Source organism: Dendrobium catenatum, unplaced genomic scaffold (genome assembly GCF_001605985.2).
Source record: "Dendrobium catenatum unplaced genomic scaffold, ASM160598v2 fragScaff_scaffold_574, whole genome shotgun sequence".
Classification (NCBI taxonomy): domain Eukaryota; kingdom Viridiplantae; phylum Streptophyta; class Magnoliopsida; order Asparagales; family Orchidaceae; genus Dendrobium; species Dendrobium catenatum.
The window spans coordinates 124498-196586 of NW_021319036.1; the positions used below are offsets into that span (position 1 = coordinate 124498).

At 35.8% G+C, this 72089-nt stretch overlaps 4 protein-coding genes across 8 annotated transcripts in view; 1 reads left to right on the forward strand and 3 right to left on the reverse strand.

Annotated features, from left to right (window-relative positions):
- LOC110097889 (probable ribosome-binding factor A, chloroplastic) overlaps window positions 1-6901 on the reverse strand; it is a 22536-nt gene extending 15635 nt beyond the window's left edge. The window contains exon 1 of the mRNA XM_020824526.2: window positions 6510-6901. Within this exon, the coding sequence (XP_020680185.1) occupies window positions 6510-6851 (342 nt within the window). The 5' untranslated portion in view covers window positions 6852-6901. The remainder of the gene's footprint in view (window positions 1-6509) is intronic.
- A 5668-nt stretch (window positions 6902-12569) lies between these two features.
- On the reverse strand, window positions 12570-44638 carry LOC110097866 (outer envelope pore protein 37, chloroplastic). Of its 2 annotated transcripts, XM_020824490.2 has the most exons (8): window positions 44027-44638; window positions 35701-35847; window positions 18340-18429; window positions 17939-18121; window positions 17702-17796; window positions 15515-15635; window positions 14980-15142; window positions 12570-12755 (listed from the first exon to the last, which is right to left on the reverse strand). In XM_020824490.2, the coding sequence occupies exons 1-7, from the start codon at window positions 44417-44419 to the stop codon at window positions 15011-15013; spliced, it is 1161 nt and encodes a 386-aa protein (XP_020680149.1). In that variant the 5' UTR covers window positions 44420-44638; the 3' UTR covers window positions 12570-12755; window positions 14980-15010. The 2 variants fall into 2 exon arrangements, with proteins under 2 accessions (XP_020680149.1, XP_020680150.1); XM_020824491.2 differs by lacking the exon at window positions 35701-35847 and having other exon boundaries at window positions 44027-44633.
- Window positions 44639-48055: 3417 nt separating this feature from the next.
- On the reverse strand, window positions 48056-48694 carry LOC110097846 (outer envelope pore protein 37, chloroplastic-like). Its single transcript, XM_020824461.2, has one exon. The coding sequence runs from the start codon at window positions 48477-48479 to the stop codon at window positions 48075-48077; it is 405 nt and encodes a 134-aa protein (XP_020680120.1). The 5' UTR covers window positions 48480-48694; the 3' UTR covers window positions 48056-48074.
- Window positions 48695-66977: 18283 nt separating this feature from the next.
- The window catches only part of LOC110097868 (diacylglycerol kinase 2), a 6324-nt gene continuing 1212 nt past the window's right edge, over window positions 66978-72089 (forward strand). The window contains exons 1-7 of one of the 4 annotated variants that reach the window (XM_020824494.2): window positions 66978-67195; window positions 67455-67552; window positions 67740-68898; window positions 69076-69451; window positions 69856-69932; window positions 71254-71373; window positions 71701-71865. In XM_020824494.2, the coding sequence (XP_020680153.1) occupies window positions 67801-68898; window positions 69076-69451; window positions 69856-69932; window positions 71254-71373; window positions 71701-71865 (1836 nt within the window). In that variant the 5' untranslated portion in view covers window positions 66978-67195; window positions 67455-67552; window positions 67740-67800. Of the gene's footprint in view, window positions 67196-67454; window positions 67553-67735; window positions 68899-69075; window positions 69452-69855; window positions 69933-71253; window positions 71374-71700; window positions 71866-72089 lie in introns of those variants that run through there. The other 3 variants (XM_020824496.2, XM_020824493.2, XM_020824497.2) reach the window with 3 other exon arrangements.

Genomic DNA, 72089 nt, shown 5'->3' on the forward strand with positions numbered 1-72089 from the left:
AATTTCCCTCCTAAACCCTAGTCTCCCCACTCTGTTTGAATTTTCAATTAATTGGAATAGTGGGGCGGGCTGACCAAGTAGAGGAGCGGAAGTTTCCGCCTCCTATAAACCAGCGGCCCTTGGGCCGGCTGGTTGTTGACCGGTTCCTTGTGAATCGGTCTAACAAGATGTTTCCAAATTGAGAAAAGCAAATTTGGGGGAAGATTTGGGATGGGATTGGGGGAGGGCTGTTTTGGTATTTGTTGTTTATTGTTTGCTATAAATAGTAAGGTTTATGTTATATTTTGTATGTAGAATTTTATGTGAGGTTTGTTATAATTTTCTTTTTATGAGGGTTTCCTAGCAACGTCTAGGTTGTCTGGGAGAGCAAATCTACCCCTCGAATTGTAAATAACATGTATCTTGTTTTTCGTATTGAAGTTATAATCTAAAATCAGCCATTATTATTAGTATTTTTGCAGTTTTTTTATTATTTGTTTGTTGTTTTTGTATCCAAGGCGTATCAGAAGTATACCTTCTATGGGATCTTGACCGGGGTTTTCATCTCACTTTGTAGGTTAAGTCCCCATCTTTTCATCATTTGATCACCTCCTTTTATGCCTACCTTAGTTATGAAGCATCTTATGGCTCTATCTTTGCACATAAAGTTAGATGAGGGTCTGGGCTTCTTAATTTCTCACAATCAAGTACTAAGTCCCGTCATGGGATTTTTTATCACATGGTGAAAATACTTTTAATACCCATCCATTAGCCTCAAATTCTAGAGCCCATTTTTATTCTCAAGATGTTCTACCACCTTCATCCTCTATAGAACCCTAATAGGGCCCATTCTGACTTTGATCTAACCAAACTCATATAAATCCTATCAAATTTAAACAAAAACATTGACTCCTCAATCAGGTGTATTCTCAACATGGCGAATATGTAATTAATTTTAGAGGTTTTCTCCTTAGAAAAGTTTTGACTCCTAATAGAAGAAATCTTTGTGATAAATACACTCAGTATACCTCATATTAATATCCACGAACCTATAAAGTGCATTAATCAACAAATTATTGACATGTTGGCTACCATGGCTATTATGACCACACAAATTCAGACTCTACTAAGAGATAGACTAGAACCTAGCAAGTTCTGGCCAGTTTAGCAGGTTCAGGCTACAGTACATCCTTCTATGCTACTATTTTTTCTCCAATTCATCTCAATAATCAATAGATTCTCTTACAATTGCTCATGCCAGTCAATTACAAACATTGGTTGATTATAGAGTTGAGGCAAACATTATTGCATAGCCTATAGATGATTAGATTCAAAAGGGAATACCATAACCAAAGCATTACGAGTTAGTTCCTATCCTAAGCGTTTTGTCTAACCACAAATAAAAGCAGTTTGACAGGGCAGGCAACCTTAGGCAGTGCTTCGAGTAGTGCTTTGTGACTAGTCTAACGGTATTTGCCTTTAAATGGTTGGCCAAAGTACCCAAGAACTCCATACATACATTTCCCAGTTAGAAGAGTAGTTCGTCAAAAAATTTACAGGTGCTCAAAAGTTACTGTGGTTGATATTTGTTATGACCAGGAGGAAAAAGTTGAAGTCCTTATTTAATTATATTTTGAGGTGGCACAACTTGAACATGCAGTTGAGCTTATTAAGAACATCAAGAGAACTACAACTGTATTTTAGAAGTTCTCCTCCATCAAGTCACTTAAGAAGCTTCTCAAAGGTAGCCAGTATTTCAAATTATGAGGTATATTTGGTATCACCCAAGGCATATAAGTCCTCTAATTCTTCTGGCAAATTCAAGAAGGTGAAGCTTTCTCCAATGTTAACAAGCCAAAAAATCAAAAAGGACATGCAGCATATGCAATAGCTGAAAAGGATAAAAATATGGTGGTTATTGTTGAGCCTATGCCTCCAAGGCAGCCAAAAAAAGTCATTTACAGTTGAAGAGAAAAGGAATCAAACATATCCATTCAGAAAGGATTGTTTAAGCAAGATCTTTAAGAATCTAAGGAAACAGAGAATGGAGCTGTCCCCACCTAAGAAGCCAGAGCAAGTGGGCAAGACAAAGGATCCCACCAATTTTCCTTTTCATGAAATCCTAGGCCAAACCGTTGATGAGTGATTTGTATTCAAAGATTGGCTAGATTTTAAGTTTCTTTCTGCGGAGATAGACATCCCTGAGGATTATATTACTAATGGGACTAGGGGGAAAAAAAAAAGGCAGTGTCTACCAAAGCTGTATCACATGATGTATCCTTTTTCTATTGAAATGAATGATGATTTAGTTGCTTATATTATTTCTTATTCAATATTTGTACTAGTACTTATAAGATTAAGTTTGAAGATTCACCCGCACCTTCCTCTCAATGAACTAAACAAAGAAAGCATGGCTTCCATAGGGTCCACATCACTCCAAAATTTGAAGAAGTGGGATAAATTCAACTCAGTGGCAAAATTATGCCACCTCTAGCTCCAAAAGTCACATCTACAGCTATAGATAAGGGTAAAAATATTATTATTCAGGAGGATGACATTCACCCTCAACCTTCGTCTGCAAAGGAGAAAGGACAGCCTGCACCTTACATTGTGGACTATAACATCCTTCCTCATCTGCAGAAGCTTCCATCAATGCTCAGGATATATGATCTATTAAGCTTACTTTACAAAAGAGTCTATGGATAAAGCTCATTATCTTAAAGAGGTTCTTAAAATTATATTTTCAGATGAAACCCCTTGGATATTATAGAGCACAACCGCCCTCTTTATGCCACAGCCCAGCTTAGTGGAAGTCAATTGAACCACATTAGTCTTGATCCTGGTTCTTTTGTGAGCTTGATCAACATGAAGACTTGAGATTCTCTTTTGTTGGATATACAAAGTTTATGTTCTAACAGCTTATGTTACGTGGATATCATGAAAAGGGGCAAAGATCACTTGGATCCATCAAAATATCACCATTGTTTTGTTTCCTACAGGGCTTTATTTGGAGGGTCATAGCCATATGAACAAGAGATGGTTCGATCTACACTTCACCACAGCATAAAATATATGCATGCAGGTATCAAATACCATAATACAAGTGACATTCCTCCATTTAAAATGAATGAGGTGGGCATTTATGATAATGTTGAGTATTATCTACCAAAGAAATAGACATCTCCTCCTCTTTCCTCTCTCCAAAGGTATCAACATGTCACACCACAGCCATTCAAATGCCCTCCTCAAAAAGTAGGAAGAGTGGCTAATTGGGCTGACGGTAGGGTGAGGTAAAGGAAGAGGTTGTGATAAAAGATAGACCTGAAAGATACATAACCTTCCTAAGCTTCCTATAGCATGAGTTCACCTTGAAATAAATTCTAACAGTTAAAATGATACAAATGTTTACTTGATGCCAGCTCAAGTTAGAAAAATAACTTTGATTTCTGGTAATTCAGAGGATGACGGCCTACTAGGTCCAAATGATAAATCAATAGTTGTAATTTACTGCATGGCACATCTCCACCTTTATGATGATAGCATTCAATTGAACCAAATTCATCACACCAAATCAAAGATTTGGCACCTCTTAGGGGGCAATTAGTTGAGGAGTTGCACTCATTCTACAAGAGAACAATATCAAAAGGGAGACATCTTTTATCATCATGTCGATTCTACTTTTAATAATGATACATATGTAACCAAATTTGATCTTGATTATGACAATATAATCAAAGATGTTCTTGCTTCATGGTATTTTATCCCTTTCTAGATGTTACATACAATATGCTTATCTTGCTAGTACCTGCCCCTCCAAATAAGCCAAGCTATGCATAAAATTATGAACCTATAGTTTCCCATAATGGGCAAAGTATAGGTTATATCTCGAGTCCCAAACCACATATTACTACATGAATGGATGTTAGTAGCTCTCCTAACTTTTTTTTTTTGTTTCTGATGAGGAAGACGTAGGTGAGAATGGTTTTCAATCAACTTAGAGTTCTTGATTTCACACGTAGTAAGTCTCGTTGTTGGATTTTCTCCATCACATGGAAGAAATACCCTTCATGCCCATCCATTAGTCTCATAGTTTAGACATACTCTTGGCACTTATGGTATCCTATCCCCTTCATCCACTATAAAACCCCAGTGAATATAAATCCTAAAAAATTTGAACATAAGCATTGGCTCGTTAATCAAGAGTATTCTTGGATACACCCAAGATGTAATTAACCTTAGAAGCTTATTCCTTTGAGAAAGATAGACCCCTAAATTAAAATAAACTCTGTTTGTAGCTATATTCCTTATGGGGGAGATTTCAATGATAGATACACTCAATATAACTTTTGTTGATTCCTTCAGGCCTAGAAAGTGCATTGATCAACAACAATTAACTCTTTACTACAGCACCACAAACATCTTTTGAAGCCCAATTTAACGCAAAGATGTCTTAGATTCAAGGCTTTACTAATACAAGATTGGGATAAGATGCACAAAGAAATACACCAAATATCAAAATTCACAATCTTCCAACTCCTCAGCAAGGAAAAACTATATCATTGTTGATGCAAAAATCACAAGGAGTATAAAATCATGCCAAAAAATAATCTAAAGATCGCAAAATCTTGAGATTTATAAAAAATCCAACAAAAACAACAACAACAACATCAAGCCTTTGTCCCACTACGTGGGATCAGCTACATGAATCCTTTTTCTCCATTGTATGCTACTAAAAGTCAAATTCTCATTTAAGTCTAATAAAGAAAGAGTAAATAAAAATAACATAGCGATTAGGATTTACATCGTATAAAAAAAAAAAGAGAGTTGACCAAAACTTAATTATGCAGGCATAAGCAGCACAAATTATTTTGATAAAAAAAATTAAAGGTAAAAATCACCACTTAAAAATATCTAAGTTTTACACTAGTAAAAGGATAAACATGCACCCTAAATTTCCATCAATACTCACATCACATTACAAAAAAAATTTGCATCCATCTAGTACACACTAGTTTAAGAGGAAACATTACACTTTATAGATGCTAAAAATATAATACACATTCTCGTCAAAAACTATTCCTCTTAATTCAAAATATTTAAACAGGACAATAAGGTTTTTGTTCAATATGGACAAAAAACAAGTCTCAATTCAATGTAAACAAGATTTTTAATCAACTTCACATTCTACAACATTTAATGATTATGAAATAGTTATTTTATGCACTGAAAAAGATAAATCAACAAGATTATGTTTCAAATTGGAATATACTTAAATAGAACGTGCAATCTCATAAGAATGGAATTATATAGCAATCTCTTTAATTTAGTTCACAAATTCACATAAGCATATAGTCAATTTAGTCGAAGTGATTAGATTTTCTAAAATTGGAAGAGATAAGAAAATAAATGTATTAGTTACTGGCAATCAATCATTTTTATAAATTAAGCAGATAATGAAACTGAAGAAGAGTATTTTGATGAAACTGTAAATCCAATTTTCTCTCAATTTAGATTAAGATTACATCTAGAAGTAGGTATTACAATTTTTACCAGTGTTGAATAAAATTAACGATAACATAGATTAGTATTCAACTTTTCATAAATTAATTTTGTATCATCATGAGAATGATACTTTTCTCATCTTATATCGCATGATCGGCATGTGTACTTGCATATAACTAAAATAACCAAAGCTTAGCAATTTTTGTTGCCCCTACGAATGTCAGGACATGGGTGTTCAGATGTTGTTACATTTGTCAACCCCTATTGGGGCAAGGGTAATATCAATGCTTTAACATGATTCTAATGAATGGAGGCTTTCAAGAGGATCCTCAAGCCATTTCTTCAACTTTTGATGGCACAAAGAAGCTTTTCGCGCATCGAATGACTTTTCGGCTCATAATCATGCCTATGAGCATCAAGGAGGACCCCAGTACGAGAATACAAGCCAAGTTAACTAGCCCAAACCTAAGCTCGCTCTAATGTCACTGATGGGTTGAACTAGAAGATAGGGTTTGAGTCCTGATACGTCATCACAAAATCATCTTGACGATAAACTTTATATTTCTCTATCGCCGCGAATACTCCTGGACGTAACAAGTCCGAAGAAGGTGATTTATTCAAAAATAGGCTCCTATCAAGACTCTTGCAACTGTTCAAAATCCAATACTCTCTAAGTAAAACTATTTAGAGACTGAAGTACAAAGGCCATTAAGAAAAGAAGTTGCACGCATTTTTTTTTTATTCGAAGATGTCACAAAGCTAAGCCGTTGATATACGCCAATAGCATTGACCTTACATAGCAAACACAGATGAATCTAACAGCCCCTACGCACACGAACATGGTTTTCTGGCCCTTTTCAAATCTCTCTCCTAAGGACAAGATGAAGTCACGCGAACCAAATCAGTAAGATGCAACGATTCAAATTTGTCGATATCCATGACAAATCACTAAACGGTGGCCAAACGAAGCTAATTTTATCATAACCCAGTAATACTGAAAGGAAGAGCTATGAGGTTCGAAGAACCACCTGGAGGTCACCGGAAACCACAACGTCGCTGATTGTAGTGAGAGAAGAAAGGTAGCGGTCCGCGCCTAGAGACGCCTCGGGGAGGACTGCGTACTTGATGACCTTGTCGGTAAGCAGCATGTCAGAAAGCTCCCTTCTAATCTGCTTTGCCACCATCTTCACTCTCCTCTGATTTGCCATACATATGACCGCTACATTCCGCGACGGCAATACATGTCTCCAGCAGCCCCCATGAAGGTTCAGCCGGCGGTTCCCGGCAATGGAAGAGGAAAAGGAATAGGGGAAGAAAGAAGGTAAAGACGGCGGCGGCAGCCGATAGAGGCTTGGAATCGGCGGCAGCATCTTTCGCTCCGCTCCGCTAACGCGAGTAGAGGTAAGAAGATCTTTCACTTTAGATATGATTTTAATATGCGATTTTTACCTACATAACCCTTAATATTATTGAAAATACATATTTAACCCTTAAACTTTTATATTTACTAATATACCACCTAAAATTCATCTTTTAATTAATTCTAACATTCCGTTTAAAACTTTTGTCAAAAATTACTATCAACAAATGTCTTCCCCGTTAATGGTATCCTTTCACAATGAATACAAGTATCTCATCACTTCAATGGAGTGGTAGAATAGAAAGAAAATAAGATTTTATGTGGTATATTAGTAAATATAAAAGTTTAGGTATTAAATATGTATTTTTAATAGTTTTAAGTGTTATGTATGTAAAAATCCATATATTTTATTATAATAAATACTGATGTTATTGAATTTATTTTATGCTATAAAATAATAATAATAATAATAATAATAATAATATAGAATGTTACCAAACAGTTTTAGGATTTAAGCCCTTCAGGATTTTCGAAATCCAGATTTAGCCTATTTATGAAATACTACTTAAATCAATTTTTGGATGCTACCAAACAGCCCCTTAATATTGGTTGTAGACTATCTAACATAATTTTTATTTTTTTTTTTTCATCCAAGTTTAGGACAAGCCAACGATAATATTGAGCTATATATATTAAATTTTATAAATTTTAATTTGATTCTAGTAAAAAAATTGGCCATTATTTCTTGACCCAATTTAATTTTATATATGATTGCTTTAGGACAAAATTTATTTATAATTATTGGATTTTATTATTTTTCCCTAAAAAATATCAATCTAGAAGCATCAAATTTGACACCAAGCTTGTTTCAAATTCTTTGTAAGACATCAAGTTGTTTTTTAATAGTAATAAAATCATATTAGTTGTGTTAGAATATTTCTAGAGTTTATGAAAAGTTTATCATCATAGTCTATATGAATATTTTAGAGGTACAATTAAAATGCTTATAACATATTGAGACATAAAAAAATTTATATGAAAATTTTAAAAAAGTGGAAAAAACAAAGAAATACTCTATTATATGCATTTAAGATTACAAAAAATTTTCCTTTATAATAAGGATAATTAAGATATTAACTATAAGGAATGTCTCCTGCAATAGTGGTGGTGAGTGTCAGAAAGCGACGAAGTTGATAAGTATATGGTTGGAAAACAACATAATTTAGCATTGATCGACAACAGTTGGGGAACTTGTGTTAAAGAATGAGTGATGACAGGTGTTAATTGACTCCAAGTGGTGCTGAAAGAGCAACAATGATTGTTGGAAGACAGGTGGCCATGGTTGTTAGCGTAACGATTGTTTTCCAAAGTGGATGTTATGTTGTTTTGAGGAAGATTAATGGCAATTATAGTTTCAATGGATGTTGAGCAAAGGAGATCATCGGAGGAAGAGCGTTGTCGGTAATCTGCATCACTCAATGACAACAATAATCACTATCGAAAGTTAAGTTTTGGAATGTGGTTGGCATTGTTGTCCTCCTAACCTAAAGAATATGATGTGATCAAGAAAAGGCAAATGAGAATTCACACATGAAATCTCAAAGAAAATCTATTGGAATAAAAAACTCAAACATAATATCCTTCTATTAGTTTAGAAATAGTCAAATTCAAAGAGAGACCCACTTCAATTAGTTAAAGGATATTGAAGGCTTTACAAAAATTTGAGAGCAATCCCTTTAGTTACATGAATGACAATAAATTCAATGAGTGAATATCCATCAACAGGTTGAAAGATAGCATGCAATTGAAATAAACTTTAGAGAATACCCTTCAGTTAGTTGAAGGATATCCAAATTTGAAGAGGAAATATCTTCAATTAGCTGAAGGATAATCTAGATTTTATAAATGATAATTGATAATACACTTTGGCTAGTTGAGTGATAAAAATATCATATAAGTGAACATTTTTAGGATTAGTTAACTGATATTCCAACATTAAGGAAATAAAATTGACCACGATTTAGTCGGTTCAAGTTTAGTTTATAGCTTATGAGATTTCTTATTGTTTGGATATGGTGCATTTAATCTACTTTAGGAAATAAGACCTCAAAGACTTTAGACTTCAGAACTCTAATTTACTCATGTTGAGGTTTAATATGTCTTTAACAAGAGGTCATAAAGCCTTAAAAGGTGTAGTGGGCTAATAAACCGAGATTACAATACATTCATCAAAAGATTTCATTCCTTGACTTGAGTCCCGAGAGTTCCTTTACTTTGAGCATTAAGACCCATAGAGGGCTTTTCAGCACCTGATCTTAATGAATGATCATTAGGTGGAACTTTTATTATAATGGAGGTCACAAATAGATCTTATTAGTGTGTGGGGCTAACAAACTAGGCATTAGCCTATATCAAAATGGATAAATTCTAAGTTCAATAAGAATGCCCTCTAAGATTTAATGATCATTATATGGACAATCAAGATTAATTTAGGTATATAACATTCATGATTGGAATAATAACTAGTGACTTGAAATAGAAATGCCTTTCAATTAGTTGAAGGATATCGAAAATTAGAGTAAATACCATTCGGTTAGTTTAACGATAGCTCAAGATTGAATAAGAAACTCAAGAAGGATATTGTTCTGTAAGTTAAATAGTAACTATATTCAAAGAGGGAATAGCCTTCAAGTAATTGGAGGAACATTCAAAATTTAGGAAAAAAAATGCCTAAGAGAAATACACTTTAATTATCTAAATAATATCACATTTTGAGGAAGGAATACCTTTATCTAATTAGTTGAAGAATAACACAATATTACAAAATAAACTCAAGAGGAATATTAGCCAATTAGTTGAAGAATAGCCAATTTTAAGAAGGGAATACACTTTGATTAATTGACAAATTTTCCAAAATTAAAAAAAAAAACTCAAGCATAATATCCTTCAATTAGTTTAGGAATAGTCAAATTCAAAGAGAGAATACACTTCAATTACTTAAAGGATTTTGAAGGTTTTACAGAAATTGGAGAGCAATCCCTTTAGTTACATGAATGACAATAAATTCAATAAATGAATATCCATCAAATTGTTGAAAGATAGCGTGCAATTGAAATAAACTTTAGAGAAATATCTTTCAGTTAGTTGAAGGATATCCAAATTTGAAGAGGAAATACCTTCAATTAGCTAAAGGATAATATAAATTTTACAAATGATAATTGATAATACACTTTGGCTAGTTGAATGATAAAAATATAAGATGAGGGAATATTTTTTGGGTTAGTTGAATTATAGCCCAACCTTAAGGAAATAAAATTGACCACGATTTAGTAGGTTCAAGATTAGTTTATCGCTTCTGAGATTTACTATTATTTGTATATGGAGCATTTAATCTACTTTAGGAAATAATGCCTCGAAGACTTTAGACTTCACAACTCTAACTCACTCATGTTGAGGTTTAATATGTCTTTAAAGAGAGGTCGTAAAGCCTTAAAAGATGTAGTGGACTAATAAACTGAGATTACTGTTCCTTCACGAAAAGATTTCATTCCTTAACTTGAGTCTCGAGAGTTCCTTTGAGCATTAAGACCCGTAGAGAGCTTTATAGTGCCTGATCTTAATGAATGATCCTTGGTGAGGTGCGAGTGAAAGGGCGGCTGCTCAATGGGGATGCCAAGAGCAACCATCAAAGAGAGAGTTACTAGGATACATTCACATTGATCAAAGTGGGTAAATTCTAAGTTCATTGCAAATGACATTGAAGATTCAGTGATCTTTATAAAGACAATTAGCAATTTCAATATAAGAATACAACATTCATGATTGGAAGGATAATTAATGATTTGAAATAGAAAACCCCTTCATTCAATTGAAGGATACCAAAATTAGAAGACTAACTACATTTTGGTTAGTTGAAGGATGGTCTAAGATTGTGAATGAAACTCGAATATCCTTTAGTAAGTTAAATAATGATTAATTTCAAGGAAGAAATACCCTTCAATTAATTAGAGGAAAATTTGGAATTTGGAAACAACGCTAGAGAAGCATACCCTTCAATTAGTTAAATAATATTAAAATTCAAGGAAGAAATACCAGTATATTGGTTGAAAAATTACAATATTGAAAAATAAACTTGAAAGAAATGATATTCAATTAGTTATAGGATAGCCAAATTCAAGAAGGGAACAACTTTAGATTAATTGAATAATTTTTCAATATTTAAAAAAAAAACTTAAGTATAATATCCTTTTGTTAGTTGAAGGATAGTCAAATTCATGGAGGGAATATTTTATAATAAGTTAAAGAATATTGAAAGTTTAGCAGAAAATTCAAGTGTAATATCCTTAGTTAGGTGAACAATGATCACATTCAATGAATGAACATCCATTAAAATAACATTAGATGAATATCATAGCCCTGCATTGGGTACCCATACCCACAAACACCCAATGGGTATGGGTGGGTATGGGTAGGTACTCAACATTGATGATAATTTGATTTATATTGCTAATCATTATATGTTGCATATTATCGTAATCCTCACTACGTAGTATGCAACACATAACCGCATTGCCACCATGGTAAATTCTGATATGCGGCTTGAAAGTTTGCAGCCAGAGCAAAGCACAACAAGCCTCAAGTCCATTAGTCTAAGGTAGATTGCGTTCAAAAAGCATTGAAAGTGGATGTGTATAGGTAAATACAACATCCCGAAAGTCACCATGGGTGAGCGAAGCTCGCCCGTGCAAAGCGCGTTACCCAACCAGGACCCTATGTAGGACTTTGATGAATACCCATTAGCTAGTTGAAGGATATAGAAATTCAAATAGAAAACACCTTCAATTAGTTAAAAAATTTTAGAATTTATAATTGAAAAATAAAAATACACTTCTGCCAGTTGAACGATAAAAAGATCAAATGATGGAATATTATTAGTTAGTAAAAGAAACTCAAATGAATACCCTTTAGTAAATTAAATAATAATTAGATTTAAGGAGGAAATATCCTTCAATTAATTGTAGAATAATCCAAAATTTATAAATAATACTTGAGAGAAATACTCTTCAATAAATTAAATAATGTCAAATTTCGAAGAAGAAATTACCCTTATATTTAATGAAGAATATCACAATGTTGAATAATAATTTCAAGAGGAATACTATTCAATTAGTTGAAGCATAACCAAATTCAAGAAGGTAATACCCTTTGATTAATTCAAAAATACCACAATATTTAAAGAAAAACTCGAGCATAATATCCTTTAATTAGGTGAATAATTGTAAAACTCAACGATAGCCCAAGATTGTAAAAGAAACTCAAGAGAAAAACTCTTAAAGTTTAATAATAACTCAATTCAATGAGGAAATACCCGTAAAAAAAAACTTAAGAGAAATACTATTCAATTAGTTGAAGAATAGTCAAATTCAAGAAGTGGATATCCTTTAGTTGCCAAATTTTTGAAAGAAACTCAAGAGAAAAACACTTTGATTAGTTTAAGATAGTCACTTCAACAACAAAGCGCCCTTTGTCAATTCGACAAGGGAGCACCCTTTTGTGAAGATTAGTGATGTTATTTCTTCGACTATTCGAGCTTATATACTATGCAAATGAGTCAAATACGAACGAGCTGAGTTCTTAAGCTCAAGTTCAAAAGATCTTGTTCAAGCTCTATCACTCAATTGAATGCATTCCATATAAGAACAAAAAGCCAACTCAAACAGTCATTAGATGGCAGAAAAAAAAAGCAATGCAATGGCATAAATTACCATAAAGAGTCTGTACAACTTCAACATTCAATATTCATCATATAAACTAACATTACAACATGACATCCTTCCACCATCCGTCATCAATGGAGGTTGGCTCAAATGATCCTTCCAGGCCATCAACCTTAGTCCTTGTCCCTTCAGATCATCTGGAACATGATACATGGATAGTAGGTATGAGCATAAAATTCAATACAAAAAGCTTCTTTTGAGACAGCTTTCTTACTACTTTATGAAACCATTTTTTAGTACAAAAAATTTTAGAATTAGAAATTTTTGTACTAAAAAGTTGTTTTATACAACAGTAAGAAAGCTGTCCCAAACGAAGTCAAAGTCTGACATAAAAAGCAACGGGAAAAAGGAGTTGATATATATATGGATGATGAAACACAAACATATCATTGTAAGATACTCATAATAAAAAGTTTTCATCTATCAATTACACAAAACTAAATCAGCATTAACATCATCATCATTCAATCACAAGATTATAATTAGATCATTTTTGCAAGATTTTAAAAGCTTAATGATTCGTTTGAGATGGCTACAATATTTTATAAATATAACTATAAATTTTTATGGAAAAAATAATTTTTTCGAAGCTACTTTGAGTATTATGTTTTTTGGGTGAAAAGGTCGGATAATAATTTTCCTTGCAACTCACTATCTAGAAAATTTAGTCATCAAAAGCTGAAAAGCTGTTTTCCATCATAAAAATTTCTAAAAAATGGCAAAAAAAACAATGATCAAATGATGTCATAGCATTCTTAAAAAAACAATCAAAAAGTTGTCTCAAACATACCCTTAGTCCAATCATTAATTGTAACACAAACACATCCTTTTTCTAAGACTTCTAAATATTTCAAAGAATTATAACTATTCTTGCATTCATGTACAGTCACACAAACAGACACACAGATATATATATATATATATATATATGTGTGTGTGTGTGTGTGTGTGTGTTTGTGTGACTGTACATGTTTATCATGTCACATATCATAGTGACAACAATCATATATATGTATGTGTGTTTGTGTATATATATACGTACATATATATATGTATATATGTATATATATACATACATACAGACACACACACAACTTTTCTCTTACCAAATCATTATCATGTCACATATCATAGTGACAACAATCATTAATCACACATGTTTAATATGGATTCAACATATCCACTTGTATGATGGCATAAATTATAAATCAAGTGTAAACATATAGAAATCAACAAGAGAAATATTCAATCATGGATCATACTCATAAGCTTCATCATACGCCTCATTGAACATAGATAACACATCACTCATGCAAGCAAAGAAAGTTCTTGCCGACTTTGTTAAGGCAAAGCTTGCCTGCCAAAATGCAGGAGATATTCTTAATATAACCTCTTCCAACGCATTCTCCCAAAGCTTCACACAAGCTCTCAACACTCAAAATACTGAGTAAGCGCCTCACCTCAATGTACAACAATAACAACAAGCCTTTAATCCCCTACGTGAGATAGGCTAAGAATCCTTTTTCTCCATTGGGTCATGTTAAGAGTCAAATTCTCATTTAAATCTAATAAAGAAAGATCATTTCTAATAATTTCTAACCAAGACTTCTTAGTTCTATCTCTACATTTCTTAACATAAGCCAAATCTAATACATTTACTTTCCTAATTGGATCATCAGAAGGCCGCCATTTTATGTAACAAAGTCATCTAAGGCGACTGTCTCTAATCTTATATTCCACTGAAGCTATTCCAACCTTTTGACGTATATGCTTGTTAAGTATACTGTCTCTAAGAGTAAAGCCACTCATCCACCTGAGCATCCTCATCTCTACAACACTTAACTTAATATTAAGCTTCTCTTTTAAGCACCTCACCTCATTGTAAACCACTAAAATCAAATCCATAGAATCCTTATGCCATTGCATGAGACAACATAGGACAACGTGTGGAAAGCTAGAACAAGCTCCATCATGCACTCATCTAATCCCCAATTTCCAATAGGAAGCTTCCAAGCATTAGGCTCAATCCCTTGTCCCAAATGGCAATTCAAAAATTAGCATATACTTAGAATCCACCTTGATCATATATACAATTGAAAAATTGCCTACACAATCCTAAAAGAAATTATAGTAGAATTAATATATATATATATATATATATATATATATATATATATATATATATACAAAAGTTCCCATCGCATATATGTAGACTAAAATTAACATGAGTATGAGCTGTGCAAAATGACTGAAGCAAAGATAAAGTTAACACATGGTGTTTAACACTAAGGATGAGTAAAAAAACTAAATCTAAATAGTAAGATGGAAATGAATTAAGAACGCTATGACTTGACAACTTACATGGCTGGAAAATCAAAGACAACCGAAAGAGCTAAAAATCCCATCTTTTTTTCACTCTGAACATAAGAGCAGAGCTTTTGATGCCATCTTGAGGAACTTGGAGCATCATTTGAGCTTTCAGCTTCCTAGGTGCGTCCTTCGTTTTTCCATCTTCAGGCCCAACCTATAGATGTCAGGGCAATACATTCCATTAATGATAAAATCCTTTCAATTTTGAATGCAGAGACTACTTTTACAGGAGGACCAATTTGAATCAACCTTTTTTGACATTTAAATTGAGCGTTTTGCCCGCATTTTTTAAAAGCATTTCAATACTTTTTGTTTGAACGGTTGCAGAATTTTTTAAATAATAAAGCAAAGGTGACCAAGCTAATTGTAACGAAATGAAAACAAAGTATTTGAATAACCAAAGAAAAACATTACCGTTAGAAAAAAATTTCAATTAAAAAGAAACAATATATGATATATTCACAAATATCTTGCTGAAGGAATCGTGTAACAGAACTTATTTGGAGACGAGAAAATGTAAGCCTACCCAGAGAGATGCCCAGCCAAGACGCACATCCGAATCATAACCAGCTTTAATCTTGAGATCTTTTCCAATGGTGTGTTTATAGACAGCACTCCATGCACTCGAGTCAAAATGATACCAGTAACTAGACAAAAGAAATAGGCAAACGGTTGTATGAAGCAATTATAATAACAGTAATGATACTTATTGTGATAGGAAGTACTTGAGTTCGCAAGTAACCCTAAAGGAAATACTTGAGTTCACAAGCAAATCTAACAACAATTGATGAAAATAGCGAGAAAAACTGCTGACTTCAGAGAGAAATCAGCAATAAGATGCAGAAATTTCAGAAAAATTGGAAGAACACAAGGGAATTTCTTCTATTCAATCCACGAACAAGAAAATCAATACAAGATATAAGTTTCTTTGATTCGAGAGGAAGAAACAACTCCAAATCTCTAGCAAAGCCTAGAGCCAAAGAAGAACAAAACCTTGATCTCAAATCTCTTTCAAATTCAAGATACCCCAAACCCAAGCCCAAAAAAAACTAATTAAAGCCAAATGAAACCTACATAATCCCTAAACAGCCCCTAATTCAAGTTTCCCTCCTAAACAATCATTTAATTAATTGCTTGGGCCCACTAGGGCATCCACCCCTCCCCCTTGGTTCCGCCCCCTGGATTTGGGCCACCGGCTATAGAAGTGAACCGGTCAAGGTTGGACCGGTTCAGCCAGCCCCTCCTGGGCCGGCCTAACATATTGCAAACAGCAGCACTTTATAATACCTGAGCTCCCATAAGACCGCCTATAGGTGGCCAAATATTGATCTTCTTTGTTCCAATAGTAGACGTCAGAAGCACCTATGATGCATTTTAGAGGCCCTAATAACCTTTTACTTAATTAACTAGCAATGGAAGAAAAAACATGCCTAACAAGAACCAATCAATATAGAGAATACAAAGAGAGGTAAGACCAATCCCTAAATATGAATCTGAATTATCTGTGAATCTCAATGAGCCTGGAGAGTATTGTTGCAGAAATGAAACTCACATTATAAATCATTATGGTAAGAAGATAACAAAGAAAGCAGGTGAAAATTTGGAGTGTATAATGAGCAAATTGCAACCACAGCAATGTGAAAATTTTCTGTTCTGCTGATTTTTCATTCAGATATTTACGAGGATTGCTAAGGTCCCTCAGTCTGAGAAGGATATGAAGCCATATTTTTCTAAAGATAAGAAATAACATAAAAACATGACAGGCTGTATTTTTCGTATAATAGGCTCATTTTATTGAACTTCCTCAAAAGCCATAATTCGGGGGCAATAACATGGCCACTGCAGCGGAGCCAAAAATAAAAATTCTATATCCATACAGCAAAGTTATTATACGATAATGGCATGTTACTTCACATATAGATGAGATGCATAAATTTACAAGCAAGTTACAAAGAAAATCAAGAAAAAGACTATATCAAACTGTATAATACAAAGATATAATAGATGGCCAATGCTTTTAAAGCACAACAAAATCCTATGTTTTTTGTACTATTATTCCAGGCAAACCATAAAATATATGCCACCTTCTCAAATAATAAAGTTGAGAAAGAGCAGAGATCAAGAGTGGAGAGCTGTCAGGACAGGCGGGGATGACTGGTAGTGATATTCCAGTGAAACATAATACTACAACAACAACAACATCAAGCCTACGTGGGGTCGGCTATATGAATCCTTTTTCACCATTATGTCCCGTTAAAAGTCAAATTCTCATTTAAATCTAATAAAAAAAGATAATTTCAAATATTTTTTAACCAAGTCTTTTTAGGTCTACCTCTACTTTTCTTAACATAAGTCAAATTTAATACATCAACTTTCCTAACCGGGTCATCGAAAGGCCTCTGTTTAATGTGACCAAACCATCTAAGGCGACTCTCTCTAATCTTATCTTTCACTGGAGCTACTCCAAGCTTTTCACGTATATGCTCATTTCGTATCCTATCTCTAAGGGTAAAGCCACTCATCAACCTAAGCATCCTCATCTCTGCAACACTTAACTTAGTATTATACTTCTCTTTTAATGGCATTGCAGTGAAACATAATGATTTGAGAAAAACGTTTGATGCATATGAGGTGATTTGATGAACAAATACAGAAAAAACTGAAGGAAACTATACAAATGAAAAAAAAACGATAATACAGGAGAAGAGATTACCTAAATTTATCTGAAGGGCTGAATCGCCGTTTAAATGCAAATGACACTTTATTTGAAGGTAGATTGATACATGGGATGAATGACAATTTCGTGTCCTAACAATGAATTCAGGTTAATTAAATGATAATAAACACTCAAGGCTAAGGCAAATTTTTTCCAAAAAAAAATAATTGCAGCAGTAAAAACAGTTCATACAGCAAGACTAAAATAAGTAGAAGCAAATTCTAAATCAATCACCTTATAAATATATCGAAGGTTCAAATCATTTCCATTGTACACAACCGTGCCGATTCCATTCAACATCGGACTTTTCAATATACCATCAACTGATAAAATTTTCTTGCCTTCAATCTTTTCTTCAACATTCTCTCTCTGCTCCAATGCAATTTCACCATAAGGAAACTGCAAAGCTGCTCTTGGCTGCAACAATGGCACATTCTTCAGTCACATAGTCTGCTATTGTGGCACCTTGCTTACTCTTTCCTAATATGCCAATCGATGATATTGATGCACTACATGTATAAAATTTTAGTTAATTATAAGATGAAAAGACCATTCCCTTACTGCCATTATAGTTGCCTTAGATGCCAGATTCTATCCTTATTCTCTCATTTTAACAGAAATACAGAGTGACTCACCAACCCATTTGATGGAACCGAGGATGACAATTCCAATTTCACTGAAGGATTGGGCAGACTTGCTATCACTGCAACTGCTCCTAGTTGTTCCTGTAAAACAAATGAAGTCCATTTAACTAATAACCCCCATGAGTAGAAAGTACAGAATAATCGCACAAGAGAATACAAAAAAGAGAATTACTTAATCTCTCTCACTGTGATAACAATAAGCCAATGAATTCTGTTTAAAAGGACCGCAAAACCTAGAGAAGAGCAACCAAATTCTTTGAAACGACCACCTTTAATGAATAGTTGCATACATACTTACCTCGCCATCTTCTTAGGGAGATAAGACAATATGAGGGTATCACAGTGCACTTACTGACTCCAGCCAATTAGGGCATGACCATGTCAAGAGGCTCCTATAGTCCTATCACTATAGGTCCCCGAGGGGCATATATAAATGAGTATGGAATATATTAGCCGTTAAGAAACTTACCATTTGTTTCTGAGTATTTTTCTGTATGCTACAAAAGAAATCATCTTTTTGAAAATTCAACAACAACAAGAGACACAGTTGAATACATTTATATGGATTCTTCTCATGGTAAAATGTACCACCAGCAATATGGTATTTTGACTACATGATCATTTGGCGCGTGAGAACTGCTTTAAACATGAGAGATTATTTTGTGCGGATGCTGGACGCAGCTCTACATCCGAAGGCAAATAAGGTGAAACCACGTCAGCGGTACCGAGCAGTGGTACTGAGCAGAGGTGACGTGGCGCATTCTGATTAGTCTCTCGAAGGCGTTCGGCGTCGGCACATAATAATTTTTCTTAAACAGACAGCGTTCATTGATCCATAGTACTTTGCACAAGCATCTTGATCAAGTGCTTTGTAAGATTCAAAACACAATATTTTATATTAGGTGTAGAGTCTGATTTCCCTCAGCCATTTTAATCTCAAAGTTTTGGATAAGTAATTATTTTAATTTTTAAGAATAGTGTCTGTCACACTCAAAATTCTATTCACATCTAATTGGTCATAACTATCACCAAATGTTGCTCTATAAAAGGATAAGAAATCAATGATTGCAATACATCACTCATTCTTCCCCTCCATTAAAACAAAGATATAAGCGGATGTTGGAGTAGCAACCATTGGAGTGATCACGACTAGTAATGGGATTGCCTAAAGTACCAAATTATCACTTCATAATCATTTGGCCCATGTTGTGAACTTCAATAGTATTTGCAAAAGAATCTGACCAGGCGCTTAGAAAATATTCTCCATGCAATTTTTTTTTTAAAGTTCGGAGTCTAATTTTTTCATTAACCACTTTGATATCAAAGTCTTGGATAAGGCTTGATTTTTATTTTATTTTTTAAATTGGTAACTATCATCTCAAAATCATATCTAAACATAATACTTCAAATCTACCACTAGATGTTGCTTTGTAAAAAGGAAGAAATCAATAATTAGAAGGCATTATTCATTCTTTTCATTCTTCTCTTTCGTTCAACAAAATGTAGAGAAAAAGTAAAAAATACTAGTGAGTCAAAAGTGAGGAAAATATTTTAAGGGTAAATATTTGTATCTTGTTTTCTATAAGCTAGTGGACATTTATCTCTTTGTATGGCTGTGAATGTAAGTGAATCTCATAAAATCACATGAACTTTTGCATTCTTTTTTCTTAACGCTATCCTTGCAAATTATTTTTGTCATTCATTTGATCATTACTACTCTCATGAGTACGCTTTACCTTAGCAACTGGTATCATGGCAAAATGATCTGAACTTTTACATAAAAGTGGGAGTAATGACATACAAAGCTATGAAGATTAGCATTGACCAATTCAATGGAAAGGATTTTAGATATTGGAAGATATAAATCGAAGATTACCTATGCCAAAAAAACTTATATTTATCCCTTTTTGAGTTGAAGCCAACAACTATGAGCCAAGAAGGCTGAGATCACCTAGATAAGTATGTATTGGTAGTTGTATGCATGTCACTGACAAAGAAGATTGCATGAAAGGACCAGACTTGGTGTGATAAAAGCTCTGTTATAAAAGTATGGGAAGCCTTCAATGGTAAAGAAGATATATCTAATAAGAATTTTTTTTAGAATCAAAACGGTTGAAGGTGCTTCCATAATAATGCATATAACTGACCTTAATTTGATCACAAGTCAATTGAGCTCATTTGATATCAACTTCGATGATGAAGTTCATGCATTAAGTTTCATTATCATCACTAATAGAAGGCAGTTAATTGTGAAAACTATCGTAAGTTCATACGGGTCCATGAAGATAAAGTTCATTGATGTTCATGACTTGATCTGAATAAATAAAGATATAAAAACGCAAGAATCAATTGAAGGTTATTCTTCTACTGCTCTGAATTTTGAGACTAGAGGAAGCTGTATAGAACGAGGCATCAATGAGATAAATCCTAATATCAACTGAGAAGAAAATCAAAAGTTTCCAGCAGTACATGTTAGTGATATGGCAAGATTAGCCACACAAAAGGAGGTTGTCCGCAAAGGAATGATAGACTGATTTTGATAGAAAATAGCCGCCAAACAAAGGAAAACTTGTTGAGAGAAATTCAGCGAGCAGATTTTTCAAAATTTGAAGAAAAATAATGAAGAAGAACACTTGAAATTCACTAATAGAAATAGAAGAATAGCTCGATGCAATGAATCTTCAATTCGAAAGGAAGATTCAGCTCTCCAAATCTCTAGCCAAAGCCTAGAGTCCACAACCCAAGCCAAAGATCTCAAATTCAGATTTCAAAATCAAGATAACCCTAACCCTAGCAAGAAGAGACTAATTAAAGCGAAAGGACAAATGGTTAGTCCCTAAACAATCCATAATTTGAATTTTCCCTCCAACGCAAAACTTAATTAGTGTATGGACATCCATTAGCCCCCCCACCCCTCTCTCTCCCTGGTTTTGCGCCCCCTCACCCCCCTCCCCCCCCGGGGCCTGCCTTTTGTATACATGAACCGGTCCAAGGTGGACCGGTTCAGCCGGCCGTTGGGTCGGTCTAACATATTTCAAATCAGATGGAGCAATTTTGTTAATGTTGTAAATGAAGATACTTATTAAGCACAAGCCCTTAGCACTAATAGTACTATAAAGTCTTGATCTTGAACTCAAAGTGTCATTTCATTTAAATCCACATATAGAGTTTATATCCGATTATTCAATTAGAGATTATGGGAAGATTCATGTTGTAATCTTGAACATTGTAAGAGTGTAAATCATGAATAATAATAAGACTACGTAGAAGTTTCACGATGTGAGGCATGTCTCCAATTTGAAGAGGGACTTAATCTTAATTAGGTAGCATGTAAAGAAGATAGCATCTCAACCTTCCTTACTAATGCCTGGAAGGCAACCAAGGGTGCCATGGAAGAAAAGGATGATGCCATGCATATAATGCATAGATGAATACAAAGGTGCAATGCAGAAAAAAGATTGTCAAGTGGGAACTTCCAAAGGGCATCATAGGGCAGATAACATTTTAAGATTACAGAGAAGGAACTTCCAAAGAGCATTGATGAATACATGTGAATACATGGTAAAAAATGATTATAAGTTTATGAACAAGGGATCGAGAATCTAAATAGCCTTAATCAACTCCCATGAATGAGTGGGAGGGATTGTCGTACAAAGATGACTCTCATAAGACAGTGCCTAAAAACTTTAGTCTCCAAATAGAAGATTTTTAACTGAGAGTCTAATTTCCTCAACTAATTTAATCTCAAAGTTTTGGATAAAATTTTATTTAATTTTTGAAGCTTGGCGACTGCCAAACTAAAGATCATAGTCACATCTAATCCTTTGTACCTACCAACAAATGTTGCTCTATAAAAGGACAAAAAATAAATGGTTGCAAGATATCACTCATTATTCTTCTTAGTTCAAATAGGTGTAGAGGTCGAGGTCGGAGAAGTGGTTGAAAGAGTGATATGCGGTTGGTAGCAACCACTATCGATGTCGTACAAAGGGATTTTGTTTTTGGGTGATCGACGAAGATCATTGATAGGCTAGAGATGACTATTGGAAGCTGGAGGTCTTCTCAAGAGGAAGTCATAAATTGTCATTGGCACCAGTGACCAGCAAGGTGATTCAATAAATGAGGTAATGGGGTTTACTCTATCTTCGGTGAGCATACCCAGTGGAGAAATCATTCTTAGGCTTGAAAGGGGAATAAGAGAGAGAAGGGAAGAATACTATGTGGGTCTCCGAAAGGGTTCTGCTCATGTGGTTCGAATGTAAAGAGTACAACCGCACTATCCCGTAGGACAAAACAGTTGTAAGCCTTTACAATCGACACAAGCAGACCAATGGAAGAGCATATGGAGTTATACATACGATTAGCCATAGAGGGTAGCGGCTTTCACCTACCAACCTCGATGGATAATAATATGTATAACCCCATCTGCTCTTCCATTGGTCTGCTTGTGTCGATTGTAAAGGCTTACGATCGTTTTGTCCTACGGGATAGTGCGGTCGTACTCTTTACATTCGAACCACATGAACAGAACCCTTTCGGAGACCCACAGATTTCTGGCGACCACGGTGGGACAGGTTTCTCTCTCCATCTTCGGATGTTAAATTATCTTCTTCTGTGTGCACTCCGGGTTTAGTGCTCTTTAGTTAGGTTCTTCCTTTTCTAACCTTTGTAGGCTATTCTGTCCCTTTTCTTCTCTTTCCTTCCGGTGTTTTTTTTTTTCTTTACACTAATTGCTACGGTTTGTGTTAATAGACAGTGCAATGGCGTACTCTGGTTCTTCAGTTACTTTCTGCTTTGGCTTCGACTCGCAGGTGACACTCCCTGAGTCCCTGCTGTCGAACCCACCTGCAGGGGGGGATCACCTTCGATTCTTTTATAGACTCGGCGTACGTCACTCTAGGCGGGCCGACCCCCTCCGAGGCTGCCGCATTCTCTCCCCCTCAGAGGAGAGGACGCGCAGCTATGAGACCTTTTGGACGACCAGTTGCTCGGCAGCCAGCCCGGGCACCCGTTCGTCCAGTTGCTGTTCGTGCGCAGCCAGTGCGCCCGGTGGTTAGGCAGCCAGTGCCTAGGCCACTTCCTGTTCACCCTGTTCGTCCGACACTGACTGAATCTCATAGGATCCAGGCCCCTTATGCCTCCCTTTGTGCTCACGGCACCAGAACAAATGTGCTTATAGCACCAGAACAGAATTCATCGGATCCGGAACAGAACAGATATCAGATTTCAGATTTGAGCTCATTTCAGATTTCCCAGACACTAACTGAATCTCATAGGATTCAGGCCCCTTATAGCTCCCTTTTTATAGCACATACAGATAGCATTTCAATTCAGAAGAAATCCGGGCAAATCCGAAATCAGACAAAAATCGGGCAGCACAACGGCAGTAGACAGAATTTACACAAAATTTCCTGCAAAGAAAATTCACCAAATTCGCACAGAATATAGATAATCACATTCCAGAACCTTTATTCTACTGCACAGAGAATTTACAATTTCACAGAAAAATGTAGTCTACGAAAAACTCCGCCGAATCAAAAATACCCGGACAAAAATCTTCGAAAAATAACCAAAATGTGCACACTCGGCACGTCAACAATATACAGAAAGTTACGCGGTAAAAACTGAACCAATCAAAAGATACGGACGAAAAAACAGTAACGGAAACGAAATCCGGACAGAAAATACCGCTAAACTCGACGGTTCTGAAAATTGAGAAAGGCGGAATGTGCCTTACCTTGCGTACAGCAATATTCTGAACAGTCTCTTCGGACGAAAACGGCTCCGCGTCATCCGAAAATCAACTTTTCCAAAAGATTCCTCGACTTTCTCTCTCCTCAGATATTTTAATTTTTAATTTTGATTTTTCTCTCTCTTCAAAACGACTGAAATCAGCTTTATAATACACAGATCGGCCCGGCCGATCGCCAGATCGTCCCAGGACGATCAGACCATCTTGGATCGTCCTGGACGGTTCCCAGAACTATTCTCAGGCCGATATTTTCTACAGTGCCAATCGGCCCGGACGATGTCCAAATCGGCCTAGACGATATATACAGAAAATCACCTGGAGCAAAACTGGGCAAATTCTGGAGCAAAATTTCCACTGATCGTCCCAGGACGATCCAGATCGTCCTGGACGATCCTGGAGCAGATTTTTGATATTACAATTTTTCCCAGTTTCACTTGTTACCTTCAAGTGTGGTCTGGGATACCAAAACTATTAATTCGAATCTCTATGAAATGTGATACTGAGTCCATCCTTGATCTATATTAGTCAAATATGATGATGTTGATCCATTGTCACTATGTGAATTTCTCTATGAATTTTATTGTGACATTCGTGCTCCCCAGTTCATTCATATGAGTTGAATGTGGCATGGGTTACCAAAGCCAAGGTTTAGTTCCTTCACAGATCCTGTGCATAACCTTTCTCTCCCCATTTTTATTTATATGTCGAGTATGGCCTGGGATATCAAAGCCAATAATTTTTTCCTCTTTATGTTCTAGTATACTTGATCTATATCTGTGAATATAATGTAAAAAAAAAGATAAAAAAGATGGATGCTCCTAGTTGGGTAGAATCAGTTGCCCTTGTCACATGTGGAACCCAGTTCTACACTTCAAAAGCCCAAAGTCCCTCCAAATTCTCTTCTCTTCTCTCCTTAGAGCATTCTGATGATTGCTCAGGAGATGACTACGTGTTCATTTCTTCTATTATGGTTATTCACTTATGATGGGATGTTGTTCTCCCTTGTGATGTAGTACATCTTGTTTTAGATGTTAACATCATTTCTTAGTGGATTTTTGATCTTCTAATGGAAAGTCAATCCATTTCTTCCTATAACAACATAATTTCTCATTAAGACATTGCTTTTAGCTGTAAAAGCGGTCTCTTTAAATGCATAAGTGTTGCTTGTACTTCTCACAGGATCCCATCAAGTTAGCATGGGTGTTACCACTGTGATCCCTTTAAAGATCATCGATTTTTTATATGATGGTTGTTATTTTTAGTGGCAAGTGTGTCCCCTCATCACTTCGATTGTTATTCATTTACTTTGAGATTATTCTTTCTACACGGTTGTATATATGTTCCTCTTTTTAGAGAGATGTATATCGATCGATTACCTCATGTTGTATGATTTCAGTTTTACCTAAAGAAATTCTACTTATGTTTTGATTAATCATGGCCACGACGATTTGTCCTCTACCATGTGATAACTAAAATATAAGTTTAGGATTTCTTAGATAATGGATTACTTACTTCTCTTCCCCTCACAGTACCACGCACATGTGCGTTGGGTGGTTGTAGAGTTGACTTTCACTCTTTGTTTCGTCGTTTCGAATAAGGTCAGGCAAACATTGAGTCATTCTCATTCACTGTTGCGATCTGGTCAGGTGAATGTTGGATTTTGTCTTTTGTCCTGCTGTTATGGTCTAGTCAGGCAGACATTAGACCTCTTGGGAAGCTCTTTATTCGCTGTTGTGAATATGGTCAGGTGGATATTGAGTTGTTCTCATTCGCCGTTGCGAATATGGTCAGGCGAATGCTGAACTCCCTTTCTCTATTCCCCTTTGTCTCGTTGTTGCGATCTGGTCAGGCGAACATTGGGTTGTCCTCGTTCACTGTTGCGATCTGGTCAGGTGAATGTTGGACTACTTTCTTTTGTCCCACCATTGCGATTTTGGTCAGGTGGACATTAAACTTTTGGGGAATGGCTCATTATTCGCTGTTGTGAATACGGTCAGGTGGATTTTGAGCCATTTTCATTCGCTGTTGCGATATGGTAATGCGAATGTTGACTCCCCTTTCTGGTTGGGTGCCCGACAGAGTCCCTGGGAGGCATACTTCACCACCTCTTCATTCCCCCTGTTTTATTTCCTGTTTGGGGGTCTTCTGATTCTTTGTTTCGCGTTTCGAATAAGGTCAGACAAACATTGAGTCGTCATCATTCACTGTTGCGATCTGGTCAGGTGAAGGTTGGATTTTATCTTTTGTCCTGCTGTTGCGATCTGGTCAGGCAGGCATTAGACCTTTTGGGAAACTCCTTATTCGCTGTTGCGAATATGATCAGGTGGATATTGAGCTGTTCTCATTCACTGTTGCGATCTGGTCAGGCGAATGTAAAACTCCCTTCCCTTTCTTTACTCCTTGTTTTGATGTTTCGAATATGGTCAAGCAAATCTGGAGTTGTCCCCATTTGCTGTTGCGATCTGGTCAGTTGAATGTGGGACCCCCTTTCTTTTTTCTATTCTGCTATTGTGATGTGGTCAGACAGATAGATGATTTCCTTGTTTTTGATCATTATTATTTTCCTATGATTGTTGTTTTTCTCATTTGATATGATTTGCAAGTCATCGTTGAATTCCCTTCTCTTTGTATCATCTTAGATATTTGTCATATGTGATCGTTAAATTCTACTTGGTTCTTTGAGATTTCATTTCGATTTTTCTCATGTGAGCGTGAGATCTCTTTCCCCTATCCTCCCACTTAGGTTGGGCAGACAGTTGATTTGATTTCTTTGACTCTCCTTCTTCATTGACTTGATTCTCGTTAGCTGATTGTAGATTGGTTGCATATTCTTAGTAAATTTCATTGGTTGATCTTAAGGTTGTATCTTCCTAGAGTTAGGAAGGTCAACACCAACATATACGGTTCACTTATTGTTCTCCGCATATGTTGGGGGTCCGTTTGTTGACCTCGATTTTGGCTCGAATTTGCTCGAGCACTTTCGATCGATTTAATCGAACCCGACTCGAGCCGGATCAGACTCGAATGTGTTCAATTAGACTCGATTAGTTTAATTTCGTCCCGTCGTACCTGATTTGATTTAAATTGATTATTATTTTGAACCCAATTTCAAACGATTAATTTCGTTGCGCCGGCTAGAGCCCGAATTGGTTCGAATCGAGCCAAATTCAAACTCAAGTCTAACCCAATCTTAGCCGAATTTGACCTGGTTCAGCTCAGTTTAATTCCACCAAAATGCCATTTGACTTCCTATACGTTTTGAATTTATCTTCTAAATCAGAAAATTGCGTCAACGGTTATGATCGAGCAAGATCTGAGATTCGGCCGAAATCCCGCCTCTCAGGGATTTTCTGCGATTCGAGCAGACATTGAGCAGCGACGACGAAACTGGCGGGCTTCTTCTTTCGGCAACAGATTTGATTTTACTCGGAACGAAGGCTCCGAGCTTGGCACTCACGCTCTCGCTCTCCCTCTTTTTCTCTCGGTCTTCTCCTGTTCGGAAAGCCCTGACGAACGAGCTCCCTCTCACTGATTCGATTTCTCCCCCTCACATACGACGCTCTCTCCCTCTCACTCTTCTCCTGCTCCCGTCCCCCCTAGCTGCTGCACGATCCCTTCTCCCCTAATAGCCGGACGGACCCCTTCTCCGGTCGGTATTCAAGCCGGAGCTGAAACTCCCCTTCTAGTTCTTCCGTCCCGAACCCAAAGCCAAGTCCGACGACCCGATCGCGCGCCTCCATACCCATACTCGACGCCTCTCCCGCTCCGACGTCGTGCGCCTGGACTGACTCCGATCTCCCTCCTCCGAACTGAGTTTCATCCCTTTGTAAGGTAAGTTTCTTCATCTCCTTCCCCTTCTTCTTCTTCTTCTTCTTCTTCTTCTCTTTTGAGTAGGAAAAAGATGGCAAACGAAAGAAATCTTCACCCATTTCATTATGAGATGAGTTTATGTATGGTTGGAGAGTTTGTTTTTTTCTATTATTTCTTTTATTTGGGCATCATTCATACAAAATCTTAATGCTTGGGTGATTATTCCCTTCTCGATTTTATTATGACATTGTTGGCTCTCACTCTATGAATATGGAACAAATGAAATGAGATGTGCATAATACTTATGTACTTATGCTTCTATATGTTCTAATAGAAATGTAGGCTCTCCAAAATTATTGTAGAAGTTTACTTGTGATGATAGTTTCTCAATTGTTATAAATGTGTTTTATGACTTTGATTAAGTTTGAAAGAGTTGAATGTGAGAATAGGTTCCAATTTCATACATACATTTGATATTATGAGTCTGTCGATTTGTTTTAAACTTACTAAATATGTCCACATCATGAACTTCTTTCTTTCAAGATTAGAGAATTTCATGTATATAAATCTCTCATTTCATCTATGATTAACACATATATTTGGGCAAGTGTATGAGTAGAACCGATTTTAAATGAGCATCATTCTTAGAATGATTTTCTTTTATAAAGATCGTCATCAAAGTAGTAATGTGTCTCGCAAGTTTTGGTCAAAAAGTGTGTGGCAAGCAATCATAGTTTTAATCCTTTTTCATTTTCGCATAAGTTTTGAGTACAGAGAAGTATTCCTAAGCTAAAAGAATGAGGAGCTTGCTTACCTATGTGCATCACCAATGGTAGCTTGTGGTAATCACGTCATAAATGCTTTACTTCATGTACGACCATAACAGTCCAAGTTGTATATTCTTGAAATAAAATGTCACGGATCAATTTGATGTGCTGTAACCTTTATGCTTATATCCACGATTTGTTTTTCAATAAATTATCTCAAGTATCCCTAGAAAAAGTGATGTTTTCTAGTGATTTGTTTATAGAAGCATGGGGTGGCCTAGCATATGAACTATTATAGATTACCTGTTTGCAAGCTTTCTTTGAAGCTTTGAGGGCGTATAGCATAAAATAAAATAAATTTGTTAGAAGGCAACCATGGATTTCATAGTTATGTAATTGATGTTAAAAACATGTCTACTTTGTGTGGTAGGCTTGTTGAAGCTTCTTCTGTTGAGTTCTTTTTTTTTATCAGTTGTGGAAGGCTTGGTTAATGGTAGGTGTTGGAGTTTTATTTCTCATAATGATGGCATGATAATTTAATGACAACCTAGAGCTTCTATATATTTGTAGTCAACCTATTGAGTTGAGGTTTATGTTTATCTTTGAAGTGTTTAAGCTCTTAATTTCTTGTGCAATAACATCGTATGAGGATAAGTGCAGTCTTTGTGATTTGATTTGAGTCCAAAACTATTTTTGTAAACGAACAAGTGCCGTTTTTCACTGTTTTGAACTTCCGGATTGTTGTGGGAATGAGATACATGCAGTTTTTCATTGTTTTGAGCTTTCGAATTGCTTTAAGAGTAAGTTATGTGTAAGTTTCTTGTTGATTTTTGTATTCCAAGCCGTGTTAAAGTGAGCATCTGTTGGAAAGCAATCATAAATTTCTTAGTTATGCGAATTACATTGTTGGAAGCATGCTTAGTTACAATATAAAGAGTTAATAGATTTTGAGATACCTTTATGCTTGTTCTAAATCTAGATCCTCCTTTATCCCTTTGAACTTTACTTGAAAATTATGTTAGTAATTAATATCAGAATGTTTCTTGAACATTGGAGGAACCAATTGGCATTAAACTATCTTTCTCTCCTTTTACTTTCCAACAATATGAAATTGACTTTGAGCTTTTGGTAAGATGATACATGTTTGGATGCATGAGCAAGTTTATAAATTAGGATTTAAGAGTTTCTTGAATATTTAATGGCATATAGTATGAAGATTGAAACTTGTAGGAAAGCATTTATTTCGCTCATGCATTGAGAGAAAGAGGGCTTTGTGAATTGATTCATGTTGAAAGAGTGTTATGATTTGCTTTATATTATGAAATTAGATCTCTTATAATTTACTCCCATGTTTCTTTGCGAGTCTTTACATGTATTGAAAAGCTTTGTGAAGGTTTTGTGAGTTGCTTCCGTATCGAGAAGTTTTATGAAGGGTTTTTCAAATTGTTTTATGATGAGAATTTGATTTCTTTTTATTTTGTAATTTGTTTTCGTCTTGTGAATGTTTCTTGATGGGGGGCTTTATAGTGCCTATTCATTAAGAAAACTTCCACAAGTCTAACCCCACTCCAAATGAAAGAATAGGCACTTGATTATTAGTTGTTTTGATAGAGTTTTGTGTCAAAAGAGGGATTTTGATAGATGATTTTTGGTAACGTCTTGTGTAATATTTTTGTTTAGAAATTTTCATAGAATATTTTGAGACTTCTAGTTTTGTGACTTGCTTAGTGTAGTAAAATCCCTTAGTAGTTTTTCTTAGAACAAGCTAGTGGTTAGTGTATGAATTATCTTTCTATTAATTCACATTGGTTTCTAAGAGATAAGTTTTGGGATTTTGAAGCTTTAGTAGTAGCTTTATATTAGAGGGCTTTTGTGTCTTGTTTGAGTAAAGTGATCCTTGCTTATTTGGGTTAGCTCTCTTTAATGATTAGCTAAAATATAATTTTGGATAAATATAAAACAAAAATAGTCTTATTTTAAGTTTAGTTTTAGGAGTTTGTTTCCCTTAGTTGTCTTGGGCTTTGTTTAGAGGGTAGTCAGATTGTTTAAGTTGACTCTTATTCAAGTGCCTTATTTGGATTGTGGGGACATTAAAGGGCATTGAATGTTGCTTTAGGGTACACTTGACTTCAAAGAAGTGGACATTAAAGGGCATTGAATATGCTAGGCCACCCTTGCTTCTATATACAAATCACTAGAAAAACATCACTTTTTCTAGGGATACTTGAGATAATTTATTGAAAAACAAATCGTGAATATAAGCATAAAGGTTCCAGCACATCAAATTGATCCGTGACATTTTATTTCAAGAATATACAACTTGGACTGTTATGGTCGTACATGAAGTAAAGCATTTATGACGTGATTACCACAAGCTACCATTAGTGATGCACATAGGTAAGCAAGCTCCTCATTCTTTTAGCTTAGGAATACTTCTCTTTACTCAAAACTTATGCGAAAATGGAAAAAGGAATAAAACTATACTTGCTTGCCACACGCTTTTTGACCAAAACTTGCGAGACACATTACTACTTTGATGACGATCTTTATAAAAGAAAATCATTCTAAGAAGGATGCTCATTTAAAATCGGTTCTACTCATACACTTGCCCAAATATATGTGTTAATCATAGATGAAATGAGATATCAATATGCATGAAATTCTCTAATCTTGAAAGAAAGAAGTTCATGATGTGGACATATTTAGTAAGTTTAAAACAAATCGACAGACTCATAATATCAAATGTATGTATGAAATTGGAACCTATTCTCACATTCAACTCTTTCAAACTTAATCAAAGTCACAAAACACATTTATAACAATTGAGAAACTATCATCACAAGTAAACTTCTACGATAATTTTGTAGAGCCTACATTTCTATTAGAACACATAGAAGCATAAGTACATAAGTATTATGCACATCTCATTCCATTTGTTCCATATTCATAGAGTGAGAGCCAACAATGTCATAATAAAATCGAGAAGGGAATAATCACCCAAACATTAAGATTTTGTATGAATGATGCCTAAATAAAAGAAATAATAGAAGAAAACAAACTCTCCAACCATACATAAACTCATCTCATAATGAAATGGGTCAAGATTTTTTTCGTTTGTCATCTTTTCCCTACTCAAAAGAGCCTAAAGCATCATGTCAAGCATTAGCACAAACACCTTATGTGCACACCTTGATAGAAGATCAAAAATGACCATTCATACATTTTCTAGTTTACACCTAAAACTCTAAATCAAGTGGCATGAATCAAAAACATAAATTCTCATTGCCAACTATCACATGGGAGAAGTACATAAATCAACACATGCCACTAAAATTAACAATGCAAATCATCATAAAATCAATCACATGGGGTGAATGTGTTTACCAGAAATCAAGAGAAACAAGGGTGTAATGACATATACACCATGAATCTTACATAAGTTTTGCATTAAAATGATCATTCACCAACTAAATCAACCACAATATCTTAAATTCAAATGAGAAGCCAACGAAGGTAAGGAGGAGGAAGCAAATCAAGGGGAAACAAGGAGGAGAAGACAAAGAAGAAGAAGAAGAAGAAGAAGAAGAAGAAGGGGAAGGAGATGAAGAAACTAACCTTACAAAGGGATGAAGCTCAGTTCGGAGGAGGGAGATCGGAGTCAGTCCAGGCGCACGAAGTCGGAGCGGGAGAGGCGTCGAGTATGGGTATGGAGGCGCGCGATCGGGTCGTCGGACCTGGCTTTGGGTTAGGGACGGAAGAACTAGCAGGGGAGTTTCAGCTCCTACTTGAATACCGACCGGAGAAGGGGTCCGTCCGGCTGCTAGGGGCGACGGGATCGTGCAGCAGCTACGGGCGACGGGAGCAGGAGAAGAGTGAGAGGGAGAGAGCGTCGTATGTGAGGGGGAGAAATTGAATCAATGAGAGGGAGCTCGTTCGTCTGGGCTTTCCGAATAGGAGAAGATCGAGAGAAAGACAGGGAGAGCGAGAGCGTGAGTGCCAAGCTCAGAGCCTTCGTTCCGAGTAAAATCAAATCTGTTGACGAAAGAAGAAGCCCGCCAGTTTCGTCGTCGCGCTCCAGCCTTCGAAAATTCTCTAAAATGGTTTTGCTCGCTGCTCAATGTCTGCTCGAATCGCAGAAAATCCCTGAGAGGCGGGATTTCGGCCGAATCGCAGATCTTGCTCGATCGTAATCGTCAACGCAATTTCCTGATTTATAAGATAAATTCAAAACGTATAGGAAGTCAAATGACATTTTGGTGGAATTAAACTGAGCTGAACTAGGTCAAATTCGGCTAAGATTGGGTTAGACTCGAGTTTGAATTTGGCTCGATTCGAACCAATTCGGGCTCGAGCCGGCGCAACGAAATTAATCGTATGAAATTGGGTTCAAAATAATAATCAATTTAAATTAAATCAGGTACGACGCGACGAAATCAAACTAATCGAGTCTAATCCGGCTCGAGTCGGGTTCGATTAAATCGATCGAAAGTGCTCGAGAAAATTCGAGCCAAAATCGAGGTCAACATACTAGAGAGATAAAAGTAAGAAAAATATTCATAAGAAAATATTTATATCTTATTTTTCCCTCTAAACTAGTGGACATTTGTATCTTTATAGGATCATAGTTGGATCTCACCAAACCAAATAAACTCCCTTCTATTGTTTTCCTGGCATGTTTCTGATAGATTATTTTTTTAATTCTCATGATCTCATTGTTCTCATTGCTGCCATCTATTATTGGCCACTATAAGATTTAATCTTCATTTCAGACAGCTTTCTTATTGCTTCTTAAACAACTTTTTATTACAAAATTTAAATTTTTACTAAAAATCTGCTTCAGAAAGCCATCCCAAACAAAGCCTTACTCTTCTGCTAAACTTATTTTGAACTTTCCACTTTGTAACATTCACAAATTGTTTTCAAAATAAATCAAATGATTTTTAAAAACACCCATAATAACTTTTAGGTGTTCAAATTATTTTCAAAACAAGAACTTCCAACCATCCGACGAGACGCACCATACCAGCTAGCCTTACACATGATATCATTCAACCTAGCACCGCACCCAACCAATCCCATGCCACAGTGCCACCACGCTCATCAAAACCAATAAACATATTGACTTATGTGATATTCAATACATACAAAAAATCACATGTAAGATAACAAATATGCTTATATTTCATATTAAAGCATAAACAAAATAAAATTAAAAAATAATAATAAGTAACCCCTAATGACCCCTAAATTCAATAAAAGTAAGTTCATTCAAAACAAACACCACTAAAACTCACATCAATAAAGCTCATGTTCAGAACTTAACTCCAAACACTTCAATGTTTAAGTCAAAATAAACAAGCCTTAGGCGCTAATTCATGGTTGTAAAAATCGGACTAAATCAGGTGGTTGAACCTAGGGGTACAGATGTATCAACCCAAACTCAAGCCACCCCTAGCATGAGCTTGCACTTCATTAATTAATTAAGTTTGAGCTCAAACTTAATTCTACGAGATCGAGGCGGCTCATGTATAAAGAAAGAGATACCCTAAATGATTATATTTCAAGCAATTATTACAATAAAATTATTTTAAAAAATTAGAAGGTAAATAATAAAGAATTACTTGATAAAAAATGATATATTTTAATAGCTTTATAGTTAAACTCCTAAATTCTAATATATTTTAAGTGTATTTTATATTAATATTTTTTTAAACAAGTCAACTCGTGAGCTAATTAGTCGAGTTGAGGCTAGCTCAAGCTTAGATCTTTAGCTCATAGAGCTTGACTCACAAGCCATTTATCGAGTCGAGCTCGAGCCGGCTCTGAGTCAACTTAACTCACTTACACCACTAGTGCAACTAGTTCAATTTGATCAAAATTTGAATTTATAGATGAATGAGATCAACCCGCAAAAACTGGTGGTCAAACCATTAATATATAATATAATTTTCAAATTAATTTTTAGTGTAAGAAATTGTGATACCCCTTCCCTTAATTTAAGGATTACCTCCAAAGATCCGCCCTTATTGACACAAATAAATCAAGGGTGACTCCTTGTGTGATCCACGTCATTCCATCCATCTTCTTTGAGTTCCAAATCCAAGATCTTCGTTAGCCATCTAACTCAGTTCATTACATCAGCAGCAACCAGGCAGTCCAACATCATTCCCCTCAAACTCTTAATGATTTCCATAACCACCCCTTCATAACTTCAGGGAGAACTAAATGAAATAGCCTAGCCATAATTAGGGGTGTCAAAATGAGTTTTCGGGTTGGGTTTAGGTCCAACCCGAAAATGACTCGTCATCACCTGATCAACCCAAACCTGACCCGAATAAAGAAATGGGTTACAAACCCAGACCCAAACCCGACTGATTCAGGTTCGGGTCAACCCGACAAGACCCGCCAACCCACTCTGCTTTCTAACTCGTGTGGCTCTCAACGCCTCTGCCTGCTTTAATAGAATTCGCATGCACAAATTGTGAACCGCAAAAGAAATCCAACCCAACCCGTCCCCGCACACAAATCGCAGACAAAATCAGAATTCCTTCAAAACTTCGCAGCGCTAGCACGGGCGTGTGAGCAGCGAGCAACGACTGGCGAGCGGGCGCGTGAACCAAAGGTTGCGAGCGAGCTAGGGCGAGCAACACGTCGTGTGAGCCGGTTGGTGTGATTTGTGTGAAACAACGATCGTGTAAGCGAACTAAGCGCGTGAGGAGCTGCAAAAGCTATCCAAATCTGGACCCGGGTCAACTTCGGACTGATTTCAGCTTCTAGGTCAACCCAAACTCGATCCGATTTTCAAAACAGTTCTAACCCGAACCCATCCCGTCTAACAAACGGGCCGACCCAAACCAAAAATTTTTCGGATCGGATTTTGGGTCAGGTCAAATATTGATACCCCTAGCCATAATGATGACCATATGAGAAAATTATGTATCACATTAAACATAATCCTTGTTTGATAGCATACGCTGTCTGCAACATTAGCAAAAGGAAAGCACAAAGAAAATGTAAGCGCACCTTGTGATACTGATAGTTGAATTGGAAGACACTACCGAAGTACAAGCTAGTAAGAATAGACTTCTTATTTTTGCAATTGAATGATACAGACGAATATTTTGTTGACCACCTTATACCGATATATTCTGGAATCCAAATCTGATCGCTCTGAAACAAGAGCTGTCTTAGAGGAAGAATTCCAAAGAATTTCTTAATTTAGCCTGCTGACTTCCATGAACAATTGAAAATGTAGAACACAATTAATGACACGAAACATAAAATCCAATGATTGACCAAAAAGTTGATAAGCAGGTATGAACCTTACATAAGGCAGGTTTTACCACCCACCATAAAATTATTGTATGGTGGAGGTAGGAACTTTATCACTATCAATGAGAGGGAGATTGAATTATGTTAACAAACCAATAAGTCTATATTAAATGAATAACATGCACGAGCAAGCGCACAGTGAACTTGTTATATAGTAACTAGACCAAATCAACCAGGAGGCAGAGGAAAAGTCAGCATTTCAAGTTAGCTTCCTTCAGTAATATTTTAAAAAACAATGTTAAACAATAAAAGTAATCATCAGAAGAAGCAGCCTTGCCGCAAATCAACTGTATATGCCATTAAATACTTAAGCAATTGGTGGCTGTGCAGTTTAGCAACCTTGAGAAGTTTAGTTAGTATTAGCAATTTCAGAATTATTCATAACTAACAAGGATTCAGAATTCAAAGCCTTTGACAGGAATTGTTTCGCAAAATCCGACATGGAACCAGAGGGTTTCAGCATGGAAAAAAGAAGAGCCAAAAGGTCTATGAGATTAGACAAAGTACCAAAATTCACAAGCAAAAGGTCTACTTTATTCTGCTAGAACCAAGGACAAAAATAGAAGAGCGGAAGAACAATAGATGAGCTCAAAGATGAAGTTCGCTATAAGCTGGAATAGCTACTGAAATCATTTTTCTGGAACATTGACCTTATTGGCGGAAATCAAATTTTTCCTTTAAACCTTCAAAGTTCAAACACGCAAATTTTCATTTTTTTTTTCCGTAGAACTAAATATAAAGCTTATTTCCTTAGCATAAAATCTCAGCCCTTTGATAAAGGAGGGTTTAATATGAAGCATAAGCAAAGCATATGTCATGACATTACATGAAAGTGTCAGGATTTTGAAATACTCACGAAAAAGAAAATAAAGCACAAGAAAAAAAATGGAAAGGTCATAAGCACGCCACTTTTTCAAGTTAAAGTAGAATACATACACATATAAATATAATTTCCTGTAACAAAATTAAAGCAACCAGAATAAAAACCTCGTACTCTTTCAAGCTAACAAAATGTCTCCTTTAAGGCAACTTTCTCTTTGCATCTTTACCAAATGGATAGAAAACTAAGGCTTCGTTTGGGACGGCTTTCTTCCTAAAGCAAATTTTTAGGATTAAAAAGCTACTTTAAAAAGCTGTGAAAAAGTTGTCTCAAACGAAGCCTAAATCAGCAAGAACGTGAAACGGAAACCCACCTCGCGATCTGGCTCATCATGTTTTAGTCCATCCATGCTGAAATCACATGAATAGGACCTTGAAAGTCTTTGAATCAGCCAAACCAATCAGTTCAATGCTGAACCAGCTCACATCAGCCTTCTCTCACACGTGCAGCCATGATAATAGGTGTGTTGGTGGCAGAGACCTCATCGCAAGTCTCCAACGATGGTCTAGGGGATCAAGCAATTGGTCCACCAGGTTCATGTCACCAAAAGAAGCACACTAGTGGCCTTTGATTACCCCAATGTATGCTCATTACTATGCAAATCACCCGAAAAGAGTTGGACATCTCAAAGCATATAACAAATCCATATAAAAATGGATCAAGGACTCCTAGCATCTCTCCACAATTCCTCATAATAAGAAAGAGCCACTCATGGAGTACTAAAAAAGGTAATAAGGACCAAGCCAACACTCCCAATACAAGAAAACAAAATAGCTAAAAATCAATATATCCCTTCGCATGTTCCTAATCGTCATAATGGTATTGGCAACAACAGTAGAAGCTACAGTAGGAATGGGAACATACTTAGCTCAACACCACTCATTTCAATGTCCTAATGTCCATTCTAAATGATGAGAACATTAAGTTGCCCTACCCACTGAAATCGAATGATGGTAGCCATAAAATCAATATTGTGACTTCCATCAAAGCAACGAGCATACTACTAATGCTTGTAATAAATAAGAGGAGATTAAGAGGCTCATTTGGCAATAAGATCTTGGTTGCTTCCTTCAAGTCCATAATGCCAGCGCCAAGCAAATTAGCTTGATGGGCAACCCCAATAGCAGCAACAATAAGGTAATTAATTGTGGTGACCTTAATTGTGGTGGGCAAAATTGAGAAATCATCAATGGACCCTCCTCTAAATCTAAACTTAAGGGGGTATTTAGTTGCAAGTAATCTTAGTGTAAAGCAAACAAAATACACGACTTTTGAGAATTTTGATGTTTCGTAAAAAGCAAAAGCAGCGTAAAATATTAATGTATTTGGAATTCGCCCATAATTGCACTCCATGGGCCGCTACCCATTCACCGCCACCGACAAGCAACACCCATCGCCAATATTGGCCATTACCATCCTCCACCATCATCGGTCGGCCGGTCGCTCCCCTTGCCGCTGCTACCATCAGGTTTTACATTGAATTAATTTTACTTAAAACTAAACAAAAAAAGTAACCTCTTGCAATTAAAATGTACTCAACTAAACAACCTAAAAATATTTTCAATACACTATATTTATTTTACTTTTACTTCGCATTCCTCTTTCAACAAAATAAACAGCCCCTAAAGGAATATAATATCCACATTAAGATCCACTAGCAATGAATGTAATGATATAGGTGAAGCATGCTTTAAAATAAAGAGGATTGTAATCGATATGTTGGAGCCCTATTATATTTCACCTTCTCAACATAGAATCACCAGGATAAACTCCAACTACTGTTGGGCCTCTTTATGCCTTCAAAAAACACTCTATAATGGCCCAAGGCACCGTTATTGTATCATCACCCTTCATTAAATTCCTCAACAAGTTCTCACACTTCAAGAGGATTCAACACAAACTTTTCAAATTAGATAGTTCATCACCTTTTAAGAACAACAAACTTAGGTCAACTTTCCCAAAGCTCATTAAGGCATCTTTGTCCAGAATTCTGTTGATATGCACAAAGTCAATCAAGACATAATATCACACTCTCTCAATGGAGGCCCTACCTTCAATTCAATAGCACAAAATAAATGTAGTGTTGCCTTGAGCTACTTTAGGCCATCAAGCAGGTCAAAAAGCCTTTGAAAGCCAATTTTATCAAAAAAAAAAAGTTTATTACCCTACTGGGCATGCTACTTTATCACGGTTAAGAATCCCAATGACAAATAATGTGTGTGAAATTCATAACTCTTACTAATGTTTTATCCAAAATAAAATTTCTGTCAATCTTAGATCAACCAACTTGTTGACGCGGCCATTGGGAACCATATGATTAGCTTCATCAATGTCAAATCCAAATATAATCAACTTTGAATGAATCCAGCTTATGAGGAGGTCACAACCTTCTGCACCAACAAAGGATTATATTGCTACAAATTTGTTACCTTTAGGATCAAAAATATTGGTGTAACATATCAACATCTAATAAACATGGTCTTTGAGGACCTTATTAAATGATCCATAAAAGTCTATGTCGATGATATATTTGTCTTGCCTCAACATTTCGTAACTTGGAATAATGTTTTCAACTCTTTTGCAATTATCATATGAGAATGAATATCAACAAGCACGCTTTCACAGTGATATATAATAAATTTCTCAGGTTCATGGTCACTCACTGAGGAATCAAGATTAAACATGTGAAAATCATAGAAATAAAATATATGGCCCTAGATGCAACATCAAAAGGATGCAATGTTTGAATGGACATATAGCTATTCTCTCTGCCTTCCTTGCTAAATTAGGATATAAGTACTTATATTTCTTAAAGATAGTCAAAGGTTCTCATCACATTGGATTCCAACAGACCAATGAATATCAGTTTGTAATTAGGAAACTCAAATTTTACATGGTTTCTCCTCCACTAATATCTAAGATTGAGCTTTCGCAAATATTATACATACACTTGGTTATCTACCCTCTTGGATGGTGTTCCCATCTCCTTCCTTTGTGATGAGGTATTGTGATGCGGACATCGGCATGAAGATCTGGCGCATCTATCACAGGAGGCGTCGTAAATCGACGGCTCTAATTTAAGTTGTCATTTATGAATTATTTTCTGCATTTTAGTTTCTATTTTATGTTATTTTCTATTTTACCCCTAGGTTAATTTATTTGAGTGTTGTGGCCCAAGGGGCATTTTTGTAATTTTCTATTTTCCCATGTTATGGCCTATAAATAAGGGCCTTAAGCTATTGTAATGGATGGTTAATGAATATGAAAATTTTGTGTTTTCCACACTTGTGTTCTTCTTGTGAGAGAGCGTTAGTGAGATTCCTATGGGAAGGAATCGGAGTTGTCACCAGCTGCAGGATGGGTCCGGGCTCGTGATTTGAAGTCCCTTGGAGAAGGGCAACGGATCATCCGTCAGTCTTCGGAAGAGTCTGAGGCTCGCGGTTTTTATTTTCTATCTTTCGTTTCTATCTTTGTTTTTCCTTGGTTTATTCTTTTTGCGTCATCCTCTACCTCCGTCCACCATCGTCGTCCCCATTTCCACCAAAAGCCGCCGGCCACCTCACCTGAAGATCCACCACAAACCGCCGGCCATGGCTCGTTAGCCGCCGGCTTCATCCTTTCCCCTCTCTCCTTGGTTTTCCTAATTAGGAGTGCATGATATTAGGAATTAATTTGAAATTCAAATTGTTCAAAATTTGAAATTCAAATTTCTTTCCTAATTTAGCGCATCTATTTTTGAAAAGTGCTCAATTGAAATTATAAACCCATGACAAATTTTGGATTTCAAATTTGAAATTTTTCCTAATTGGGTTTGATCCACAATTGGAAGGTTTTAACTCTCCAATTCAAAATTCAAATTTGAATGAGGAGTTAAGTGCCCCCTCAATTTCCTCCCTTTAATTAAGAAATTAATCACAGCTTTAAATCTGAAATTTAATTTCAGATTTAAGAATTAATTCACTTAAGTAATTGGGGCCCACTTATTTGAAATCAAACCCCTCACTCCTCCCCATTATTCTTTGCCATTAATGACTCCTTAATCACTCCCTGAATTTTATTTAATTCAAATTCAAATTCAAATTCAGAGTGATTTAATCCAATCAATCCTAATTGAGAGCTGTTAATTAGGCGAGCCATTAAACCCTCACCTAATCCCTCTCTTTTTCCCCTCATGTCATTGGCCCACCCTCTCAATTTCTCTCTATCTGCCGTCCACATCAAATCCTAGCACCTGAACTTATTTCTACTGCTGTTTAGACAGTTCTCAAAGGCTGTCACGAGTTTCTTTTTTCCTATTTTGCATTGCCACTTGCTGCCCGACTGGTGGGAAGATCCCTTATTGCTGTCCCCCATCCAGAATTGCCAAAATCAGCCAGGAAAACTGTCCAGGAAGACCGTCTACCTGCTGTCCATAGTTCGTCAGAAGCAATACCTGCTGGCCAGAAGTTCGGCAGCGCTGTCCAGTGATTTCAACAGCAACCTGAAGCTTCCCAGTTGCTGTTTTTACTAAAGCAAATTGCTGCCCAGCAATTCCTGCTGTATCCTGTGTGCTGTCCACAGATTCCTGCAGCCTCCCAACTGCTGTCCGATGAACACCTTTTCTCCTAATCTCTGAAACTTGAATTTTCTCTCAGGTTTTGAATAAAAAAACCTGAAGCTAATTTCAGATTTCTGAAGTCCATTGTTTTAGATTTTTGCCGCCGTTCTACATCATATTGTCAGACAACCAATCTTCATTTTTCTCCTTTGTTGGTAGACAACAAGTTTCATTTTCATCAATTGCAAGCTTTTCAAGAGGGCCTTAATCAATCCTTACCTCAAGTGCCTTCCACCATCTAAGTTGAACTCCATTCTAGGATTTACATTAAGCATATTAATAGTAGATAGTAGAGCTTCACCTTGAAATTCTGAGCCAAGGATTCTATTGGCCCATCATAAAGCAAGATGCATTAGTTTGTACAAAAAACACTAAAGCTATAAGTTGCACTCCGATTTGCCCATGTCCTACCAATGTATCTCTCAACTTGATAATGTCCTTGGACATATACTCAGAGAGGGATTGGCATCATGGGTCTTTCCTCATTGCCTTTGGAAAAAGCATGTTCACAATCCTCACAGTTGACTAACTCACCAAATGGGGTCATAGTAGAACCACTGTAAAAAATAACAAAGGCCAAAACCAAATAATTTAACAAAGGCCACCATTATCACCAATCATGACATGTAGTTCGTAAGGAAGAGCTTCACCAAGTTTTGTTATGAGTTGCAAATCAAATTGCTTCACACATTCATGAACCAACCACAAACAAATGGGCATGCTAAAATGATGAACCATGCAATCTTGAAGGCCTCAAGATGCGCTAGGATGAGAGTTGGGGCAGGTTAATGGATCAATGAGCTTCCTCATGTCCTTGAAGCTTTACCCTGCTACATTGCAACTCCAATTTGTCAGACACCTTTCAATGTGTTCTACAGCACAGAAGCAATCATTCAAAGTTTCAAACTAACATCAGTGTATCCAAAACCGAAGTCCAAAATTTTGATGATGCACATAATGATGACAATTTGCATTAGATTTTTGGATCTTCTCCCCAGGACTCATGAAGCGACCCTACTCATATTAACTCTAGCCATCAAAGGATTGCTTGAAACTACAACAGTAGTATCAAGTTGCAACCTATAATTATGGAAGACCTGGTCTCTTAAGTGTTGAAGCTACGATAAAAATCCACTCTGTAACAAACTTTCTCATCTATGGAAAGGAACTTATGTCATAGCCATCTTTATCAAGTTTAGGACTTATAAGCTTAAGAATTTTGATAATAAAGTTCTCCAGCAAACTTGGAATACGAAGAACCTCCGCAAGTGCTTTCAATAGTCTTTTTTTTTTTTTTTAATTTCATAGGATTTCCTTTTACTATTCAAAGGATTTCTCTTTTTAAAGATTTCTTTTTATTGCTTATTCAGTACGCAAATAAAATTGCTTATCAATAAAAGTTATTTTTCAACTTGTCCAAACCTCTCATTACAATTTTGATGGTCCCTTATTGGATTCCCCTGCCCTAGGAAAGCTCATGGCCTTGATCTAGAAAAAGTTAGATCAGTCCCAAACAAGCCTGATTCAGAAAACTAAGTGCAGATTTGTAGGTGTTGCATTTCCAAAGGGGTCAACTGATCCTTGGCTGGATTCAGTTCGATCTCTTACATGATGGATATGATTTTTGAACAAGGTTCTAACCAACCATCCCTGTTGATAGTTAAAATCCTTGGTCAATTCAACCGGAAGGTCCGGAACCACCATAATGAACTAATGTTGTTAAGCAAAACTTTGACCGACGATTCCAAAGTATTGTATAGTGGAATCTTATCAATTGCTAAGATCCTTGTATTGATATTTTCTCTAGTTATGAGGAAGCTCAGTGCCTTGTAACCCTATCATACAAATGGAAAATGTTCAACTAGACAAAGTTTCATGATTTTGCCTTTCTTGAGTTTTCAACATAAAAATTTTCTATCCACACTTTTTAGTTTATTTTGATTGCTCGCGTGTGTAATTGAGGTTTCATGGCACTTCCCCTTATGGGCGTTTTGGATTATGTATTTTGAGATTTGTTGCCCAAGCTTTTTTAAGTTTATTTAGCCTTGGTTTGGGACGGCTTTCTTACTACTTCTTAAAGCATCTTTTTAATAAAAAATTATTTTTTTTACTAGAAAGCTATTTTAAGAAGCAGTAAGAAAGGCGTCCCAAACGAAGCCTTAAACAAGCATGAGTGCAATACAAAGATGCTAAAATATTCAGATATTGATCTTACTCTATCAGATTGATTTCCATCACCCAAAAATTGACAATTCTCTCTATCCCTCACCCCTCCCTCTACACCCCAACCTCACAAATTACTCATATTTTTCAACAGATCAAGGTTTCCATATTGCATATGCATATCTTCTCCACAACTTACATGCAAAGGTACACTTCACCGTCTTACTCTTTCATAAACGGTAAAAAAAAATGAGGAGGAATAAACAAGCTCAAGCTGACTATGATAGAAAATTAAGAAACGATAAAGCAGGAACAAGAATGACCAAAGAATACTCATTTCGAATAAAATGGTGGAAATTAAGTGACTAGTGCCCAACCTGCACATCATAGGTGGTCCGTAATTGCAAGTTTTGGCCCAAATCCAGAGACCCCCTCAGAAGAGCGTTTCGAGATTCAAAGTCGTAGAGAACTGAGAGATTCTTGGTTATAAATCCCAGCTGCGGGCAAAAGATCTCGCCTTTGGTGTTGTTCTGAAAGGAAAATTTAAGCTTGGCCAGACTGTCGAAGAACTTGCAAGAGACCTTGTGCAAGAACAGAGGGCCTTCGCTATCAAACTCTGTCGTGAACCGTAAGGGAGGACGCCGGTTGGGCGTGAATCCGCCATTCCTGGTGGTGCTTTCGAGGGGATCCGGGGTTGGAGATGGCGTCGGCGGTGGTGCCGGTGGTAGAAGATAGATAGGGCTAGGGCACGAAGGGATCTCGTCTCCCATAGCCCGAGAAATTAAGATAAAAGGAAAGAGATAGGAGGAAACGGATGGAGCTCGCCGCTTTGCCGATCTGTGATCACCGCTTCGGCGCAGAGCTCGTGAAAATTTTTGTATAATTTCCTCTCACTATCATCTGGCGCCAAATAAAAGACTATTTTGGACCGCTTGAAAAGAAAATTGGCACTTTGAAAAAAGAAAGCATTTTCATGCCAATTTTAGTTGCTCCAATCATTATCTAGACTTTAGAAATTTATTTATATTATTTTTCATATATCATATATAATATATTAAGGTTTTTTTAACAATTTTCTTGCTGCTTTATAAAGCAGATTTTTAATACAAATATTTTCAGTTCAAAAGAATTTGTATTGAAAACCTGTTTAAAAAATCAGTAAGAAAGTCATATCAAATGAAGCTTAAATGGACATATTTGATTCTAAAAAGTTTAAGGTATTTTTGGAGAACTTAAAAAATGTTTTAGAGTTTTCAAATCTGAAGATCTTCGAGACAATCTTTTTAAGTTATCAAGCTTCATTTGAGAAATTGGTTGATGTGGTATGTCTAGTTTCTTTGAATTTGTTGTAATTTTTTTCAAGATTAAAATTAAAATTATCTATTGAATTATTAATTGTAAAGTATTATATGTTGCTAGATGCCATAAAATTGGTTCGAATATGTGAAATCAGAATTTAAGGTATGTGCAGGGATCACTATGGATCTTAGTCACACAATAATCTTGCATGTTTAAAAAGTTCTTATTTCTCAATAAATTTTTTGTATCCTCTCCTTCACTTGCTTTGTTAATAGGCTAGAGATGACTATTGGAAGCTGGAGGTCTTCTCAAGAGGAAGTCATAAATAGTCATTGGCACCAGTGACCAGCAAGGTGATTCGATAAATGAGGTAACAGGGTTTACTCTATCTTCAATGAGCATACCCAGTTGAGAAATCATTCTTAGGCTTGAAAGGGGAATAAGAGAGAGAAGGGAAGAATACTAGAGAGAGAAAAGTAAGAAAAATATTCATGGGCAAATATTTATACCTTGTTTTTCCCTCTAAACTAGTGGACATCTGTCTCTTTATAGGATCATAGTTGGATCACATCAAACCAAATAAACTCCCTTCTATTGTTTTCCTGGCATGTTTCTGATAGATTATTTTTTTAATTCTCATGATCTCATTGTTCTCAAATACAAACTTTTTCCAACAATTTCACAAATCTAACAATTACAAGTCTTCAAGTTAAAACTTATGCTGTCATCTATTATTGGCCACTATAAGATTTAATCTTCATTTCGGACGGCTTTCTTATTGCCTCTTAAACAGCTTTTTATTACAAAATTTAATTTTTTACTAAAAAGCTGCTTCAGAAAGCCATCCAAACAAAGCCTTACTCTTATGCTAAACTTTACTTAATTTGAACTTTCCACTATGTAACATCCACATTGTTTTCAAAATAAATCAAATGATTTTTAAAAACACCGATAATAATTTTTAGGTGTTCAAATTGTTTCAAAACAAGAACTTCCAACCATCCGACCAGACGCACCATACCAGCTAGCCTTGCACGTTATATCGTTCAACCTGGCACCGCACCCAACCAACCCCATGCCACAGTGCCAAAACCCTCATCAAAACCAACAAACATATTGACTTATGTGATATTCAATACATACAAAAAAACCATATGTAAGATAACAAATATGCTTATATTTCATATTAAAGCATAAACAAAATAAAATTAAAAAAAATAATAATAAGTAACCCCTAATGGCCCCTAAATTCAATAAAAGTTTAGGATTTGAAGCGCAGTTCATCCTGCCACCCACAGACAGATGGGCAATCTGAGGTAGTCAATAGAAGTGTTGAGACTTACCTTAGATGTTTTGCAGGGGAGAAGCCCAAGCATTGGATAAGGTGGCTACCTTGGGCTGCATATTGGTATAGCACTTCATTTCACAAGGCGGCGCAGGTCACACCTTTCAAGGTGCTTTATGGGAGGGATCCTCCAACCCTGATACAGTACAGGCCTCATTCTACATCAGTGTCCTTAGTGGAGCAACAATTGTCCGAAAGGGATGAGATCTTGGGGGAGCTGAAGAACCACTTGTTACGAGCCCAGAACATCATGAAGCAGGCAGCAGATCATCATAGGAAGGATGTTCAATTTGAGATTGGGGAATTTGTTTACTTGAAATTGAGGCCCTACAGGCAGAATACTTTAGCAAGGAGGCTAAGTGTTAAGTTGGCCCCAAGGTATTATGGCCCCTATGAGGTAGAGCAGAAGATTGGGAATGTAGCATATCGCCTGAAGTTACCACCCACTACTACGATTCATTCAGTCTTTCATGTGTCACAGTTGAAGAAGTTCAAGGGAGATTTTGTACCAGTCGATACTTTACCGCCAACATTGTCTGAAGATGGTACAAATCTATTAGAGCCTTCTGCATTGAAAGGGGTTAGACACACTGAGGAAGGAGGGAAGGAAGTTTTGATTGAGTGGAAAGATCTACCGACACATGATGCAACTTGGGAGACCTATGAGATCATACAAGCTCAGTTTTCTGCTTTCAACTTTGAGGACAAGGTTAATCTTTGGGCGGGAAGTGATGATGGACCGGTCCGGTACATAGCAGCACCGGCCCAAAAAAGGGCCGGTTCTCACTTACTGCAGGCGGAGAACCTGCCTGCATGGGCGGACTGTCGAAGGGGAACCAGGAGTCGGGTGGGCCCAAGGGGGCCACCAAATTGAAGAGGAAAAATGAGGTGTTTGCCCTAGGGGTAATTAGGGTATTTTGAGGGGTTTATGTTAGAGTTAAAAGAGAGTTAGGGTGGCTTTTTGGGGGGATCTTGTTTGGTGGCTGTTTTAGCTTTCTTTCTAATCTAGGGCTTGGGAGAAAGCTTCTCTTCTCGAAGTGAGAGCATTGTAACCATGAAACTTGTAAGTCTTTTGATATTCAAGTTATTGAAGTGTTTGTGAGTGTTTTCATTCAAGAAATTTCACATTTTTCCACCGTTTTGGGACTATTTTTCTTGGATTCCGAAAATTACAAACTAAGATCCATCAGTTTATTTCGATTGCTCACGTGTGTAATTAAGATTTCATGGCACTACCCCTTATGGGCGTTTTGGATTATGTAGTTAGAGATTTGTTGCCTCAGTTTTTTTAAGTTTATTTACGCTTCGTTAGGGACAGCTTTCTTAATGTTTTTTAAATCATCTTTTTAGTACAAAAATTAAATTTTTTTTACTAGAAAGTTGTTTTAAGCAGTAAGAAAGCCGTCCAAACGAAGCCTTAATCTCACGCGTGTAATACAAAGATGCTAAAATATTCGGATATTGATCCTTACTCTACCAGTCTGATTTCCATCACCCAACAATTGACAATTCTCTATATCCCTCCCTCCCTCTACACCCCAAACTCACAATTACTCATCTTTTTCAACAGATCAAGGTTTGCGTATTCCATATGCAAATCTTCTCCACAACTTACATGCAAAGGTATACTTCACCGTCTTACTCTTTCATAAACGGAAAAACAAAATGAGGAGGAATAAACAAGCTCAAGCTGACTATGATAGAAAATTAAGAAACGATAAAGCAGGAACAAGAATGACCAAAAAAGACTCATTTCGAATAAAATGGTGGAAATTAAGTGACTAGTGCCCAACCTGCACATCATAGGTGGTCCGTAATTGCAAGTTTTGGCCCAAATCCAGAGACCCCCTCAGAAGAGCGTTTCGAGATTCAAAGTCGTAGAGAACTGAGAGATTCTTGGTTATAAATCCCAGCTGCGGGCAAAAGATCTCGCCTTTGGTGTTGTTCTGAAAGGAAAATTTAAGCTTGGCGAGGCTGTCGAAGAACTTGCAAGAGACCTTGTGCAAGAACAGAGGGCCTTCGCTATCAAACTCTGTCGTGAACCGTAATGGAGGACGCCGGTTGGGCGTGAATCCGCCATTCCTGGTGGTGCTTTCGAGGGGATCCGGGGTTGGAGATGGCGTCGGCGGTGGTGCCGGTGGTAGAAGATAGATAGGGCTAGGGCACGAAGGGATCTCGTCTCCCATAGCCCGAGAAATTAAGATAAAAGGAAAGAGATAGGAGGAAACGGATGGAGCTCGCCGCTTTGCCGATCTGTGATCACCGCTTCGGCGCAGAGCTCGTGAAAATTTTTGTATAATTTCCTCTCACTATCATCTGGCGCCAAATAAAAGACTATTTTGGACCGCTTGAAAAGAAAATTGGCACTTTGAAAAAAGAAAGCATTTTCATGCCAATTTTAGTTGCTCCAATCATTATCTAGACTTTAGAAATTTATTTATATTATTTTTCATATATCATATATAATATATTAAGGTTTTTTTAACAATTTTCTTGCTGCTTTATAAAGCAGATTTTTAATACAAATATTTTCAGTTCAAAAGAATTTGTATTGAAAACCTGTTTAAAAAATCAGTAAGAAAGTCATATCAAATGAAGCTTAAATGGACATATTTGATTCTAAAAAGTTTAAGGTATTTTTGGAGAACTTAAAAAATGTTTTAGAGTTTTCAAATCTGAAGATCTTCGAGACAATCTTTTTAAGTTATCAAGCTTCATTTGAGAAATTGGTTGATGTGGTATGTCTAGTTTCTTTGAATTTGTTGTAATTTTTTTCAAGATTAAAATTAAAATTATCTATTGAATTATTAATTGTAAAGTATTATATGTTGCTAGATGCCATAAAATTGGTTCGAATATGTGAAATCAGAATTTAAGGTATGTGCAGGGATCACTATGGATCTTAGTCACACAATAATCTTGCATGTTTAAAAAGTTCTTATTTCTCAATAAATTTTTTGTATCCTCTCCTTCACTTGCTTTGTTATCAATGAAACGGGTATCAGTGTGAACCTCAGTATCTCAAACCTCACTTCAATTCAAAATATATCAATATGCAAATTATGTCCAATTGAAACTCAACTAGGCCATGAAAAAAAGTTTATGTTTTAATTACAATGACAATTTTGGCCCCAATCATAAATGCCAAAATACGTTATATCTCTTAATGGGAACTATCAATCTTGATAACGAGATAGATAACTTATCTAAGCCTTTCATAAAATCACTTTTTACGATCAATCTCAACGTTGTGGCGAGACAATTGATTTCTATGTTAGTCTGTTGGACAAGCTTAATTGTTTCATGTTCAACTCGTGTATTTATTGATAATGGCAATTCACACAATTGCAGTAAAGATTCGATTGCTAAATGGTTGTTTGTTGTGCTTGTTCCTATTGAGCTATTTCATATGTTGGAAATGAATTTGTTACAAACCTTGGGACCAACATTACATTATTATTATTAAAAAAATTATGATGTGTTTCTCTTTAAATAATAATTATATACTCCTATAGTGTGAACCTTTGCTTTGCCCCTCCATGAGCTCCAAGCACTCTTATAACATAGCTCGATTTATTGTTTCTTTTAGCTAAGCTCTTTAGAGCCATCTATGAACATGCTACCATCTCTACAAAATTTGCTTCCAAATTGTCTTTGCATCCCTCTTTACCATCATAAATACATTTTAATTAATAGAATTTTAAACCTTTTTTTCACTTTTACTCATTTACCTTCACATAAGGGGGTCGATTATCACATTTTGTTGGAAACAGATATGCGCCTGATGAATATCTATCTGCCCTTACAAGTAACCACATTTTCAAATATGCCATTATAAAATTACAGGAAAAATGTATCCCAATGATATTTATCATGAAAGCCAATGTTTATTCTCTATCCTGATAATTCTCATCAGGAAGAGGGATGAAATTGGAATTTTTGTGTGGATTATTAGACATTGAATGCAATAATATTACAAGACAAGTGTTGATCCAACAACAGCTTTCACAGCCCTCAAGGAGGAACAATTATTAGGTCCTCCGACCGGACATAGAGCTACGTCCTATCGGAGCTAAAATCACATCAAAAAATGAGAAATACCGAGCAAATATCAAGCAATACCAAACAATAACGAAGAATATCATCATGTGAAGACTCAATAACAAGTTATACCGAGCTATATCGAGCAATACCAAGTTATACAAAAAATACCGAGTTTTTCCTAAAAAACTCGGTATTTTTTGTATAACTCGGTATTGCTTGGTATAGCTCGGTATAACTCAGTATTGGTCTTCACAGAGTGATATTCCTCGTTATTACCAAATAATACCTAGCAATACCGAGCCAATACCGAGTTTTTATACTGGATTTTAGTGCCGACCGGACGTTCCTCTACGTCCGGTCGGAGGACCTAATAATTTAGGCATTTGCTTTTTATGTTTTTTTTCCACGCTTGATTACATTCGGGAATTTGTGATGAAAATATAAGCCTTATGATAGTAATCACTTGGTTACTATGATGGAAAGAATAGTAATTGTAGCCATAAGAAATTAAAATAATAGTGTTATGGTGTCAAAATAGGTATTCGGGTTGAGTTTGGGTGGTACCCGAAATTGACTTCGATACATGTCTGCGAACCCGAACTTGACACAAATTTACAAACAAGTCAGATATTTAAACACAGACCTAACATGTATGGTTGTCGGGTTAACCCGACTCGCCCGATTTGCAAACGGTGCAAGATCAAGTGTTGTAAGAAACACACGTGCTGTGAGCGTCGAGGACGAGGGCGGCTGCCGGGAACGCGTGAGTGTGCATGTGCGAGTAGGCGAGGGATGTGGTTGTGCAGGGGTGAGTGTCGAGTGCTCGGGTGTGGCCATGGGAGACTGAGGGAGGCCGGGCAGGACCACGCGAGGCCGGAGAGGGTTGCGTCTATGCATGCAGCTGCACTCTGTGCAGTGTGCATTGTGCCTATGCGTGCGGGACAAGAGGATTTGCGGTGGAGAGCGCAACTGGACTTGCAACGCAGGGTGAGTTTGCAATTGGAAATGGGACTTGGGTCAATTTCAAGCTATCAAGTTGAGCAGAACTTGATCTAATTTTTCAAACTGATCGGAAAATAAAAGCCGAACCAAACCCTTTTTTTAAACGAGTCGACCTAATCCCAAATTTTCTGAGTCAATTTTGGGTCAGATCAATAATTGACACCTCTAAACAATGTTGATAAAATAAATAAACAAGTATTGTATATCATACATAATTTAGAGAATTTTGACCCATATATATATAATCATATAGAATTCAGATAATTCTGACTCTTACTACTCTCAATAAATAGAGTGTGCATATAATACCATAATGTGCCATCGATACCAGAATATGCATTTAACACTAGATCTGAACTTCCTCCACCGACAACATATCTATTCAAAATCACACATTTAAATCAAATAATCATATAATTCATTATATTGTAATAAAAAGAACTTAAAATCGACTCATTTTAGAATTTAACATAATGCTTTAACGGTGCGCAGTAGAATGTACTACTGAGTAGAAATGTGCTGTCTTAAAATATAATCAATTTACCAGAAATTATTCAGAACATTGTTTTGAAGCTTTAATCATACTACAACATTAACTTTGAAAGCTATAATAATTTTCTAATTTTCCAAAAACCCCACATTTTTTTATTTTGTCACGTGAAAGTTTTTGAGAAAGATGTTTAAATGTTCAGAATTGTTGTATCTACAACATACAGAAACTTAGGGTTGAAAGCATTGCATATAGCAATTTATCCTTGTTTGTCGCTAACAAAATCGTTTAGTTTGTAAAATTTTGTTATTTTTAAAACTGAGATAGACAAAATACAATCTACATTGAGCCAGATAATTTTCAGAAATGGGATGACACATGCAATGACCCAAAGCGGCCTAAAATGGACTTTCTCTCTTTTAGGACTCCTCTCTCTCTCTCCCTCTCTAGATGACATCCTTGAGGGAAATGGAATGAATCAAATAGTGGAAAATAATATTTTTAATATAAAAAATTGTTCTAGTACCGCGGCGCCCAATTGAGCGAGTACCGCAGTGCTCACTCTGAGAGTCCACATCGCTACCACCAACGCCGCAACATGAATTAATTTACAAAATTCTATAGAGCTCAATGTCACAACAGTGCCAACCCTAGCTCCACAGTGCTCTAGGGGGGAAATTTTAGATTTCTATAACATGCAAATAGACTTTCAAGGCACGCTTCAAAACACATGTAGACTCTTACATACACACAAAATATATTTGGACATATGCAGAAGAGTTTTAAATGCAAAAATTCAGTGAATTATGTCAAATCAATTCAAGCCAAAACAGATAGACTATTACCAATTTTGAAGGTGTCACACACACTCCTCATCTCATATAAATTCAAGTCAAAACAGATAGAACTATTACCAATTTTGACGATGAAAGATTAAAATTTGCATTTGAAGTAAGATGAATTAACAACACATAACTGTTGTAACAGTCCAAACTCTCAATCATCGAGATATTGTCAGCATTGAAATAATAGTCTCACAGTTTTATTTCATTAGTACACCTTCTCTAAAGGCCATACAACTTAGGAGTTCACCCATACGAGCATGCTTAACTGTGCAGTTTCTATTAAAAGTTCGATCGTAACATCAAAAGGCGCATCAAAGTTTAAAAGTTTAATTTTATTTTATTAAGGGGTTTCACAAGAACTAGTCAAGCCTTCATATATTTTCACATGGTATGTAGCATGGGCTTATGATTTTGACATGTGGCATTTAAATAATATGTATGATAAATTATATATTCATTTTCTCAAATAAATTCAAAAATAATGAATATAGTATAATAAAATATATAACAAAATAATAAATTATTTACAAATTCATATATAACCAATAAAATTATTTTTATAAAAATAATGATGTGTTAAATTTATAAAGGACTTAAATGGTGCCCAATTATATAAAAATTCCATTTAAGTTCCTTAACTTCTTAAATAGAGACTTAAATAATTCCACTGGAAGTTTAATTTGATCCATATTTAAAGAGTCAATAGACTAAATTAATAGTTTCGATATTTGACCCAACCCTAAAGCCTGACCAAAAACCGACTCGAAAATTACAAGTCCGGGTCAACACATTTGGAAAATAGATCAGGTTCGAGATTTGTATTTTGACTTGTTTTAATTTTGGGTTGGGTTCAGGTCAACCCGAAATCAACCAGGATCTGTATCGCGCTCTACTTGCCCGTGATTGCCTGATTTGGCGCTCCATCGTGCTTGTGCTTGCAGGGACGCACCTGCTCGCACAGACTGGACGCACCCGCTCGCCTCGCACAAAGCTAGCGCTCGTGCTCGTCTTGCCTCGCCAAACCCCTTGCGTTTGCAGATAGACTGCCCTCATGCCACTCTCGCCTCGTCCAATCGGGTCATCAGCGTGTCCGATCGTGTTGATCAGGGTTTAGGGCGGGCCAGGTTCGAGTTTCAATTGCCAACACATTTGTGTAATCGAGTCGGGTTTGAGTCGGATCAACTGAGGGTGAGTCAATTTCGTGTTGGATCCGAACCCAACCTAAAAACTCATGTGGACACCCCAACTTTTGCATAATGGTAGACTATTTCAATCCAACAAAAAATTTAGAGATCCAATTTTAAACTTTTCCCAAATCTTAATTTCATTCTAAAAAAAAAAAATCAATTAGAATATTCTCACATTATTTATTTAGTCAAAGAAAAAAATTAAAAAAAAAAGGCTTTCAAAATCACAGAAATATAAATTTGAAATTTCTACGATAAGTCGATCCGTTACAACGATCCACATAATCTGCGCTGCAAAAACGCAAATTTTATTTATTAATACGGTAATACCATTCTCCTACCTCACTGCCAAGCGTGATAGAACAATACTAAGCCGTCATCTCCTTCCAGATTTCCACTTTCAATATTCAATCTCACCGCCGGTGAGCACCTCCGCCGCACCTTCCATATGCCGATAGTCTCGCTTTTCTTCAATGCTCATATTTATTTCTTCTGCTTCCTTTTTTTTTTTTTTTTTTTTTTTTTGGGACATTTAGGCCAATTAAGTCAAACTCACACACACAACGCATACACAAAGACTCGAACCTTGGACCTCTTAGTTTTAAGCCTAAGCTCTCAACCAATAGGCCAAGGAGAGTTGTGTTTCTGCTTTCTTTTTGTTATTATATTTTCAATCTCATTTGATTACATGAGCCTAAGATTTTGTTTAACACAATTTTTTTAGTGCTTTTCAAAGCAACTTTTAGCACAAAAATTTTTTAAATTAAAAATTGTTGTACTAAAAGACTGCTTTTAAAAAGCAAGAAGTCATCCCAAATGAAACCTAAGTCGATGGTTTCTAAGGCTTTGTTTGGGACGACTTTCTTGTTGTTTCTTAAAGTAGCTTTCAAGTACAAATATTTTAATTTTTGTATTAAAATGCTGCTTTAAAAAGTAGCAAAAAAGTTAACCCAAACGTGAGGTTAATAATTTGCCCACACTAACACCCTTTCTAACAAAATCTTGATGCTCTGCCCAACAAAGAAGGATGAGGATGGGGACCAAAGCTCATTCCCAGCTTGATCTCATCGCAACTTTCTCTTCGTCTTAGGTTTCGTTTGGAACGACTTTTTTACTGCTTCTTAAATCAACTTTCTAATACTCAAAAGTTGTTTTAAGACACAGTAAGAAAGTTGTCCCAAATGAAGCCTTAGTCTAGGGTTTTGTTATATATATATATAATGTAATTGATGCTATTTATTGTATCATATTGAGGAATATAGCAATGATATTAAAACCCTAACCCAATTTATTTTCCATTTATTTAGTTCAATGGAGTCATTAACGGTCGCGAGGGACCCAACGCTAAGCTCGCCATGCGCAGGCTGCAAATTCCTGCGAAGGAAATGCCAGCCCAACTGCGTCTTCGCCCCGTACTTCCCCGGAAACCAGGCGCAGAAATTCGTCGACGTGCACAGAGTGTTCGGCGCCAGCAACCTCACTAAAATCCTCAACGATTTGCATCCCAACCAGCGCGAGGATGCGGCGAAATCGCTCGTGTACGAAGCCCAGATGCGCATCCAGGACCCAGTTTATGGCTGCGTGGGCGTCATTCTCGTTCTTGAAGATCAGCTGCAGAGGCTTAAGTTTCAGCTGCTGTCTGCTTGGGAGGAGCTGACGAGGCTGGAAGCTGCTACTGGGATGAGGACGATTGGGATGGAGGAGGTGGTTTTTCCAGATTGGTTGCGAGAGCAGCAGAGGATGATGACGATGGTGATGATGATGAGTGGAGGGGGTGATGATTCTGGTCTTATTGCAACAATGAATTCCGGTGCTGGTGCTGGAGCTGGAGCTGGAGCTGAAGATGATGGTTGGCTTCCTGGAGGTATCAAAATTTTAAAATTTGAAATTTTCTTTTGAGGCGCAAGCCTACTTGTGGAGAAATTATTCTGTGCGGAGACCGGGCGAAGAATATCGTTTGGAGACCAATCAGAATGTGCCACGTTAACGATACCGAGCACAGGGGTGACGTGGCGCATTATGGTTGGTCTGTGGTGACGTTCGACGTCCGCACAAAATAATTAATCCTGCTTGTGAGTTGTTTTGATAAATGATTTGTGAGTTGAGTTTGTTATGCATGTTGGATGTTTGAGGCGTTATAGTTGAATATTTGAATTTTATTTAGGGTTTTAATACTACACTTGAGTCAGTTTCATCAATGGCTAGTGAGGCGAACTCGATGAGCTAATGAGTCAAGTTTGAGGTTGCTTGATCGGCATGTTTAAAGCATGTTAATATGAAATAGGAATGAAATTTGTATTGGGGTATTCAGATATAAATTTTATGAGGATAGGCTTGAAAATGATTAGATTTACTTTGAGATTAGTGCAACATAAATTATCATGCATTCAACATTGATTTCAAATTAAATACAATAGCTTTTAGGTTTATCATGATATAATTTATATTAGCATATCCTAAAACATTTTTTAGTAGATTTAAACTTGTATTAGAATTAGAGAGTCTTAAGTATAGAATTGTTAAAGGTATTTTAAAATTTTATTTTTTACTTCATCATATTGAGTAATTTTAAAATATTTTTCTTTTAGTTTTTGTATCCTTTTTGTTATTTTATCACATAGCTATTTCAGAAAAAAAAATGTTTTAAAATTATATCTTATTTTATTATATAAAGTGATTCATTATTATATTTTTTTCTCTAATTTCTCATTGCTTATCATTTTATCACAATTGAATAAAATTGTTTTCTTTCTTAGAACAAATGAGCAGGCTCTTGAGCTGCAATGAACTCTTATAATTGAACTTGAACTCGAGTCCTAGTTTAATTAATTAATCCAACAAAAGCTTCAGCTTGGGTTGGTCAAAACATGTTAACATAAAATAGACTGAAAATGGATTAAAATTCAAGGCTTTAACTACAAATTTTTCAAAATGTTTTAATAATGTAAATCATTTTCTTATATCAAATGTATTTTTATAATTTTTATCTAAGTTTTCACTCTTTTATCATTTTATCACAATAATTGGCCAAGTCAAAATCATCGTTTTCACTGCTAGCAAAATGAGTGACTCATTAGCCGACTCGAACTCATGAGTCAACAACCTTTTTTTTCGAAACATTGTTGTAATTATTATCATAGTTAACAAATACATGTATTTAACTGTTTTTATCTTCTAATTATTTTATTTTATTTTATTTTTTATTGAAGGATTCGAAGATTATTTTGCATAGCCAAGCTAGCTAGTGGATGGCTTTAATTTAGAAATAATGAGAAGAGGAAGCTTGGGAAGAGGCTTGGACATAGTTCTACTACTACTCTTAAACCACTTTTCTCCTCCAATATATGAAGATTGCTACTCTTATTTCTTCATTGCAATTTTCTACTTGCATTGCTACACCTACAAGTTTTTGTTTTAATGACTATGTTTATGATGTTTATGCACTCTTTATTTCTACTATTTTGCATCTTTGTTTGAGGCCTTATATGAAGGCTCAAAAGGTAGGGTGGTTGCTTTAATGACTATGTTTATGATGTTAATGTGAAATCTAGTAGAGTCTATTTAGAAGCACTACTATTCACAGAGGACATCATTTCTTTTTTGTGAGTTGATAATAATAAAAGATGATGATGGTGAAGAAGTCGATGAAAAAGACTAAGGTTTAAATATTGATCTTTTTCCCCTTCATTGAAATAAAGTATTGTTCTAGCTTTGTGTTTGTCACAATTCATTTTGTTGCTAATGAAACCTTAAATCAAGTTATAGAATTTCTTGCTCACTAGTTAATATTGAAGGGTGTTTCTTCTCATCACTATGACATTCTATTTATTGCCCTAATTCCTAGTTTTTAGTGTTTTGGTTGTTATCTTATGAACTTTGAAGTGATTACTAAATATAAATGCATGCCTTATACAATATTTTATGAACATTTTAGTTTATTTTATGAAAGGTTTTTGGCTATCATTGTATTTTATTAGTAATTTTGTTTAGAAAGAAAGTAAGGACAAGGTTGACAATTATATGATACATAAAGTTCTATAAATCTTTAATTAATGCTAGAAATTAATGAGTAGATATCATATGAGGTGGGTATGAGTAAAATTGCATTTAATCATTCAACACTCTTACCCACATATTCCTCTATCAAACTCTGCACATATTCATTGCCCTAATAATCATATATGATACATGAATACTTATTTATCACGTCACATAAGCCCTAAAATATATTGCAATTTAAATTTTTTTAATAACTTGAAACTCCCTATGGATTTTTATGGTTGTAACAATAATATTATGTATGTTTTAAGGAAAACCTTGCAATGAAGGTAGCATGTAAAAGTCGGTCAGGTGAGTACCGACCTCAACCTGCTCAAATGTTGGCAGATTGGACATGAGAACCCATTGAGTATTTGACAAATGGTCAACATATCATTATAAAATTAAACCAATCATTGTGAGTTACAAGGCATGGCTCCTAGAAAGAGTTGTTAGCTCAAGATTTGATGGGTTAGAAGGATTAGTAAGTGTTAGGCAAACAACCATAAAATTAGTCACCCTAGAGCTTGTAGGTCAACATGTAGATGCCAATTAATATGCAATTTAAGTTGATGGATGTATTTGGGCATGCATAATATGTTTGGCAGGTGTAGGCACTTACCGGTGGGAACGAGCTACTATTTGATAGGAAGATGGTATTGATCAGTCGATAAGAATAAATGCACTGACAAGTCGACATTTGTAAGGTATTAACTGGTTAACAATATTAAAAGAGGCACCTCATAGTAAGATAAAGATGACAACTAAAATGAGATGCTGGCTTAACTTAGTGTGGAATATGGAGTTGTCATCCCCTTATAGTTAATGTGTCTATTTTGTTAGATGCAATGACTTTTTAGGGATAATTATGGGGGAGAAGTCAAAGGGTTTAAGATTAGGCTAATGACTTACAAGCAATGTGTTCAAAGTGTTTTAATTAAGAACTTAATAAATTGAAAGAGCTAGTGGGTTGTGGTCAGTAACTTATTAGAGTGAGAAGGGCGATATAATTAACAAGTAATGAATTTTGTAGTTATCAAAGTTGGGCATTAAGACTTGCCTCAAAGGGTTTGGAAATGTGACTTCTAGGAAGCCTAAGGGAAAAAACTAAGTTTTTTAGCACTTATGATCTATTGTCTTTTAAGATGATATCTAAGGAATGACTAGTAGATTCAAGCCATAACATTAATACAGGACTTGATTAGAACACAAATGTGAGAGGAAAGATGAATGTGTTATAGTAGAGTTTACTTCTTATGGGGCTTTAGTTGTAAGGTATAGAACTTATAGGCAACTATGCTACCGAGCAAGATAAAAAAAAATGTTAGTGTTGCTGACTCATATAGCTATTAGTGCTTGTGTTTGAGAGTTTTTGATTAATGCTAAGCTGGAACTTAGAGAGTTCTTTGACAAACTTTGAAGAAATTTGTTTAATAATGAAGATAACTTAAACTCGAGATAGTTCAACTTTGGAGAATGCTTTCCTCCCTTCATTTTTAGGGAAGAAAAAAATGTCGAAAGGGTGGGAGGATATATGAAGGTTGGTGGATATGTCCCAAGGAAATATCATCCTTATTAAACAATTGGGTAGAATTGGAGGAATTTCCTTCTTTTATAGGAAAGGAGCCAAAACATCAATCATGCTTATACATGTCAAGCAATTTCAAGGATATCATGGAAAGTTGACCTTTTAAAACCTCTCTTTTAAGATGATGGCTCATTCTCTTTATTATATAGCTGACTACCTTTAAGATGATGGGGACTTAGGGATAAGTATGCCCTAACTTTAAGGAACATAGGAAGGTTGAGCTATCAGCTGCTAAAATTATGGTAGTCTTCTATAGCTTCTAATGAGTGCTAGCTAAACTCAAATCTCTAGAGGCGAGGAGAAGACTAACACTTTAATTAGGAGCTAGGCCTAATGGAGGGGCCTCTCATAGGAGGAAGATAAGTGGGTTAGACCATAAGGGTCATATTTCTCAAGTAAGTGATACATTCACTATTTATGGATGAATAAAACATCATAGATTGTGGACACCAAATAAATTTATGCCAAAGAGAAAAATCATGTCACTAGTCATTCTATTGACTCAGTAAATCATCAAAATGAACTAAATCTAACTCACACTTAGCACTTAAAATTCACATATACTACTAAATTGTTAAATCACTGATGATATATATTCTCATCAGCTATGAGGTTGACCTAACAACATCATAAACGTATGTAAGTAATTCAGGATGATTGGGTCACCAATCTAAAAAATGCAACATACCCATAGGGCCATCACAATCGAATAGGAACATAAGATACATAAATCACCAACTAATCCAATTAGCACAACAAGAGTTTCACACCAACATATAACAAAGACTAGTTAAAACACACACAAAAGTAATATATGAATTTAAAAGATTTTAAAATTTTAAACATCAACAACATGCAACAACCACCAAGTGGGAGCAAGTAGGTTGCAAATATAAAGAAGTTGGCTACCAACTACCCAAGAACGAAATAAACAATGCATCAAATGGATGATGGTTGTCCTCATTAGGAATACCAAATGGTACTAATCATGGCCGAAGAAGAATTATCCCTATTAGGGTTGCTAGAAATCTAAGGGCATAAAAATATGTGTCGTAAGAGGAAAGGAATAATGTATTGCCTTCGAAGTCAGTTTTATTATATTTATATATAGTTGTCTTTTAAATGGTTCATAAAGCGGATTGTACTACCTTATAGACATAGAAAATACTTTTTTTTAGGATTCAAAACACATACATGGACACGTAGGCTTGTGCACACATACATTTGATGAATTTTAATAAAATGTTATAATAATCTTTAAAAATTATAAAGAAATAGTTTTTAAGAAGTAATTTAGGATTAAAACTCAAGGATTACAATTCATAGTCAATTTATTGTCTCCTCCTAATTACCATATTTGCATCTAGAATTTACAAAAAATGATCAATAGGATGTTGATAATGAGCTTTTGTTCACTTCATATTGTTTGGTTACTAGTTCGTGTTTTTTTTTTTTAATTTCTTTTGCATATTAATCTTTTTTTTTTTTTTTGCATAGTAATCAATGAAAAGGAAAAAATATATATTTATAATTTATGACTTGGTTTGGGCAATGTGCCCCTAAACCCTAAATGCTAAGGAGAATGATTTATTTTGGGTGAAATCCCCAAAAGAGAGCTATCAAAATTATATTTTTTAGGCTAAAATGCTAGATGAAATTTTTTCCTTATGGGATTGTTTATCAACTAAATGCTGAAAATGTTTGTATGATGGGTGAGGTTTTATGGCTTCATCTATGAAGATTTCTAAAAAGGTGAGAGGATTATGTTTATCCTAAATCTCATACGCTCATGTGGGACCGTACCCCTTAGGCGTGTCAATCAATGAATTAGCCTACGAACTTAACTTGAAAAATCTAGCGTCGAATTGACCTGTTTAATAAATGGGTTGTTTTCGGGCATTGCATTCCAACCCGTTTATTAAATAGGTCAGGTTCAGGTTAACCCGATTTTAACTCAAAAGACCATTTTTATAGTTTTTTTTATTAAATTATTTTATTTGTTAGTATAAATATCTCTTTTTTTATCAATTAATCTAAATCTATGGTTAAAAAGTAAATGAAGTATTTTATTTTAATTGAAACGGATTATTCAATTGAGTTCGGGTCTACTTTTTGACATGTTTTCTAAACGGTTCAAATTTATGTCGATCTAATTCGATCAGGTAAATTTCGGGTCAGACCCAAACCCACTCGGTTGACCTATTTTGACACCCTTAAGATTCATGCGGATCAAGTTGGCTTGTCTCTTATAGCTTGTTTGTGGGTCAAATGGAATTAGTTAATTGAATTTATCAGAAGGGCTAATAAGAGGAATTAGGAATCCACCTAAAGTGTTTTCCCAGGTTGCTCATGTGCCATTAATTTATAGTTTTTGTATTTTAATTAAGTTATATAAATTTTTTAAAATATTTATAAAGAAAATAAATTAAAAAAAAAATACTTTTGAATTAAAACTAAGGGATTACAAACTGATCATTTTTGCTTTTTGAGAATAAATTTGAAATTGTTTTTGTTTGAGTATTGGTCTAAATCAAATGAAGTCATAATACAAAAAATCAAGTAATTAACTTATTAATTATTTTCATGTAAATTATTTTTAGTGATTATCTTAATTCATATTTTAATTATATATTTTTTAGGTATGTTAACATGTTATCAAGAGCCTATTAAGCCCTTATGTTTCTCTGTTTGATCATTAATAGAGCTCTCAAAATAAATTTTAACCCATTCATTTCATGATCAAATTTTATGATTGATATCATTATGTTTTTCTTATTAGATGATTGAAAATTATTTTAATATAAATAATATAAAATAAAAAATAGTTAATCAACAATAATATTTCAAAAACAACTATTTTATTTCAACTTATTTTTATTTGTATATTTTTTAGTCGATATTTTGGATTGAATTTTTAAATGTTAATTTTTTGCGTGATAATTTACATTAGAAAATAATTGGATTTTAAAATAAATTTAATAAAATTTAAGCTCGTCATAATTATAGTAAATATTTTTCATTTTTTTCATCATTATTATAATATTTAAATAATAATAAATAATGTTAACATTTATTATATCATTTTTATTTCACTCCAATTAATTTTTGAATGAATTTTTAAATGCTATTTTTAATGAATGTTCAACTCGATTATCTATATTAACCGGTTCTTTTTTGGTCGAACCGGGTTCCCAATAAACCGGAGGGAATGGATTCTCACAGAACGTTTGATTGAAACGGTCTTTGGCTAAAGGCCTATTACCGAGCAATGGTGGATTTAAATGATTTTTGTTCATTTATACGCACTTATATATTTAATATTTAATAATTATTATTTATACACAAAATATTATAAAATTTAAAGAATATTATTCGATCTCTTCGTTATAATTCTATCACTAATTAATGGAGAGGAGGGGTGGTCGACAGAGAAATTGATGACAACAATGAAGTTTTCGTAAGGAATGGAGTAGCATCGTGTAATAATCCAAACTCTTAACTATCGAGATATTATAATTTTTGATCCAATAACTTCAACGAAAATACTTAACTTGGAAGTTTCTAATGAAATTTCAACAATTACATCAAAATGCATCTCGATATTTTTAAAAGTTTGACTTTATTTTCTTAAGAGTTTTCACATATTGAAAGTTACATATGAGAAGAAGAAGACAAGGTGCACAATATATCCTATCACCTTCCCTGATGAGATCCCATCTCGAATTTTTAGTTTTATTTTTTGTTAGTGGAAGCTTCTTCTCGATAGAGACAACTTTCAAAGCCCATTTTTAGGCGAGATTATATTGTGCGGTGTCCAAAAGTGTCTAGAAGCCAATCTAGACGCGCCACATAACTCAATGCACAGTACCCAATGCACTGTGCATTGTATGACTGACGCGTTCGGATTGGCCTCCGAATGTGTTCGGACACCTCACGTAATATTTTTTTCCATTTTTAGATACATCTCATTGTGAGTTTTGCGTGTCAGAAGATATCTGTGAGAACTTTGAAAACTGACAAAGAACGACGAATGAGCAGAGAGAAGGAATGCAAAGAAGAAGATAAAGTATAAAACATATATGCTATCGTTAATTCAAGAAGTGGTGTACAATTGGTATATATAGACATAGAAAATAATTAAACGAATCCTAAGGTTACATATGTAAGGCTAAAGAAGAGACTAACATCAAGACAACTTTTCTTTGTATTATATTTTCCCGAAATATTAGGATGTCATGGAATATATATTAACATGCCCTCTCAAACTGGTGCAGCTGAAGATGTAACCAGTTTGGTTGCAAGTTGTTGAAACCGAGAAATGGAGAGAGGCTTGGTGAAAATATTGGTAACTTGATCTTTAGTGGAGATATGATGAACTTTGATTGCTTTAGCCTTAATGCATTCCCTGATAAAAGTGACAGTCGACTTCAATGTGCTTTGTTCTAGCATGAAAAATCGGATTATTTGTTAAAGAAATAGCTGACATATTGTCACAAAATAGTGGAGTGGATGTTGTGGGAGAGCAGTTGAAATCTTGAAGTAATCGGAGAATCCAGATGACTTCAACAGCAGCAACAACAAGAGCTCAATACTATCCTCCGTGGAAGATCTAGCAACGACATTTTGTTTCGTGACACTCAACGAGAATAAGGATGACCTGATGTAGTTGCAATATTCTGAGATGGACTTGTGATCGGTAGAGTCACTGGCCCAATCAGAATCTGCATAGGATCAAAGAAGATCGGATAAGAAGAGAATCACAAAAAAGTGGTAGACCTGTATGAAGCGTACCTTGAATATAGCGAAGAAGATATTTGAGTGCTTCAAAGTGAGTGTTTAGAGGTTTCTACACGAGCAGACTTTAATAACGACGAAAGAGATGTCTGGTCTAATAAGAGTAAGATATTGAAGCGAGCTAGCTAATTTGACGAAAGAATGTAGGATTAGTGAAAGCAGGAGGAGTGGTAGAGGCATGAGATGATTTGATTTGGGACGGATTAGATACGAGTTTGCAATTTATCATGCCTGTTTTGGAAAGAATGGACTTCACAAATCTAGTTTGATTAAGGTGTAAGTCGTAGGAAGTTTGGACCGTTTGGATGCCAAGAAATTGAGAGATAGATCTGAGATCTAGCATTTTAAATTTTGTATTGAGATTATGCAGGAGATGATTGATTGCAGATTTGGAGTTATCGGTGATAAGAATGTCTTATACATAAACAAGGAAATATATAGAAACGTCCGACTTATTATATATGAGCAGGGATGGATCAGAGGAACTGAACTTAAACCCAAGTGACTATAGATGACCGAAAAGCACTACAAACCACTGACGAGGTGATTGTTTCAGAACACATAAGGCCTTTTTAATCTACATATGTAATTTGGATGAATAACATCGAGGAAGCCAAGGGGTTGCTTCATGTAAACGGTATGAGAGAGATAACAGTGGAGAAAGGCGTTGGAGACATCCAACTAATGAATAAGCCAATTATGATGAAGATAGACAACAAGAAGCACCCGAGCAGTAGGCAATGACGGTTGATCATTTTATTAAACTCGATAAATTTAGAGGTGACCTCAGAATTCATAAGTAGTGGATAAACCCAACAAAATTTATAATAGTCATCAACAAATGATACATAATAATGATAACCTTGCATTTGATGTGGTGGGAGAGGGTCCTCAAACATCTAAATGAACTAATTCAAAAAAAGTAGAAGCAGAGTTTTGAGATTTAAGAAAGGGTAAACGATGGCTTTTAACAATTTTACACGAATTACAATGATAATATGGTGAGCTAAAACAAATAGTAGAGATGCTTTTGGCTAAATTTTGTTGAGTAATAGAAGCAGGATGTTCGAGCCATCAGTGCCAGAGATTTGGAATAGCTTGAGTGGAGATCATTGCGAGAGATTGTTTAGGGGTTGATGATTGAAGCGGATAGAGACCTTTAAGACACGAAACCTGAAGAAGAAGGCGAGGGGTCTTCAAATCCTGAATTTGAAATCCATTAGAAGAGAAGGATGATGTATATATATCAAATTATATGACATATTTGGAAAGTGATAAAGATGACAGAGCCTTAGGTTACTAGTGGGAGTAGGAAGGACACCCTTTCCAGAATGTTGGATTGGAGATGTTGTCCGTTGCCGAGGGTGATTTGGTTGGAGCTAGTATGAGGTGTGGGTGAGCTAAGATTAAAAAAAAAACTGAAGTTAGATGACTGGTTGCTCCACTGTCAAGAAACCAGTCAGAATCGATGGAGGATTCCACGTGAGAGAATAACGCTGATATCTGAGAATCTTCATTGTAGGAGGAATCATGATGATGCTAGCAACGGAGAGCAGAATGGCCTTTCTTGAAGCAAATCTAACATGTAATAGAACTTGTCAAATTGTTTTCATGGTGAATGGGGTAGTTGCGAGTGGATCAATTCATGGAGAAGGAACAACAATGATTTGTAGAGTTAACCTCTTATATGGCCACAAGAGGTAGTAAGTGCCATGGAGGGTTTGGAGAGCTGTATGTTATGTAATTCATGGGTTGCTTCTTGGGCAATGTTCTTCTCTTCACTTCAAAGTAGTGTATATAGATCATACAACGTTATTGGGTGGATATTAGTGCATATAGCAGTTTTGAAGGATTGATATTGGGAAGGGAGACCTTTTAATGTGCAGAGGATGATATCCTCTAGATCAAGAGAGGTTCTGGTGGCAACAACAACATCGATTTTAGACTTAATATTGAGAAGATAATGGGTAATTGTTTGATCTTTCAGGGATATATGGTGGAGCTCATTCTTGAGTTGTATGATACGAGATCTAGTGGTAGACTGAATACGCCAAGAGATGGTTTCTCAGATCTCGACACAATGTTCTAAGGAAAGAACGAAGGGTAAAAGATTAGGAGAGATGACAGAGTAAAGTGAGGCAACTAGGTTTTGATCAACTAGAAGCCATGTTTAATAGAAATATGTATTAGGAGCAATCAGAGACGTTAGGGAAGGGCAAGAACAAGAACCATCAAGAAAATCGTCAAAGCCATTAGCTCAGTAGAGCTTGAAGACTTGCGACCGCCATACGAGATAATTATCAGAGTTAAGAGGGATGGAAATGATACTTTTGATATTGCTAACCAAGAACTTTAATTTGCACGGGGATTTTTGTACTACTTTTTCTTGAAATATCAGGATGACATAGAATATATATTAACAAACTTTTCTTCATTGTCAAAAATTTGATTAACTCAATTAATGAAGTAGTATATTATATAAATAAGATTTCCTTTAAAAAAATTATGTAAAGCGTAAAATTCAGATTTAATATATATAAATATATTTGAATATTAAAAAAATTAAAAAGTCAAAAAAAAAAAAAACGAAAATAACTTTTAACGAGTTCTCCTCTCCCCGCCTTCATCTCCAAACTACTTTCCTGAGAACTGGAATGTCTCTTTGCGCCTATAAATAACTCGTCGGCCTCGTCGACGTCGTCAGCCTCGCGTTCTTTCCAGCGGATCAAACGCGGGGATTGAAGGAGGAGTCAGCTTCAAGACTCTTTCGACAAGAAAGGAATGCTTGGATATAGGTCTACACAAGAAGGGTTGAGGGAGAAGGAAGACTTGTTAGGGTTTTTCCAGATCTCTCTTCGCTTTCTTCGGTGTTTTTTTGATCCGCAACTCTTTGTTACAGATTGCGGTTTCTAAGGTATGGCTTTTTTCCTTTGGTGCTTGAACTAGATCTTGTTTTCGTCTCAAGCGATTTCGTTTTGTCTACCACTCTGGGTTCTAGTTCTTGGTTTGTACGATTTATTTTGTGTAGGAGTTTTAATTACGCTTGGTTGTGAGTTCTTATGCAACGTTTATTTTGTCATTTTGCGGGTTTGGAATCGGTTTCCTCTTAGATGGAGGGAGGTAGTTTGGCATATTTTGATTGATTTTTCTTTTCTTTTTGGAAAATTTCGCAGATGAATTATATTCTCTGCTATTGTCAGATTCCTCTATCCCTAGTCCCTAACTGTTGGTGCTGCAATGTACAAGTTCTTCTTAGACTTCTTCCTAAATAGTATGTTGCTATTACGGATGAGCTCTTCATTCCAATTAAGTTTGCTTTCTGCTTGTAGATGGTGTTTTTTTTTTTTTTTTTTAATCAGGTTTGTGTAGTTTCACTTTTTGCAAAATGTAATTGATTTAAGATTGCCATTCGAATGATGCTTATGTCATCTTTGTATTTGTTTTCATGTTGGAGACAGATTTGCACCAGAGGGATTTGATCATTAACATTAAATAAAGGACGAATACTGGTTAATCGTGATGGATTTGGGTTCTGTGTTCTTTAAATTAGCTGATAAATTTGATCCTTCTTTACCGATGGTTTGTGGCTGGCTTGTCACTGGATCCTTTGGGCTGCTAGCACTGATATATGCCTTTCTCAGGCTGCAGAAAGAGGCATCACTGAACTGGATAAAAGCAGCTGCTCAGGAGAAGAAAAAAGTTTGGAATAAGTTGAAATGTCCTAATTCTTATCACACATGGACTGAAGATGATTGCGGTATAGGGAAACCTTCAGCATGCTGTGTTTGTTTGTCATCTTTGGTGTCACCTCAAGGTGGTGGACTGAAGACCTCAGGCAACGCTGAAGTCCAACGTTGCTCCATATGCGGTGTTGCAGCTCATTTCCACTGTTCTCGGTTTGCGGTGGAGGATTGCAAGTGTATAGCACAAGCTGGCTCATCCCATTTGATGCACCACTGGTCTGAAAGATGGGTAGATTTGGATGAGAACTCTGAGACGTCTTCCTTTTGTTATTATTGTGATGAAACATGTGGTATACCATTTTTTGGTGCTTCTCCTACCCCTGTATGGGGTTGCCTTTGGTGTCAAATCCTCATACATGTTGATTGCCATGCTAAATTTGTAAAAGAGACTGGTAATATTTGTGATTTGGGTCCACTTAGACGGCTTGTGCTGTCTCCACTCTCAGTGAAAGAGGTGGATGATGGACGAACAAGCGGGGGAATGCTAAAAGCTTTGAAGGAAGGGATTATTACAACATCAGTTAGAGGTCCAATAAGAAAGCAGCGTAATCGTATTAAGAATGGGAACAACTACTCTTCTCTTTATAATGTTCCTTTTGGTAAGCTAAAGCATTGTTCAAACAATGGTAAAGCTAATGAATCTTTCCTTAGTTGGCTTTTTGGTGGGGTGTACTTTCAGGAAAAGAACAATGATTCTGCAAGTTTAAGATACAGTTATAATAAATCCAACCAAAAAACTGAAAGAAGAAATTATGAAGTGATCAATTTGCCACAGGATTCAAGGCCACTTCTGGTATTCATTAATGCGAGGAGTGGAGCTCAATATGGACATTCTCTTCGAAGGAGACTGAACATGCTGTTAAATCCTGCTCAGGTTAGCGTTTAAGTCCCCTTATGAACAATCATTCCACTCTGCTAACTTCTTAGGTATCGGAAAACAGGATTTTTTTGCCCTATGATTTTAGATTTTACGATCAATTGTTTAAAGTGCTTCTTTTGCTAAAATTTGGCAATTATGTATCTTAAATCTTGTGTGTTAACCAAAATTCAGATTTTTGAACTAAGTTCCTCCCAAGGGCCTGAGGTTGGGCTGCAAATGTTCCGTAATGTGCAATACTTCAAAATTCTTGTTTGTGGAGGTGATGGTACTGTTGCATGGGTTCTTGATTCCATCCAAAAGGAGAATTTTGTATCTCCCCCACCAGTTGCCATTCTTCCTCTTGGCACTGGAAATGACTTGTCACGCGTTCTGCGATGGGGAGGGGGTTTGTCATCTGTTGAAGGGCAAGGTGGCCTCCGTCCTCATCTGAATGACATTGACCACGCAGCAGTCACGATGCTTGATCGCTGGAGTGTTTCCATCCAGGAGAAAAATGCAGATCCAGGTGAAAGCAAAAGACATGTGAAGCAAATGACAAACTATTTAGGTATGTTGGCTAAGACCATCTCCAACCGAGAATCTCATATTTCACTCCAAAATACCGTGAAACTAAAAAATACCGTGATTCATCTCCAATCAAACTCCATTTTGCCCCCTTTTGCGAAGGTAACGGTCTTTCTTTCTTTTGCGCATTTCTTCGGCAAGTTGGGTAGAGACAGAAAAATAGCGAAGATGAACAGTGCAACGCCAATATTGACGTCCCACTGTTCACCTGCAACCAAATAGCATAATTTTACCATTTGGCTGGAGCTCGCCAGTGACGCCATTCAAGCGGTTGGAGTTCGGTTGGAGATGCCCTAATATTCACCAAAATTTTATAGCTGAAAGCAGGGCCAATTTTTTTATTCATGTATGTCCTTTCTTTTTTTTTGTTTTGTTTTTGCCTTGTAGGTATTGGATGCGATGCAAAGGTTGCATACAACTTTCATACAACCCGGGAAGAAAGACCTGATATGTTCCATAGCCAGGTAACTGATATATTTCTCTCGCTCATACACAAAGCCAACATGCTCATGTACATCCACACTAATCCTCTTGTTCAAACTCATTTATTAATTTCATATGATGGCATGATGCCAAGGTGCTAAATATCATAATATTTGCATTCATGTTTGAAACCCCGGTAATGGATATCTTGAAAATCAATTATGATATATATGATGAGGGGAGCGTAAGTTTACTCAAATGTAATTTTTTGAGCAAGAGGCTGCACGTAAAGTAACTTTTTTTACTTAGACCAGGCAAGTATCGCAAACTTGTATGATTTCTGAGAAATCCAAGCTATTTGATTATGTTATGTACACCAAGTTGTAACATCTAGAAGAGTAACAAGTTCGAGTCTTCCAAACCTCTTCTTTTGGAGAAATTATTCTATGCGGAGAACGGACGCAGAACACCGCCCAGAGACCAGCCAGAATGCCCCACATCAGCGGTACCGAGCAGTACCATGCTACGGTACCGAGCACAGGAGTAACGTGGCGCATTCTGGTTGGTTTCCGGACGGCGTTTAGCATATGCATAGGATAATTAATCCTCCTTTTGATTATATTTTCATCGATTGCTTTTTTTTTTCCTCTTCTTTTTTCTTTCAAATATATAGCTAAAGTTTAAAGATCATGAAACATTAAAATTATATTGAGTTAACCAAAATTAGTTATGAAAATTAGCCATATAAACCTTAAACATTAAAGTTTATATGGATGAACCTTAAACATTTTGTTATTGAAATGTATGAACCAAATTAGTTTTGAATCGTTTATGAAAATTAGCCATATAAATTTTGAGAATCTGGTTAGCGAAAGTCATTTCTGTTTTAAATGTGTGTTTGTGCACCAGCCTTATGTTGCCTCATAAAACAGAATTTTCAATGGCTTATGTTGAATATCGTTTTAAATCACATTTGTGTTTGTGCAGGTATATGATATTAAACATTGTTAAAAAGCAGCAAAAATGTTGACTTTCAGATACTAAAAAATGTTCACCATAGTTAATCATTCCTACTATATCCCAAATAGCGGAGGATTTTTGTATGGTTGCTAGCAATCTTAGTACTTGTTCCGTGCATCATAGTTCTTCCAGGTTAATATTAGGAAGCTATTCAGGTTTTAGTTCATATCCTTGAGGCATGTTTTCTCGTTAGAACTATTTATTATTATTTTGTCACCACATGTTTCACCTTCTTTTAAGCAGTTTTTTTTTTTTGTAAATGTAAAATGCCAGATAATAGTTATCACTTATATGTGCTAAAACACGTTCATTTACATTTATTTATTTATTTTTAATTTGTAGTTTGTCAATAAATTGTGGTATGCCAAAGAAGGAGCTAAGGATATTGTGGATAGAACTTGCGCTGATTTACCGTGGCAAGTGAGTTTAGAAGTTGATGGAAACATGGTTGAAATTCCAGAGGTAAAAAAGTGTATTTTTACCAAACAATTTTACTTCAATCCATCCCTTCTCCCTTCCTCAGGAGAAATTATTACGTGTGGAGTCCGGATACGTCCAGACTCCAATAAAAATATGACACGTGTTCTTGTACACAGTGTGCAACTATACACACTATGCATAAATTATACACACTGTGTACAAAAACACGTGTCACATTATTATTGGAGTCTAACTTCGCACGTAATAATTTCTCCTTCTTCTGATACTTCCTACCCGCATATTCTCTCTTTCCTCTCCCGCCTTCTTTTTGATACTTTCCAGTCACTTATGCCCTGATGATTTTCTCAGGATGCTGAAGGTGTAATCGTGCTCAACATTGGCAGTTACATGGGAGGCGTAGATCTATGGCAAAATGACTATGATCATGATGACAACTTCAGTCCTCAATCAATGCATGATAAAATGCTGGAAGTCGTTTGCATATCTGGAACGTGGCATCTTGGAAAGCTTCAGGTTTGTTTTTTATGTAATTCTTTCTACATCTTCTTTCAATAACTAATTGCTAATCTCCGGATGCCGTTAGAGCCCAAAAAAAACCTAAATTTAAGAGATCTCAAATTCCAGCCAAATTCCATATCCCCTAACCCTAACAAAGAACAAAGTATTTAATGCATACAAATCAAAAGGAAATACCTAAACACTTCTTACATTCAAATTTCCCTCCAAAATCCCTCAAA

What these genes read in the sequence shown, in the direction of transcription:
- LOC110097846 (XM_020824461.2), bottom strand. Translation starts at nt 48,479, where the DNA reads ATGGGAGACGAGATCCCTTCGTGCCCTAGCCCTATCTATCTTCTACCA.
- LOC110097866 (XM_020824490.2), bottom strand. Translation starts at nt 44,419, where the DNA reads ATGGGAGACGAGATCCCTTCGTGCCCTAGCCCTATCTATCTTCTACCA. An exon ending in ACCTTCGATATATTTATAAG is followed by an intron (nt 17,797 to 17,938) that starts GTGATTGATTTA and finishes ATTCATTGTTAG; the next exon opens with GACACGAAATTGTCATTCAT. An exon ending in AGCCCTTCAGATAAATTTAG is followed by an intron (nt 15,636 to 17,701) that starts GTAATCTCTTCT and finishes TCTTTTGTCTAG; the next exon opens with TTACTGGTATCATTTTGACT.